Here is a 70509-nt window from a genome sequence, read left to right on the forward strand (position 1 = left end):
AATAAATATTTTGAAAAAGATCTGTAAGTCCTGTACATCATGAAACATTAATGAGAGAAATTTTAAAAGACCTAAATAAATGGATATATATATGTATATGTGTATATATATATATAGGTATATAAAATGTTCATATATTGGATATTGCAAATATTTCAATCCTTCCAGATCAATCTATCATTTTAAAATCCCAAAGTTTAAAAATCCCAGTTTTTAAAATAAATATATATTATGGCTATTGAAAGACTGATTCTTAAACATGCACAATAAATGTCCATGAACAGTCAGAAAAATTTTAAGGAAGCACAAATTTGGAGAACTTACTCCACCAGATGTAGACTTACAATAAAGCTATGTGCACATATAGGCTAATGGACCAATTGAACAGAATACAGTCCAGGAACAGACCCCACATATGACATTTTATTTGTGCCAAAGATGGCACTGTAGAATAGTAAGGAAAGGACATTCTCAATAAATGGTGTTCAGTCAAGCAGATATTCATATGAAAAAAATTAAGCTTGGCACTTACCTTATACTAAAAGTGAAGTCAATTCTTGATAAATTGTAGGCCTATACACAGAAGATCAAAAATAAAATTTCTAGAAGATAACATAGGAGAATATATTTATAACCTTAGGTAAAGAAAGATTTCTTAAGTTTTGGAAGTCCTAGCCACGGCAATCAGAGAAGAAAAGGAAATAAAAGGAATCCAAATTGGAAAAGAAGAAGTAAAACTGTCACTGTTTGCAGATGACATGATACTATACATAGAATATCCTAAAGATACCACCAGAAAACTACTAGATCTAATCAATGAATTTAGTAAAGTTGCAGGGTAGAAATTAATACACAGAAATCCCTTGCATTCCTATACACTAACAACAAAGGATTGGAAAGAGAAATTAAGGAAACAATCCCATTTACCATTGCAACAAAGAATAAAATACCTCAGAATAAACCTACCTATGGAGGCAAAAGACCTGTATGCAGAAAACTATAAGATACTGATGAAAGAAATCAAAGATGACACAAACAGATGGAGAGATATACCATGTTCTTGGATTGGAAGAATCAATATTGTGAAAATGACTATACTACCCAAAACAATCTATAGATTCAATGCAATCCCTATCAAATTACCAATGGCATTTTTCACAGAACTAGAACAAAAAATTGCACAATTTGTATGGAAACACAAAAGACCCCGAATAGCCAAAACAATCTTGAGAAAGAAAAACGGAGCTGGAGGAATCCAGCTCCCTGAGCTCAGACTATATGACAAAGCTACAGTAATCAAGACAGTATGGTACTGGCACAAAAACAGAAATATAGATCAATGGAACAGGATAAAGTCCAGAGATAAACCCACACACCTATGGTCACCTAATCTATGACAAAGGAGGCAAGAATATACAATGGAGAAAAGAGAGTCTCTTCAATAAGTGGTGCTGAGGAAACTGGAGAGCTACATGTAAAAGAATGAAATTAGAACACTCTCTAACACCATACACAAAAATAAACTCAAAATGGATTAAAGACCTAAGTGTAAGGCCAGACACTATAAAACTCTTAGAGGCAAACATAGGCAGAACACTCTTTGACATAAATCGCAGCAAGATCTTTTTTGACTAACATCCTAGAGTAATGAAAACAAAAATAAACAAATGGTATCTAATGAAACTTAAAAGCTTTTGCACAGCAAAGGAAACCATAAACAAGATGAAAAGACAACCCTCAGAATGGGAGAACATATTTGCAAATGAAACAACTGACAAAGGATTAATCTCCAAAATATACAAACAGCTCATGCAGTGCAAATAACCCAATCAGAAAATGGGCAGAAGACCTAAATAGACATTTCTCCAAAGAAGACATACAGATGGGCAGGAGGCACATGAAAAGATGCTCAACATCACTAATTATTAGAGAATTGTGAATCAAAATAATACAATGAGGTATTGCCTCACACTGGTCAGAATGGCCATCATCAAAAAATCTTCAAACAATAAATGCTGGAGAGGGTATGGAGAAAAAGGAACCCTCTTGCACTGTAGGTGGGAATGTAAATTGATACAGCCACTATGGAGAACAGTATGTAGGTTCCTTAATAAACTAAAAATAGAACTACCATATGACCAGTAATACCACTACTGGGCATATACCCAAAGAAAACCATAATTTAAAAAGACACATACTCCCCAATATTCACTGCAGCCCTATTTACAATAGCCAGGACATGGAAGCAACCTAAGTGTCCATCAACAGAGGAATGGATAAAGAAGAAATGGTACATATATACAATGGAATATTATTCAGCCATAAAAAGGAACGAAACTGGGACATTTGTAGAGACGTGGATGGACCTAGAGACTGTCATACAGAGTGAAGTAAGTCAGAAAGAGAAAAACAAATATTGTATATTAACGCACATATGTGGAATCTAGAAAAATGGTATAGATGATCTTATTTGCAAAACAGAAATAGAGACACAGACTTAGAGAACAAAAAACATATGGATAACAAGGGGGAAAGGGGCGATGGGATGAACTGGGAGATTGGGATTGACATATACACACTACTATGTATAAAATAGATAACTAATGAGAACCTACAGTATAGCACAGGAAGCTCTACTCAGTGCTCTGTGGTGACCTAAGTGGGAAGGAAATCCAAAAAGAGGGGACATATGTATACGTTTAGCTGATTCACTTTGATGTACAGTGGAAACTGTACAGTAGAAACACAACATGGTAAAGCAACTATACTCCAATAAAAATTAATTTAAAAATAAAATAAAAAATAAAATTTCTAGAAGATAACATAGGAGAATATGTTCATAACCTTAGGTAAGGAAAGATTTCTTACATAGGACACCAAAAAAAAAGAAAAAAAAAAAAAAAGAAAGAAAGAAATTGGTGATTTGAACATCTTACAGGAAAAACCCAAACGAAATTTTTGGCCAACCCAACACATTAAAATTAAGAATTTGCAAAAGGTTTAAATATAAATACAAAACAAATTCTTATAAATCAGCTTATAACCCAATAGAAATATGGGGAAAATGTTTGATCAGGTACATTACAGAGGAGATACTGAGATGACTAATGAACATATGAAGAGATGCTCAGCCTCATTAGTCACAGGGAAATGTAAATTAAAACCACCATTGTACACCCGACGGCTAAAAGTAAAAGACAAACAATACCAAATTGTGCTAAGTATGTAAGCAATACACACTGCCGTTAGGAGTGCACATTTGTACACCTTTTGGAAAACTGTTGAGATTATCTACTAAAGGTCAACATATATTTGCCCTGAAGTGCCATTTCTGAATATATACCGAAAAGAAATGCGTGCATATGTATACCAAAAACATGTATTACCGTGTCCAAGTAGCATTATTATAATAACCCTAAAATTGAAACAGCCCACATGTCTGTCAACAGCAGGATGGATTAATACCTTAGGATATATCCACACATTACAACACTGAAAATGAACCAGAGCCACGTGGACGACTTTCAAAATCAAAATGATCATCAACAACAGCAACAAAAACCCAGATACAAAAGAACACATACTTCTGATCTTATTTACACAAAGTTTTTTTTTTTTTTTTTTTGCGCTATGCGGGCCTCTCACTGTTGTGGCCTCTCCCGTTGCGGAGCACAGGCTCCGGACGAGCAGGCTCAGCGGCCATGGCTCACGGGCCCAGCTGCTCCGCGGCATGTGGGATCTTCCCGGACCGGGGCACGAACCCGTGTCCCCTGCCTCGGCAGGCGGACTCCCAACCACTGCGCCACCAGGGAAGCCCCAAAGTTTTTTTTTAAAAGGCGGAACTAGGGAATTCCCTGGCGGTCTAGTGGTTAGGACTCGGTGCTCTCATTGCTGGAGCCCCAGGTTCAATCCCGCTTCTGAGAACTAAGATCCTGCAAGCCGAGCATCTCAGCCAAAAACAGAAGAAAAGAAAGAAGAAAAGGCTGAACTAAACCCTAGAATTTAAGGATTCACGCTGCTGTACAGAAGGACTCAGGTTTGCCAGGCTGTAAACAGTGTCCTGCTCAGCAGGAAAGGAGTTTGCACCAGAGTGTCACTAAACCCACTACTTAGTTCAGCTGCCTTTTCCCTTTCTTTTGTAGTAAGACTGTCCAGATGAAGGAAACAGTGCATTGATTTAAATCCTGGTACAAGCCCTGCATCTTGCTGCATACCGTCACTCTGAGTAGCACAGCTGTGTGTGTCCTAGGTTCACCTGCGTTCGCTTGTAGCTGCAGTAGACGGTTCCCACCATGCTGACAGTTTCCCACCTCAAGCTGCTGAGATTTCTGCAGCACCTTGAGAGTCTGCACCTCCTCCAAAAGGTGCAGCTACAGTGCGGGGTAGCTAAGGCCCTCAGGGGCACCCCTCCACCAGAAGGGACTGGAAGATGGTACATAAATGCCTCAGCGATCCATCCTACAGCAGGACAATGATAAAGCTTGTTCCATTTGGCTTCTCAGGGCGCCCCAATACGACTGAGCCCCAGTTGCCCACACGGGTGACCTGGTCATTCATGTGTTTGTTATTAGCTTTTCTCCCTTCCCCATCTTCTTCTCCTGCTTCCTGGAATCACCCCCTACCAGCTTGGGCAGGAGAGGGGGGAGCAAACTAAGACACGGGCATGTCTATTGCACCTATTTTGTTAAAAGCCTGAAAGCAATGAACCTAAACGTCAGGAAAGTGATTACCTCTTGGCAGAGGTTGAAAGCAGAGGAGCTTGGTGACAGCGACAGCACGAGGTGGATTTCCAGGGAGTTGGCAAATCTTCTGTCTGGACCTGACTGTGGTTCCACGTGTGTGATAAATCAGTGAGCTGTTCGTTTTGTGTTTTGCACTTTTCTGTGTTCTGTTTTGTAATACAGACGTTTAATAATTCATGGGCATGAAGATAAAAGATTAAAATCATTTGAAAACTTAATAGGTCTTAAATGTATTAGTTGTATAAATAATGGTTAAGTGTTAGAAAGTCCCGTTTAGTAGATTCAGAATTTTGACATATTGAACACATAGGTAAAGCACAAAAGCCACCGGAAACTTTCAAGATCCCAGTGAGCACAATCCAGGAGTTTCCACTCTCAAGACCTGTGCAAAGGTCTTGGCTTGCACTTCTCATGAATGTTGGGTGTTCACTGCTCTCTCAGGGGGACAGCAAATCAAAGTTGAGCTTGGCAGGCACTGACCAGCAGCCCAAGCCTGGGGTTCCTGATCACCTGGCCGCTTCGAGAAAGAGGGTCTCAGGCGCCCCGGGGAGGCTTCTTTCGCCAGGGTCCAGGAGCTGTCTCAATAGGGCTGCCAGATGGAGCACATCAAAATACAGGATGCCAGATATTGCCTGGAACGTACTGATACATAAGAATTATTTGATATTTAACTGAACTTTGAATTTAATTGGGCGTCCTGCATTTTCTCAGGTGACCCTGTGTCCCCGTGAGGCTGTATCCCAGCCCACGGATGAGGAGTCCACAGCCATCCTGGGTGCCACCACCTTGATTCTAGAACCTGAGTCCAACATCCTTCAGCTCTAGCACAGCCTGGCATCCAGACACTGGGTTCTTGCTCTGGCTCAGCTCAGATTCTAGCCACAACCCCTTTGTCCCAGGCTTTGGATGGCCCAGAGTCCGGGGTTTGGTGCCATAGGCTCCCTAAACAGAGGGCATATGTTCGGAAATAGTCTGACAGAGTTCCCAGGCCCGTCCATAACATTTCGTTTTAACCCACAATATACCTGTGCAGACACAAGAGTAACCACACAACTTCTACTGATCCCATCCTGTGTAGATCAAATAAATATGTTTGAGTGTCTACCATGTGTTTGGCTCTCTGCCCGCCAAGTTCTGCAGGAGGGTGCAAAAGGAGTTGGATTATCCTGGCTTCCTGGAATTTGCAATGCAGACTCTGTGCATGTGTGTGTGAGTGTGTGTGTGTGTGAGTGTGTGTAGGGCACGTCAGATCCACAGAAGCTTCCCTGAAGAGTGAAAAGCAGTGCTGACTGAAGGACACCAGGAGTCCGTTAACTGCATAAATGAAGGGAAGGCACCTTTCTCTACAACACACGTGGAAGCACACGCTTTCGCCAACACGCATGTGTGTGTGTGCGTGCACACACACACACACACACACACACACACACACACTCCTGCAGCCCTGGTACTGCCCAGTCCTCCTGAACGGGGAGCCAAAAGGCAGCCTTACGGGCAAACCGTTGATGGACAGGCAGGGGTGGCTGGAGGAGACAGAGGCGCAGAGAGGCTGAGGAGGGAGGGTGGAGCCCAGGCTGTGAGGTCTGTGCTGGTTCCGGTGATGCCGCCCCGCCTCGCTCCTAGCCTGACCTGTGGAAAGCAGGCGCTCCATAAACACTCGCTGGGTGAACCTATGAATGACCCCAAGCCTAACTGCGAACACTGCAGCCCTCATGTGCTGCCGGAGGCTTGGGCCCCAGGGTCACTCAGTCCTGGGTTTGAGTCCCAGTTCAAGTCCAGCTCCAACCGTGAGTGCCAAGTGACGCTCACCAAGCCTCAGGCTTCCGGATCCAAAAAACATGGTAGGGGTATTGCCCACTTCCTAAAGGTAGGATGATTAAATGAGGTTTAAAGTACATAAAAGCCTGAACACAAGGCCTGGCACAAGATCTGTTATTAAAAATGTTATTCATAAAATTAAAAAAAAAAACACGCAGCTGTGTGCTTTGCAGAAAAAGTGTGTTTACAAAGTTAAAAAAAAAAAAAAAGAATTCAGCCGTAGAACCATGAATCCTTGCAAGGGCGGAAAATGCTTTAAAAGCACCATCTCTCCTTCCCTTTGTGCCAGAGAAATACTAGACATGCCTCTGGCTCCCCCGCCGGCCCTCCCAGGCGCGGGCCGAGAAGGTGGGGCTCTCCCACCACCTTGTGGACGCCCCGGAATGGCAGGTGACCGCCGCTGCTGCGGGGACCCACCTGGGGTCACCTCCCACCCTCCCCCTCCCCTTCCCTCTCTAGCATTGGAGTCCCAGCCTTTGGCTGAGCTGTTCCCACCACACCCAGGGGTGCAAAGGAACCGGCGTCCAGTTATTTATCTGTGGCTGATCTGGGCTTTCTCATGAACCAACACCAACCGCGGGCGTGGAGGGCATGACGGGTAGGCACAAACTTTGATCAAACCTGATATAAAATTGAGTTCAGTTGGATCCTTTGAACTGTCCCTTTGGGTCTGACTTGGTCTCTTTAAGGTAACGGCCTCTGGGGCTTTGGTCCTCCTGTCCCTCTAGGGTGCGGCTGGGGGCAGGGCGGGGCTCGTGTGACCTCCTGGCCACAGGCTGGTCACCGTGTGCACTGCGGGGGCCAAGGGGGTTTGGTGGACCCCTGATTTCCAGGTTCTGCTGTGAAGTGGGTGGGGCCCTGCCTGGCCCTGTAGAGCCCCCAGCATCTCTCCACTGGCCCCCAGCCGCCCCCTGTCCTCACTATCCTTCCCCACTGAGGTGGAGTATCGCCCCCTTCAGGTCATCCCCCCGCAAGGGGCCATTGCAGCTTTCAGTCCTGAGTAGGACCCACTCCTGCTCTCCCCCAACAGACTCCTCCCAGGGTTGGCGGAGGGCTGAGCCTTTACCCCCAGGGGTCCTCTCCACGCAGCTCCCCATCGGCTTGGCCCCCTCCCAGCCTACTGCCTCTGCCTTCCTTCCACAGTGCCCAGGGACGGGGGGTGGGCTTCGCCTGTGTTCCCTGCATGCCCTGTCACCCTCTTTCCACTCTGGATTCCTGTCTAGACCCACTGATAAGACGGGGAATCTCGTCCACAGAGGGGGAGAAACCCCGAGGTCCAGTCTGACCTTGGAGGGTTAAGAAAGGAAGCTTCTGACCTTGTAAGGTTAACAGAGGTCAAAGGAATTTTTTAAGTCCTTTCTTTCTCAACAACACCTAGATTCCAAGCCTTCTCTCGGGCTGCAGAATCCTACTTTGAATATCAGAAAGGAGGTATTAGCTGTTGTCTCCTTAGCATCCCCAGCTGCCCCCTCCCTCCCCTCTCCTCCCCTCCCCCAAGCTGATAAACGCTCAACAGGCAGCTGACACAGTACCCCTCACACCCACTTCCTCCAGGCCCTTCAGCCTCCCTTGCGGTTGGGTGTGACTGTGTCACTGAGTCCGGGCCAATGGAATGAGTGGGATGTGGGCCTCTTGCTAGCCTGGCGCAGGCAGAGCCCAGATGGAAGGAGCCTGGGTCCCTGAATGACCGTTTGGAGGTCCCCTGTGCATCGGAAACACCCATTTGGACTTCACATGAGCCAAAAAAAAGCGTCCATTGTGTTCAGCTCTTGGGATGTTGAGGTTTATAAGTTACAGCTGTGAGCTCTGAGCTAACAAAAGAGCACGTCATTGTGTGTAAAGGCAAAATAGAAAAACACAATGGTATTTTTTTCAAACTGTTACTCCCGTCTAGAGATATGATAAGATGGAGCCAGTCCTCTGATGGCTCATCCTCCCCCACCTGACCAGTGACCGACGAGGCTTCATTCCTCTGTGCTACGTCTCTCCCTGTTGATGTCATTGTCCACAGTTTGGCTTCCTGTGTGTAAGCGATTCTCGAAAGACCGTCTCTGATCTCCAGACCCATCTCTAGAGGCCTCCGTGCCTCAAAGGTCCCTCGACCTCATTCTGTATCAAAGCTACCCTGCGACTCGCCCCACCAGCCCAAACGCTCTCCTCTCCTTTGCCCGGGTGCTCAAGCTGGACACCCCGCTCCCTCCTCCCCACACCCCCCACCTTCAACCTGTCACCAAGCCCTGTTGGTTTTACCCGCAAATGCCTAGGCAACCCACCACCTCTGTCTCTCCACCATCACTCACATCCTCTCCCGCCTGGGCAGTTCTCTAAGATCCTCCCTGGTGCGCCCACCTGGGCCCCCTGAGCCCTTCCAATCCACTTTTCCACTCTGAGCTACAAGACCTTTGCAAAATATGAATATGATTTAGGTCACCCACTCCGCTGCACTGGACCCATCTAAGCTTCTCCTTGTTCTTAGAAAATGACACAGTCCACGAGGCCCACAGCCTGAGCCCAAGCTGCCTCTCCAGCCCACCCCCAACTCACCTCGGCATCCCAGCCCCACTGGCTCTGTGCTCACCCTGCCCCCTCCTGTCACAGGAGCTCTGCACATGCTGCCCCCTCTACTCAGCATTAGCACACCTGTCCAGTGTCATTTCCTCAGGGACCCCCGGCCCTCCCATCAAAGTCACCTCCCCTTATTATAAACTTTCCTAGAGCCACACGTCTTCCCCCAGTAGCACTTTGTGCTTTGTAATTTCACTACAGACTGTACTGTATAATTTCTTGCTCTGTCATTGATTCAATCCAGCTCCTACCCCAGGACCTTTGCACTTGCTCGTCCCTCTGCCTGGCATGACCTTCCCCCAGACATCAGCACAGCTAACACCCTCACCTCGTCCAAGTCTTTCTTCAAATGTCACCTTCTGGGTGGGGACTCATCAACAACCCTATTCAAACTGCAGTGCCCCTCCCCCAACCCCCAGCCCCACACTCCCTAAGCCCCTTCTCTGGGGATGACTGTCTTCTGACTTACCATTTATTTATGTTATTTGTCTTGTTCAATGTGTCTCTCCCTCTCTACAATGTCATGCCACAGGGCCAGGAACTTTTGCCTGTTTGTTCACTGTTGTATCCCTAGTCCCTAGGGTAGAGCTGGGACAGAGAAGCCCCTGATGCATCGGTTAAGGGAATAAGTGAATGCAGTATAATATTTCTAGGCAGGGCCAACTTATTCTGTACAGTGGGCAGTGTCCAGAGCACACAATGCTTTTAGGGATCCTCAAATATGGGTTCATTTCTTTTAAAATCAGAAGGGGAAAAAAAAAAAGAACTCTTAGGCCAAGGGAAATGTTTTAATATACAGTATTAATATATTAATACATTCATCTTTAAAACAACACAGCTGTAAAATAAAATTATATATACTAATATAAATTATTATATATTATATATAATTATAATACATAATATACAATTATAATGTATATTATATATATTTAATATATATAATTTTATATATATGTATTTTTTTTTTATGGAGAAAGGGGCCCACCTTCCGCCTCAGCCCGCGGAAGTCATAGCGGGCCTGTTTCTGGAGCTTTCCCTGCAGACTCTGCCGGCCTTTAAACTTCGGGAGGATGAGCGGCTGGCGAGGGGTGGGGGCCCTGCGCGGGGTCCAGCGCCTCCGCGGCGGACTGCAGGGCGGTGCCGCTTTAAGGATGCTCTGCGGGTACCGGCGGTAGGCGGCGAGGATGAAGCCTGGCGAGGATGCAGCCGTGACGTCACGGCCCCGCCCCGCGGGGTGATGCTGCAGGAGCAGCGGCGGGCAGGGGGCGGCCGGGCCGGGACCCGAGCTGCAAACGGGGCAGGCAGGACCCCGGCCTCGGAAAGGGATGCCTCCTGGCTGGACCCACAGGTACCTCCATTTCCTCCGCACAGCTTTCCCGGCTCTGTGCTGGGAGAGTCGCGGCTTAGGCCCCAGGGTAATCAGAGTGCCAGGATTGGGACTGGAGGTTGGCACCGAGATCTTTGTTTCTCTTGGATGTCTAATTAATTGAACTGTCAGTGGAGCCCACGTCTTGCCCCCTGAGAGCAGAACTCTCCCGCCCTGAGAAGGGTAGCCGTTGGGTGACAGATTTATTTCACATTTGCAAGGAAAGAGATCAAACACTGGAATTTGCCCCAGGCTTAAGCTCTGCTTATTGGTGCCGGAGGCCTGTTCCTGGGTCACCTGGGCAGGTATGATCAGCTTCCGGTTCACCTCCCGCCAGAGGCTTAATGAAAGCTCTGGACGGCTGGAGCCCTGGTATAATCTGTCTCAGCATCCCAGGATTAAGTTTTTGAGGAGTACAAGGATTTCTGCTTTCTTGTCAAGGGTAACATGTGCTGAGGCTGAAACTGGAGGGTTACAGAGGTTCGGTTCACTCTGTCCTTGACAAGTTGTTTGTGGGGTTATCATAATGCTTTTGTTTTTCAGCCTTTATAGGGAAGTAGAACCAGGTGCTGATGAAAGTTCAATGTGTGCCTCACCAGGGGTTTGGGGATCAGTTGGCTGTCAGGTAGGGGCCAGATTGCCACAGATCAAAAGTGAGAAGTGGGCGGCATACATTTGAGCAACTAGCTGATTAAATACATCCCCTGAAGTCCACAGAGCCCTTTGCTGGTCTGGGAAGATTTCCTTGAAGTATTAAGTTTAAGAATTGGTAGAAGGAAGAGCGGGGAAGGGCTGTGGCCACCCCCGTCACCCCACAGTTGGAAGCCTGGTTTCACGTAGAGAAGTGAGGAAATGAGTTGAGGTCAGAGTGGGGTAATTTTAAGCATTCGAATGACATGGACATTGTTTATTTTTATTAATCTATTGCTGCTTAGTCATCCCACAACACAATTTGAGGGGTTCATTCCTTGAAACATCCTCTGTATTCTAGAAGCACAGTGGACCCAGCATATAACCTGGGGGGTCCAGGAATATGTGCACATTTTTGGGGGGCTGAGTGAATGGTAATACAGTGTGGTCGAGATGGTCTGATGAATATTTGTATTAGTGTATTAAAATTCTATTTTACTAGTATACATTTTACTTTCTTTTTTTTATAACATCCAAAAGTGAATTTTCAATAGTTCTTAGAATAAACTTTCATGGACAGCTTTTAATATATGTATTTTTAAATAAAAGTGGTAATCCTGGGCTTCCCTGGTGGCGCAGTGGTTGAGAGTCCACCTGCCGATGCAGGGGACACGGGTTCGTGCCCCGGTCTGGGAAGATCCCACATGCCATGGAGCGTCTGGGCCCGTGAGCCATGGTCGCTGAGCCTGCGCATCCGGAGCCTGTGCTCCCCAAACTTGAAGGGGAAGCCTTAGTAAAGACTCTGCTCAAGCTCAGGTTTAATTCCAGTTTAGATGTGTGTTGGGGGTGGTGGTGTAGGATGGGGGCGGTGAGGGTCTCACTTTTGCTAGTTCAGGCTGCACACTGAATAGGGATACAGTTTACAAAAAAAAAAAAAAACAAAAAAAAGTGAGGAACAGAAAGAATCCGGGAGGGTGAGAAATAGATTTTCCTCCATCCTCAAATTAATCAATGTTAAAGCTGGAGGTGGTGGGCAGGTGATGGTGAAATTGTCACATCACAGGTAGAGACATGGACTATTTACATAGTCCATTTTAAGTGGGTCAAAAATCCTCCCTTTTCAAAAATATACTTCCGCCTTATGCTGTGTAAGGCTAAAATTCTTCCAAACGGGGCCCATGGTTCTTCATTCTAAAATGAAAGGGAAGGTTTCTAACGCGTGTTCACTTAAGTTCACTTTATGGGGGTAAAATGCCAATAGGAAAGAGAGGCGTCGTGTGCCTGAAGGGGCAGGTAGAGGGGCACGGAGGGAGTTTGCCACGGAGGCAGGTGCGGGGCTGTGACCAGACAGGTGAAGTCAGGTTCAGCTCTCTGACACACCTGGGCTAAGGTCTTCCTTCTGACTTCTAAGGAGACAGTCTTATTATGCGGTGTTCCAGCAGGTCCTCTATTTCTGTGATCTTAATGACTGAAGCTCCAGGGACAGCTAACAACCACCTGGGTTTTTGAAGGCAAGCCCAGCCAATATTTCTCGAGTATTTACTGTGTACAAGGGCCTGAGTGAGACCTGTGAGAAACATAAACAAGAGGCTTAGCTTAAATTTTTTTTAATTTTTTAAAATCTTGACTTAATCTTCATAAATGGATTATGTTTTTAATGAAGTATTACTTGTCTGCATGGTTCTTAGGCACCTCTGCCCTTGTGGTAGAGGAGAGCATGGGATTTTTTTAAGGTCGTAAGGTAAACCTTTTCTAGAAGCGAGAGCAGACTGATTCACTGGTTCTGTCATTCCCTGTCATCTTGGTGTGAATCTACCTCTTACCAAGTCTTCCTGGTCAACTAATCCCTTCTTGATGGGTTCATCTCTCACCACCACATCGCCACTGTGCCCAGCTGGTGCACAGAGCTCCTGTGCATGGGTGGTTCCCACTGCTTAGCATGTCTCTCCTCCACTGTTTCACCTAACTTGAGGACAAGAACTATGTCTTTCTTTTATGTCTATAAATTCAGTGTCTTGGTGTTCAGTACTCAGCCAAATGGGAGGATGGGTGGGTAGGTGGGCAAGTGGAAGGATGGATGGATGGATGGATGGATGGATTTGTGGATGGATGGATATTTGAAAGAGTGGATGGGTAGACGGGTAGGTTGGGTAGATTAGAGGACGGGTGGTGGATATGTATATGGATGGGTGGATATGTGGATGTGGATGGATGGGTGGGTGGGTGGGGAGATGGGTAGATGGATGGATGGATGGATGGATTGGTGGATGGTTTGTTGCGTTAACATGATGTTCTGAATCCTGCTGGGACATCTCTAGAATAAATCATTTCTACCACTGGTGTCTTCTGAAGAGAAGGAAGACAATCCCAGAGTGGGTGGGGCAGTGGGGGAGTTTGGGATGCACATCTGGAGTGATAAGGAATTTCAGAGCGATTCATAAAGAAGTTATCGACTAGCAAGAGTGTGATGGAGGGTGTACAGTAAGTTAAAGTCAGAAATGAGGGCCTCATTTCTAAAGCTTAAAAACTAATTTTGAAAGAAAGCCTCTACTATTCATCTTTGTAAATAACAAGTGTTCTTGTAAGGAAACCTATCAATCTTGGGAATGTCCTCTCAGGTTTAGGGCCTACTTCCCAGGAAGGACTCCAAAGGAAACTTAGGCGATTGCTTTTTTGTGATACAGATGGGGTGAGTTGTGTCAGAGAGGTCCAACCCAATGCAGAATGTCCCCCTCTCATGTTTTTATCTGTCTCTTTCCCTCTGATCTTAGTAGCTTTCCTCCCCCTGTGCTTAGTAAAATTGACATTGGCTAAAACACACAGGTGAACATGCTAGAACCTATTCCTTTAATATTTACAATCTAGATTAGTTTCTAAGCAGTGAAAACACTTGGATGCCCAAGGGCAGGTCTCCGAGTGGCACACATTGTAAACCCCAGGGAGGTGGGGGACAGAGGGGGCAGGAGTGTCTGTGAATTAGCCTACACGCCTGCTAATTCCCTACCCAGCGCGAGGGCGTTGCGAAAATTCCTCAAAAAAATAATTTGAGGATGGAGGAACATCTATTTCTCACCCTCCCGGATTCTTTCTGTTCCTCCCCCACCCCTATTTTTTTTTGGTGTGTTGCCCTATAACAAGCAGGATTCAGGGGGTCGGTTTATTTCTTTAAAGAGAGCATTTCAAACACTATGAAAGTCTCAGTTCTCCTGACTCGACTGAAGATTCATTTGTCCAGCTGATGTAAAAGGAAAAGACTTGAACTCATTTGGCTGCTTTTAGGCTTGGGTCCTCCGGCTTAGGGTGGAGAGGAAACCCAGGTGTTAGGGACGGTGTGACTCTCCATCCCGAGAAGGAAGGGCTGTCCCCTCACCACTTGCAAAGCGCTCAGGGTGCCCGTGAGTCCTGTCTCCCCCCACGGTGCCTGGTGTCCCCCTCTGCTCCCCTGGGGCCTGCAGGGAAGGGCAACATTCGCCCTGGAAATGGGCCACAGGTCCTAAAATAGCCCGGCAACCTTTGCGGCCAGAGGGCAGCCACGGGGCTCTTGGTGGCGCCCACTCTTCGTGGTTCTTTGCTGGACCCTCCCAGTAGAGCCTGTTTGGGGAACCGTCCCTTTGAGTTTTAGCACAGGGACCTGAAGGACTTGATCCCCTCTCTGGCTCTGGTCTCCCTGGTCAGGCGGGCTGCCCCGATGCGAAAGTGAGGCCCAGGGACACCGTCCATACAGCAGGCTCCACTCTGGGGGCTCGGTGTCGGCTCTAAGGGTCCCCCGAGTGAACTCACCTTTCCCACGTGGACGGGTGAGCGGTGCCACGGGGGATGGAGGGACAGCGCCACCGGGACAAATGAGCTCGCGTGGTGGAGGCCCCGCGGGTGACGGCTGCCCCCAAACGGGCTTTCCCCACAGGAGCACCCACCGGCTCCCCCTACGATGACCCCCCCGGTGAGCAGCGCCCCTCCGGGAGAGGCCCTCTTCCCCTCCTTGACCCCTCAGGACTTCTGGAGGCCCCCGATCGCCGGCTACTCGGGGTCCATGACCCGGCACATCAGCCACCGGGCCAACAACTTCAAACGACACCCCAAGAGGAGGAAGTGCATCCGGCCGTCGCCGCCCCCGCCCCCTAACACCCCGTGTCCAATCGAGCTGGTGGACTTCGGGGACCTGCACCCCCAGAGGTCCTTCCGGGAGCTGCTCTTCAACGGCTGCGTCCTCTTCGGCGTCGAGTTCAGCTACGCCGTGGAGACGGCATACGTGACCCCGGTGCTCCTGCAGATGGGCCTTCCCGACCAGCTCTACAGCCTCGTGTGGTTCGTCAGCCCCATCCTCGGTGAGGCCCCGCTCGGCCCGCTCGTGATGGCCTCCGAAACCTCCCCAGAGGCTTCCAGAAACCTCAGTGGAGGCAGCTTGAGGGTCCCCAGGGGACAAGGGAGGGGCCAGAGTAAGTCCCCCAGTTGTGTGGGGCTGTAGCAGAACACAGGTAGGGCCGGTCAGACCCCATATCTTAAGTGACTTTATCTAAACCAGATAAAGGACCAGACTTCGGCGGACCCCAAGGATTCCACCATCCCGTGCCAGGCGGTGTCATCAGAGCAGACAAGCAATACAGCTGGGGGTGGTTTGGGTCTGGGAGGTCCTGGTCTTTCTTGGATTCCCAAGAAGGTCATGGCTCCTTCGTGCCTTGTAGGGGCCTAAGCAGAAAATTTAAGGAGAAGCTGAGTGAGTCCAAGAGTCTGTTTGTCTTTTGTTTTCTAGCTCAGGGTTCTGTTGCTGACTCTGAGTTTCATCATCTTATTCTTTTGATGCCCTGGGGACGTTTGAGTGCAGGTGTTTTGGGAACCTGATGAAGCTGCTTCAGTGTTGGTCCCCATGTGCCATGGGGATCTCAGCAGTGACCACTGACCTGCTCTGTTTCAGGATTCCTACTGCAGCCACTGTTGGGTGCTTGGAGTGACCGATGTACCTCAAGGTTTGGAAGGAGACGCCCTTTCATTCTTGTCCTGGCTATAGGTCTGTTGTTTTGGAATTGAAATAAAATGGAAAAAACAAAAAAGGCCCCAACTGCTTCCTCTTAGGAAAATCTAAAAGAGTGTTGACCAAAACAGTTATCCAGATCGTGTCACTGGTGTGGTGGCAGGGAGCACCCTGTAATCCAGTCTGGGTTAACTGTGAAAATATCTCATTTTGATCACTTTTTAAAAATGAGTTAAGAGGGGAGTTCCCTGGTGGCCTAGTGGTTAGGATTCCGGGCTTTCACTGCCATGGGCCTGGCTCAGTCCCTGGTTGGGGAACTGAGATCCCGCAAGCTGCATAGCACGGCCAAAAAAAAAAAAAGAGTTAATAAAGTCTATATCATTCCTGCTATGCTTGATGAAATAAAAACCCTGATCCAAGTGCTTAAGGTTTGATTAAAAAGGAGTTCTTGGGGCCCTAAAGATTTTAGCCTGAAGTGGTGGCTGCCGGGGCCGGCAGGGCTGCGCTTCCCCGGTGACTTTGTTCTCCATCCCCAGGCGCACTGCTGGGCCTCTCACTCTTGCTCAACGGCAGGGACATCGGGACGGCGCTGGCCGACACGGCCCACGACCACAAGTGGGGCATCCTCCTCACCGTGTGCGGCGTGGCGCTGATGGACTTCAGCGCGGACTCGGCCGATAGCCCCAGCCATGCGTACATGATGGACGTGTGCAGCCCCGCCGATCAGGACCGGGGCCTGAACATCCACGCCCTCCTGGCAGGTAAGGCTCTGTGCAACGGGGACAAAATTCAAAGACGTGGGAGAGCACGGAATTGCTTGAAAGTGCATCTCTCAAACGACATATGTCAACAGTACACTTTTTTTTTTTTTGCGGTACGCGGGCCTCTCACTGCTGTGGCCTCTCCCGTTGCGGAGCACAGGCTCCGGACGCACAGGCTCAGCGGCCATGGCTCACGGGCCCAGCCGCTCCGCGGCATGTGGGATCTTCCCGGACCGGGGCACGAACCCACGTCCCCTGCATCGGCAGGCGGACTCTCAACCACTGCGCCACCAGGGAAGCCCTAGTACACATATTATATACTATAATATCTATATTTTAATCTATATTTCTTTTTTATTGAAGTATAGTTGATTTACAATGCTGTGTTAGTTTCAGGTGTACAGCAAAGTGATTCAGTTATATATATATAATTTGAATCTCTTTCGGATTCTTTTCCCTTATAGGTTACTACAATATACTGAGTATAGTTCCCTGTGCTATGCAGTAGGTCCTTGTTGTTTATCTATTTTATACATAGGAGTGTGTGTATGTTAATCCCAAGCTCCTAATTTAGCCCTCCCCACTCCTTCCCCGTCAGTAGCCATAAGTTTGTTTTCTGTGTCTGTGGGTCTCCTTCTGTTTTGTAAATAAGTTCGTTTGTATCATTTTTTTTTAAGATTCCACATATAAGCGATATCATACGATATTTGTCTTTGTCTGGCTTACTTCACTTTGTATGATCATCTCTAGGTCCATCCATGTTGCTGTAAATGGCATTATTTCATTCTTTTTTATGGAAGTTATCGTTGATATATATGTATATATATGTGTATATAGCTCTGTATGTGTGTATATAACCGTGTGTAAATAGTGTTATACTTCGTTGATTCTCATTATTCAGGTAGTTGTGTTGTTCAAAGGCGTCACGAACTCTGATTTATCCAGCCTCGAATCATGACCAGTGGAGACATACAGGGTTAGGTTCCTGCAAACCTCTGGCCACATCATTTTTGTGAACGGATCAATGCATAGCCTTGTTCTATGTGTTTCTGTTTAAAGACATCTTATTTAGTATATATCACGGATTCATTAACGTTGAACTCACGGCCAGCAGCACTATGACTCGTGTCCGAACGAAGCTCGTCTAACTCACATATTTTCCCCATAAGACACGTTGCAGGCTCTGGGCACTTGGGAACCCTAGACAGCGGTAGTGCTACACTTGGGGGCTGTCAAGTAAACAGCGTGTCTCCCAAAAAAAGCACAAAAGTGCAAATATGTAGCACCCACATAGACTATGAAAAGAATGGTTGTTGACAGTGTGAGAGTTGAAACAGGAAGGCAGAACATCACTGTGAAAAGTCTTAGCCGGGACCGTGTGTGTCAGGCGACTCTTTCACTGCTCTGGGAATTCCCTGGTGGACCAATGGTTAGGACTTGGCGCTTTCACTGCTGTGGCCCGGGTTCAATCCCTGGTCGGAGAACTAAGATCCCACAAGCCAGGCAAAAAAAATTTTTTTTCACTGCTCTGCACGTATCCGAGAGTGATTGTGCATTACGTATGTATTTATTGGGCTTACAAATCAATTTTACTGAGTAGGTAGATGTGAAATATGGAATCCGTGAATAATGACAATTGACCGTGTGTACACACACACACACGCACACACCTGTGCTGTGCTTGATGCCAGACACGAGAAACATTCCCACTGAAGTCAGGAAGGAGGCAGGAATGACCACCAAGGGGAGGGGTGCTGGGGGAGGGGTGCGAGTGTGGGGTTAGCGGATGCAAACTATTATATATAACATGGATAAACAACAAGGCCCTAGTGTACAGCACAGGGAACTATATCCTATATCCTGTGATAAACCATGATGGAAAAGAAGATGAAAAAGAATATATGCATAACTGAATCACCTTGCTGTACAGCAGAAATTAACAGAACATTGTAAATCAACTATACTTCAATAAAATTGAAAGAAAAAAGAAAACAAATAAAGAGTCTGTGCTTGGACTTCCCTGGTGGCACAGTGGTTAAGAACCCGCCTGCCAATGCAGGGGACATGGGTTTGAGCCCTGGTCCAGGAAGATCCCACATGCCGCGGAGCAACTAAGCCCGTGTACCACAACTACTGAGTCTGTGCTCTAGAGCACACGAGCCACAACTACTGAGCCCACGTGCCACAACTACTGAAACCCACATGCCTAGAGCCCGTGCTCCACAACAAGAGAAGCCACCACAATGAAAAGCCCGTGCACCACAACGAAGAGTAGCGCCCGCTCGCTGCAACTAGGGAAAGCTCGTGCACAGCAACGAAGACCCAAGGCAGCCAAAAAATATAAATAAGTAAAGAAATAAATAAATTTAAAAAAAATAAAATAAAAATAAAACAAACAAAACCTTCAAGGGAATCAACTGCAAAACAGTAAGAGAATTCAGTATGATGTTTGCTTATCAAAGTATCATATAAAAATCAATACCTCTAGCGTTTGTATATAAAACACTTATCTTGTTCCAAAATAAAATGAAAGTAAGCAATCCCATTTAAAATAGCAATGGAAAAGATTTCTAAAAATCCAGGGAAAGATGTCATATGTGTAGGACCTGTATGAAGAGGCCGGGGTGGCCCAGGAGCTGAAATCCTGAATCGGTTTTGTGCTTTTCCTCCTGTTCATGGTGGGACTTTAGGCAACTGCTTGGCCTCTCCAAGCCTCAGTCACTTCTTCTAGAAAACGTCGTTGTTCATCTCTCTTTACAATCCCGTATGCACATGGGTCCAGGGAGCTTCTGTGTGGGTCCAGGCAGGCAGGAGTTTGGAGGGTCAGAAGAAGGAATTAGTCTTTTTTTTTTTTTTTTTTTGCGGTACGCGGGCCTCTCACTGCTGTGGCCTCTCCTGTTGCGGAGCTCCGGACGCGCAGGCTCAGTGGCCATGGCTCACGGGCCCAGCCGCTCCACGGCACGTGGGATCTTCCCGGACCGGGGCACGAACCCGTGTTCCCTGCATCGGCAGGCGGACTCTCAACCACTGCGCCACCAGGGAAGCCAGGAATTGGTTTTTTATCTTATATAGACAGTCCCCAACTTATGATGGTTTGACTTCGATTTTTTTGCCTTGACAAAAGCTGTACACATTCAGTGGAAACTGTACTTTGAATTTGAAGTTTGCCCTTTCCTGGGCTAGCGATATGTAGTCCGATCCTCTCTTGTGATGCTGGGCGGCGGCTCCCGTTCACCCCCGTGATCTCGAGGGTCAACAATCCTACGCTGACAACCGTTCTGTTTTTCACTTTCAGGACAGTCATCAGTCAATTACATGAGACAGTCAACACTTTATTATAAAATAGGCTTTGTGTTAGATGCTTTGGCCCAGCTGTAGGTTGATGGAAGTGATCTGAGCGTGTGTAAGCTAGGCGGGGCTAAGCAGTGTTGTTCAGTAGGTTAGGTGTGTTCAGTGCATTTTCTTTTTTTTCCCCTTTTAAAAAAATTGACATATAGTTGACTTACACTGTTGTGTTAGTTTCTGGTGTCCAGCAAAATGAATCAGTTATACATATATTTATGTATACATATATTCTTTTTCAGATTTTTTCCCTTATAGATTTTTACAAGATATTGAGTAGAGTTCCCTGTGCTATACAGTAGGTCCCTGTTGGTTATCTATTTTATATATAGGAATGTGTATTCAATGCATTTTCGTCTTATGATATTTTCAACTTACAATGGGTTTATCAGGATGTAATTCTGTAGTAAGTACATGAAGATCTCTACTCTTCTGAATTGGTTTTTTTTTCCTCTTTTAAAATTGTGTTAAAATGCACATAACATAAAATTTACCATCTTAGCCATTTTTGAGTGTGCAGTTCTGTGATACTTTCACACTGTTGTGTAGCCATCACTGCCATCCATCCCTGAAACGCTTTTCATCTTGTAAAACTGAAACTCTATAACCATTAAATAATAACTCCCCAATCTCCCCTCCCCCAGCCCCTGGCAACCACCGTTCTACTTTCTGTCTCTATTGGACTGCTCTAAGGAACCGATGTGAGCGGAATCACACAGTATTTGTCTCTGTGGCAGGCTTATTTCACTGAGTATAATCTCCTCAGGGCTCATCCATGTTGTAGCGTATGTTAGGATTCCTTACTCTTTTAAGACTGAATAATATTTCATTGCATTTATAGACCACACTGTACTTATTCATTCATCCTTTGATGGACACTTGGGTTGCTTCCACATCTTAGCTATTGTGAATAATGCTGCTGTAAACATGGGTGTACAAATATCTCTTCAAGACCCTGCTTTCAGTTCTTTTGGGGCCTCTACCCAGAAGTGGAATTGCTGGGTAATTCTGTTTTTGGTTTTTTGGGGAGCCTCCTTATTGTTTTCCACAGCAGCTGCACTATTTTACATCCCCACCAACACTGCACAAGGGTTCCAATTTCTCCACTTCCTCATCAACTTACTGTTTTCTGGGTTTTTTTTTTTTTTATTAGTTTCTGCTTTATAACAAAGTGAATCAGTCATACATCTACATCTGTTCCCCCATCCCTTCCCTCTTGCGTCTCCCTCCCTCCCACCCTCCCTATCCCACCCCTCCAGGCGGTCACAAAGCGCCAAGCTGATCTCCCTGTGCTATGCGGCTACTTCCCACTATCTATCTACCTTACGTTTGGTAGTGTATATATGTCCATGCCTCTCTTTTGCTTTGTCACAGCTTCCCCTTCCCCCTCCCCATATCCTCAAGTCCATTATCAAGTAGGTCTGTGTCTTTATTCCTGTTTTACCCCTAGGTTCTTCATGACATTTTTTTCCTTAAATTCCATATATATGTGTTAGCATACGGTATTTGTCTTTCTCTTTCTGACTTACTTCACTCTGTATGACAGACTCTAGGTCATCCACTTCATTACAAATAGCTCAGTTTTGTTTCTTTTTATGGCTGAGTAATATTCCATTGTACATATGTGCCACATCTTCTTTATCCATTCATCCGATGATGGACACTTAGGTTGTTTCCATGTCCGGGCTATTGTGAATAGAGCTGCGATGAACATTTTGGTACATGACTCTTTTTGAATTATGGTTTTCTCAGGGTATATGCCTAGTAGTGGGATTGCTGGGTCATATGGTAGTTCTATTTGTAGTTTTTTAAGGAACCTCCATACTGTTCTCCATAGCGGCTGTACCAATTCACATTCCCACCAGCAGTGCAAGAGTGTTCCCTTTTCTCCACACCCTCTCCAGCATTTATTGTTTCTAGATTTCTTGATGACGGCCATTCTGACTGGTGTGAGATGATATCTCATTGTAGTTTTGATTTGCATTTCTCTAATGATTAATGATGTTGAGCATTCTTTCATGTGTTTGTTGGCAGTCTGTATATCTTCTTTGGAGAAATGCCTGTTTAAGTCTTCTGCCCATTTTTGGATTGGGTTGTTTGTTTTTTTGCTATTGAGCTGCATGAGCTGCTTATAAATTTTGGAGATTAATCCTTTGTCAGTTGCTTCATTTGCAAATATTTTCTCCCATTCTGAGGGTTGTCTTTTGGTCTTGTTTATGGTTTCCTTTGCTGTGCAAAAGCTTTGAAGTTTCATTAGGTCCCATTTATTTATCTTTGTTTTTATTTCCATTTCTCTAGGAGGTGGGTCAAAAAGGATCTTGCTGTGATTTATGTCATAGAGTATTCTGCCTATGTTTTCCTCTAAGAGTTTGATAGTTTCTGGCCTTACATTTAGGTCTTTAATCCATTTTGAGCTCTTTTTTGTGTATGGTGTTAGGGAGTGATCTAATCTCATACTTTTACATGTCCCTATCCAGTTTTCCCAGCACCACTTATTGAAGAGGCTGTCCTTTCTCCACTGTACATTCCTGCCTCCTTTATCAAAGATAAGGTGACCATATGTGCGTGGGTTTATCTCTGGGCTTTCTATCCTGTTCCATTGATCTATCTTTCTGTTTTTGTGCCAGTACCACACTGTCTTGATTACTGTAGCTTTGTAGTATAGTCTGAAGTCAGGGAGCCTGATTCCTCCAGCTCCGTTTTTCGTTCTCAAGATTGCTTTGGCTATTCGGGGTCTTTTGTTTTTCCAAACAAATTTTGAAATTTTTTGTTCTAGTTCTGTGAAAAATGCCAGTGGTAGTTTGATAGGGATTGCATTGAATCTGTAGATTGCTTTGGGTAGTAGAGTCATTTTCACAATATTGATTCTTCCAATCCAGGAGCATGGTATATCTCTCCATCTATTTGTATCATCTTTAATTTCTTTCATCAGTGTCTTATAATTTTCTGCATACAGGTCTTTTGTCTCCTTAGGTAGGTTTATTCCTAGATATTTTATTCTTTTTGTTGCAATGGTAAATGGGAGTGTTTTCTTGATTTCACTTTCAGATTTTTCATCATTAGTGTACAGGAATGCCAGAGATTTCTGTGCATTAATTTTGTATCCTGCTACTTTACCAAATTCATTGATTAGCTCTAGTAGTTTTCTGGTAGCATCTTTAGGATTCTCTATGTATAGTATCATGTCATCTGCAAACAGTGACAGCTTTACTTCTTCTTTTCCAATTTGGATTCCTTTTATTTCCTTTTCTTCTCTGATTGCTGTGGCTAAAACTTCCAAAACTAAGTTGAATAAGAGTGGTGAGAGTGGGCAGCCTTGTCTTGTTCCTGATCTTAGTGGAAATGCTTTCAGTTTTTCACCATTGAGGATGATGTTGGCTGTGGGTTTGTCATATATGGATTTTATTATGTTGAGGAAATTTCCCTCTATGCCTACTTTCTGCAGGGTTTTTATCATAAATGGGTGTTGAATTTTGTCGAAAGCTTTCTCTGCATCTATTGAGATGATCATATGGTTTTTCTCCTTCAATTTGTTAATATGGTGTATCACATTGATTGATTTGCATATATTGAAGAATCCTTGCATTCCTGGAATAAACCCCACTTGATCATGGTGTATGATCCTTTTAATGTGCTGTTGGATTCTGTTTGCTAGTATTTTGTTGAGGATTTTTGCATCTATGTTCATCAGCGATATTGGCCTGTAGTTTTCTTTCTTTGTGACATCCTTGTCTGGTTTTGGTATCAAGGTGATGGTGGCCTCGTAGAATGAGTTTGGGAGTGTTCCTCCCTCTGCTATATTTTGGAAGAGTTTGTGAAGGACAGGTGTTAGCTCTTCTCTAAATGTTTGATAGAATTCGCCTGTGAAGCCATCTGGTCCTGGGCTTTTGTTTGTTGGAAGATTTTTTTTTTTTTTTTTTTTTTTTGCGGTACGCGGGCCTCTCACTGTTGTGACCTCTCCCGTTGTGGAGCACAGGCTCCAGACGTGCAGGTTCAGGGGCCATGGCTCACGGGCCCAGCCGCTCTGCGGCATGTGGGATCTTCCCGGACCGGGGCACGAACCTGTGTCCCCTGCATTGGCAGGCGGGCTCTCAACAACTGCGCCACCAGGGAGGCCCTGTTGGAAGATTTTTAATCACAGTTTCAATTTCAGTGCTTGTGATTGGTCTATTCATATTTTCTATTTCTTCCTGATTCAGTCTTGGCAGGTTGTGCATTTCTAAGAATTTGTCCATTTCTTCCAGGTTGTCCATTTTATTGGCATAGAGTTGCTTGTAGTAATCTCTCATGATCTTTTGTATTTCTGCAGTGTCAGTTGTTACTTCTCCTTTTTCATTTCTAATTCTACTGATTTGAGTCTTCTCCCTGTTTTTCTTGATGAGTCTGGCTAATGGTTTATCAATTTTGTTTATCTTCTCAAAGAACCAGCTTTTAGTTTTATTGATCTTTGCTAACGTTTCCTTCATTTCTTTTTCATTTACTTCTGATCTGATCTTTATGATTTCTTTCCTTCTGCTAACTTTGGGAGTTTTTTGTTCTTCTTTCTCTAATTGCTTTAGGTGCAGGGTCAGGTTGTTTACTCGAGATGTTTCCTGTTTCTTAAGGTGGGATTGTATTGCTATAAACTTCCCCCTTAGAACTGCTTTTGCTGCGTCCCATAGGTTTTGGGTCGTCGTGTCTCCATTGTCATTTGTTTCTAGGTATTTTTTTATTTCCTCTTTGATTTCTTCAGTGATCACTTCGTTATTGAGTAGTGTATTGTTTAGCCTCCATGTGTTTGTATTTTTTACAGATCTTTTCCTGTAATTGATGTCTAGTCTCATAGCATTGTGGTCGGAAAAGATACTTGATACAATTTCAATTTTCTTAAATTTACCAAGGCTTGATTTGTGACCCAAGATATGATCTATCCTGGAGAATGTTCCATGAGCACTTGAGAAAAATGTGTATTCTGTTGTTTTTGGATGGAATGTCCTATAAATATCAATTAAGTCCATCTTGTTTAATGTATCATTTAAAACTTGTGTTTCCTTATTTATTTTCATTTTGGATGATCTGTCCATTGGTGAAAGTGGGGTGTTAAAGTCCCCTACTATGAGTGTGTTACTGTCGATTTCCCCTTTTATGGCTGTTAGTATTTGCCTTATGCATTGAGGTGCTCCTATGTTGGGTGCATAAATATTTACAATTGTTATATCTTCTTCTTGGATCGATCCCTTGATCATTATGTAGTGTCCTTCTTTGTCTCTTCTAATAGTCTTTATTTTAAAGTCTATTTTGTCTGATATAAGAATTGCTACTCCAGCTTTCTTTTGATTTCCATTTGCATGGAATATCTTTTTCCATCCCCTTACTTTCAATCTGTATGTGTCTCTAGGTCTGAAGTGGGTCTCTTGTAGACAGCATATATATGGGTCTTGTTTTTGTATCCATTCAGCCAATCTGTGTCTTTTGGTGGGAGCATTTAGTCCATTTACATTTAAGGTAATTATTGATATGTATGTTCCTATTCCCATTTCCTTAATTGTTTTGGGTTCGTTATTGTAGGTCTTTTCCTTCTGTTGTGTTTCTTGCCTAGAGAAGTTCCTTTAGCATTTGTTGTAAAGCTGGTTTGGTGGTGCTGAACTCTCTCAGCTTTTGCTTGTCTGTAAAGGTTTTAATTTCTCCATCAAATCTGAATGAGATCCTTGCTGGGTAGAGTAGTCTTGGTTGCAGGTTTTTCTCCTTCATCACTTTAATTATGTCCTGCCACTCCCTTCTGGCTTGTAGAGTTTCTGCTGAGAGATCAGCTGTTAACCTGATGGGGATTCCCTTGTGTGTTATTTGTTGTTTTTCCCTTGCTGCTTTTAATATGATTTCTTTGTGTTTAATTTTTTTTTTTGCGGTACGCGGGCCTCTCACTGTTGTGGCCTCTCCCGTTGCGGAGCACAGGCTCCGGACGCGCAGGCTCAGTGGCCATGGCTCACGGGTCCAGCCGCTCCACGGCATGTGGGATCTTCGCGGACTGGGGCATGAACCCGTGTCCCCTGCATCGGCAGGCGGACTCTCAACCACTGCGCCACCAGGGAAGCCCTGTGTTTAACTTTTGACAGTTTGATTAATGTGTGTCTTGGCGTATTTCTCCTTGGATTTTTTCTGTATGGGACTCTCTGCCTCCTGGACTTGATTAACTATTTCCTTTCCCATATTAGGGAAGTTTTCAACTATAATCTCTTCAAATATTTTCTCAGTCGCTTTCTTTTTCTCTTCTTCTTCTGGAACCCCTATAATTCGAATGTTGGTGCGTTTAATGTTGTCCCAGAGGTCTCTGAGACTGTCCTCTGTTCTTTTCATTCTTTTTTCTTTATTTTGCTCTGCAGCAGTTATTTCCACTATTTTATCTTCCACCTCACTTATCCGTTCTTCTGCCTCAGTTATTCTGCTATTGATCCCATCTAGAGTATTTTTCATTTCATTTATTGTGTTTTTAATCGATGCTTGATTCATCTTTAGTTCTTCTAGGTCCTTGTTAACTGTTTCTTGCATTTTGTCTATTCTATTTCCAAGATTTTGGATCTTGGAAATAGAATCTTGGATCATCTTTACTATCATTATTTTGAATTCTTTTTCAGGTAGACTGCCTATTTCCTCTTCATTTGCTAGGTCTGGTAGGTTTTTATCTTGCTCCTTCTCCTGCTGTGTGTTTTTCTGTCTTCTCATTTTGCTTATCTTACTGTGTTTGGGGTCCCCTTTTTTCAGGCTGCAGGTTCGTAGTTCCCGTTGTTTTTGGTGTCTGTCACCAGTGGCTAAGGTTGGTTCAGTGGGTTGTGTAGGCTTCCTGGTGGAGGGGACTAGTGCCTGTGTTCTGGTGGATGAGGCTAGATCTTGTCTTTCTGGTGGACAGGTCCACGTCTGGTGGTGTATTTTGGCGTGTCTGCGGACTTCTTTTGATTTTAGGCAGCCTCTCTGCTAATGGGTGGTGTTGTGTTCCTGTCTTGCTAGTTGTTTGGCATAGGGTGTCCAGCACTGTAGCTTGCTGGTCGTTGAGTGAAGCTGGGTGCTGGTGTTGAGATGGAGATCTCTGGAAGATTTTCGCTGTTTGAAATTATGTGGAGCTGGGAGGTTTCTTGTGGACCAGTGTCCTGAAGTTGGCTCTCCCACCTCAGAGGCACAGCACTGACTCCTGGCTCCTCAATTTGGGATGATTCGTTGTCTATTCATGTATTCCACAGATGCAGGGTACATCAAGTTGATTGTGGAGCTTTAATCCGCTGCTTCTGAGGCTGCTGGGAGAGATTTCCCTTTCTCTTCTTTGTTCTCACAGCTCCCGTGTCTCAGCTTTGGATTTGGCCCCACCTCTCCGTGTAGGTCGCCGGAGGGCGTCTGTTCTTCGCTCAGACAGGACAGGGTTAAAGGAGCAGCCGCTTCGGGGACTCTGGCTCACTCAGGCCGGGGGGCAGGGAGGGGCACGGAGTGCGGGTGGAGCCTGCAGCGGCAGAGGTCGGCGTGACGTTGCACCAGCCCGAGGCGCGCCGTGCGTTCTCCCAGGGAAGCCGCCCCTGGATCCCGGGACCCCGGCAGTGGCGGGCTGCACAGGCTCTCGGAAGGGCGGCGTGGACAGTGACCTGTGCTCTCACACAGGCCTCTTGGTGGCGGCAGCAGCAGACCCAGCGTCCCACGCCCGTCTCTGGGCTCCGCGCTTTCAGCCGCGGCTCGCGCCCGTCTCTGGAGCTCCTTTAAGCAGCGCTCTGAATCCCCTCTCCTCGTGCACCAGGAAACAAAGGGGGAAGAAAAAGTCTCTTGGCTCTTCGGCAGGTCCAAACTTTTTCCCGGACTCCCTCCTGGCTAGCTGTGGCGCATTAGCCCCTTCAGGCTGTGTTCTCGCCGCCAACCCCAGTCCTCTCCCTGCGCTCCGACTGAAGCCCGAGCCTCAGCTCCCAGCGCTGCCCGTCCCGACGGGCGAGCAGACAAGCCTCTCGGGCTGGTGAGTGCCGCTTGGCACCGATCCTCTGTGCGGGAATCTCTCCGCTTTGCCCTACCCAGGTACGTGGGGAGTTTCTTGCCTTTTGGGAGGTCTGAGGTCTTCTGCCAGCGTACAGTAGGTGTTCTGTAGGAGTTGTTCCACGTGTAGCTGTATTTCTGGTGTATCTGTGGGGAGGAAGGTGATCTCCGCGTCTTACTCTTCCGCCATCTTCCCCAGAAGTCTCCGTTTTCTGGGTTTTTAAAAATTGTTCGATAGTAGCCATCCTAATGGATGTGAGGTTGTATCTCACTGCGGCTCTGATTTACATTTCCCTAATGATCGGTGATGTTGAGCATTATTGCATGTGCTTGTTGGCCATGCGTCTATCATTGGAGAAATGTTTATTCAAGTCCTTTGCCCATTGTTTGAATCCGGTTGTTTGTTTCTTTGTTGTTGAGTATAGTTCCTCAACTGTGCAAATGTATTGCTTCGATCATTTTTTAAAAAAAAATAGTTCATAAAGTTCTCGCAAATCTGACCTTGATTAAGGGCCACCAAACTGCAACTGTGTCTTCAGAAGGAGTGGGGGAAGCTAATTAGGACCATGAATGTGGAAAGTTAAGAATAATAAAGCTGGGGGGTGGGGCGGGGGCGGCTGGATATGAGATTAAGAGGCCCGTAAGAAGAGTCTGGAACAAATGAAGTTCTACAGAAAGCCATTAAATAACCAGATTCAGGGTCATGTCCCACCATAGGGACATGTGGAAGGTTGGGCTGAATGTGTCTGAGTCCAGGCCTTTCCACAGGTGATTCTGTTGAAAAGGCCAACTCCTGGCATGGCTGGATCTCCCCAAGTGGCAGGGAGGGAGGGCCCATGCTGGTCGGATGCAGGTTCCCCTGCATCGCCAAGAGTAGACCAAGAGTTTTACTCATCCCAACCAGTAGCCTGGTCAGAATATAGCTGGACTCGAAATAGAAAAGCACCTAGGATGCGCGATGTGGCTGCAAAGGGGCTGGGCGGGTGGAGCCCTGGCGCCTGGCCTTGTTCTGCCATTGGGAGCCCAGAGCTGAGCGGGAGGAAACGGCACTTTCTGGAGATGAGAATGTCTTTTGCCACTGGCCGGGCACCATGTGGCATCACCTACATTTTCATGTTGTGCTGTGTGAACCATTGGCTGTTTGCTGGGTCCCTGAGGCCGTGGAATCAGTGAGCGGGATCAGAGGAAAGGACCAGATTCCTGCAGCCCTCCTGTTCCCTGATGGCTCCAGGGCCCGGAGAACTGCCACCAGGGGTGACCCATGAGGGGTGACTTTCTTTCTTTCTTTTTTTTTTTTTTATAAATTTATTTATTTTATTTTATTTTTGGTTGCGTTGGGTCTTCGTTGCTGCACGCGGGCTTTTCTCTAGTTGCGGCGAGCGGGGGCTACTCTTCATTGTGGTGCGCGGGCTTCTCATTGCGGCGGCTTCTCTTGTTGGGAGCACGGGCTCTAGGCACGCGGACTTCAGTAGTTGTGGCTCACGGGCTCAGTAGTTGTGGCTTGCGGGCTGTAGAGCACAGGCTCAGTAGTTGTGATGCACGGGCTTAGTTGCTCCGCGGCATGTGGGACCTTCCCGGACCAGGGCTCAAACCCATGTCTCCTGCATTGGCAGGCAGATTCTTAACCACTGCGCCACCAGGGAAGCCCAGGGGTGACTTTCTTAATGGTGGTCAGGCCCAAGGACAATGTCGCCAGGTGAGCAAGACAGGGGTGGCCACGTGAATTCCCGCGTGCACACGTGCAGTGGTCTGTGTGCTGGGGACCAGGTCTCCCATGTTTACACAGCGCTGAAGCTGGGGGAGGGGCGGGACTCCAAGGGTACAGGTGACCCAGTGTCAACACTCACTTTCGGTCTTCCTAAGACGCTGTGTGCAGAGGGGACCAGAGTGTGGACAGGTGGTCATCATGCCCTGGCAGGTGGCCCTCAAGGGCAGGGGACCGGGTCCCCCAGGGTCCCCCTGGAAATCCCATTCTCTTCTCCTTTTCTTTGGGGTGTAGGTGGGACAGATAATACATCCGGGTCCTTGGGGTGGATTTTACAAGTCAAGTAAGGAAGCGAACACCTTCCTCGGGGGCTTTCTTCCCCCCTCCCTGCCCCGCTTCTCTCCCCAGGTCTCGGAGGAGGGTTCGGATATGTGGTCGGGGGGATCCACTGGGATAAAACCGGCTTCGGGAGAGCCCTGGGCGGGCAGCTGCGGGTCATTTACATCTTCACGGCCGTCATCCTGAGCATCACCACCGTCCTGACCCTGGTCAGCATCCCCGAGAGACCCCTGCGGCCCCCGGGCGAGAAGAGGCCGGCCATGAAGAGCCCCAGCCTCCCGCTGCCTCCCTCCCCTCCTGTCCCAGGTGAGGAGGGCGCCGGCCAGACAGTCCCCTGCCCGCCAGCCAGCAGCCTCCACACCAACTTCTCCAGCCCCATCTCCCCGCTGAGCCCCCTCACGCCCAAGTACGGCAGCTTCGTCAGCAGGGACAGTTCCCTGATGGGCATCAATGAGTTCGCCTCATCCTTTGCCACGTCCAACATAGACAGCGTCCTCATCGACTGCTTCACGGGTGGCCACGACAGCTACCTGGCCATCCCCAGCAGCGCCCCAAGGCAGGCCATCAGTGTCAGCTTCCCCCGGGCCCCCGATGGCTTCTACCACCGGGACCGCAGCCTTGGGGACCGGAGGGACGTTGCCCTGGCCACCGGCCCCGACGGGGACGTGCTGAGAGTGGGCTCCTTGGACACCTCCAAGCCGCGGTCAGCTGGCATCCTAAAGAGACCCCAGACCCTGGCCATCCCGGACGCAGCCGGAGGAGGTGGCCCCGACACCAGCAGGAGAAGGAATGTGACCTTCAGTCAACAGGTAAAAGCAAACGCCCGGGGGCCGGGGGAGGGGGAACCAGGGGTCAGAGGGCACTGTGCGTGGTCCCCCCTCGTTAGATGATCTGGAAGGAAATTCCCGGCCCATCTGGGCATATCAATCAGAAAGGACCTGGGTCTAATAGATGGGCCTCAGGGACATCCCCATCCTCACATCCTCATCCTCTTCATCCTGTCAGTGTTGAGATTCTGGGCCCGACGTGAGCCCACAGAGGCATTCAGGGTCTCTGCTAGGGGTCGCACTTTAAGACACTGGCCACAGCAAAGGGGTGGCTCTTTTAAACACCCTTACGTTTGCCCAGGGGTAATCCGGTGAGTTTGTTACAGCATCATGTGTACTGCGGTCATTCCTAGTCTTTTCCCCACCGCGTCCAGCCCACTTAGGCCATGTGCACCCAGTGCCAACTGAGCTAAGTCTTCCTGAAGGACAGAAACAAAACATAAACCCTGGCGGCTGTTTCTGGGGCCTCCTTCCCTCCCCAGGTGGGCAACCTTAACCAACCAGCCCAGAGGCTGTCAATATTCTGGATCCCAAAGGGCGCAGGCATGTTCTGGGAAGGAGAGAACCTTCCGGAAGGCTGTCTGTGTTGTATGTAGGATTGGCTGGAAGGCCACGAACTGACATTTGGGATTTTAGCTGCTTTCAGAGTCTGTGATCTTGGAAGAGGCTACTTTATATTAAGGAGAGTTATTCTCTCATTTAAAGTAGACGTGAGGGCCTCCCTGCCCTCAGGGGCATCCAGGGGATGGAGTTTCCTGAGCAGAAAGCCTATGACCCTTGTTCAACCCGCACAGGCCCCCAGAGGGGCAGTTCTGAAGGCGGGTGACCTGGACATGCCCCTTGGACACGGCTGCCACGTGGCCGTGTCTCCCGTGAAGCAGGCCCCGCCCTGCTGGCCCGACCCTCCGTCAGACATCCCCACCCACACTCCCGTGCCTGGAAGACCCCCTGATTTCGTGGGAGGCTGACATTGGGATGTGGCCACGCATGTTCGCTTCATTGTTGAATTCTGAAGCTTAACCACGCCTCCTTTGTGTTACCGCGAGCCGGTCTTAGGGCCACTTCTATCGTGTCTTAAACTCAATGTCATCCCATCTTGAGGAAGCGCTCTGTACAGGTGGGTGCCAGTCCTGCAGGGAAGCATCCAGGTCCCCGTGGGCAGCATCCACAAGCTCAGATCTGGAAAGCATTTGAAGAACTGAAAATCACCGGAAGAAATCCCATCCTTGGCAAAGGAAAGCCACTTCTCTAATTGCTCGAGTCAAGGGCATGTCATCCTCATTCCTAATGACAGCAGAGCAGTTCATCAAGCCTTTTGTCAATACTGGGTCATCCTGTCCTGTTTCCCGAAATTTCACCTGGCTTCTAGATACAGTCCTTAAATTCTGGTTGAAAAATCTCTTCTTAATCCTTTTAAAACTTTCCGTTCTCAAATCAGTTTTGGAGGAAAGTAAAGTTCATGAGCTAAATATGAACACATCTGCGCTCAGCGGGGACATAGGTGTCAGTCGAAGTCTTCCTCTGGCAGCTGGGGGTGACAAGCTCTGTTGATGCAGCTGCCCTTGGAACCGGCATCGTGGGCTGTTCCCTTCCTTTTCATTCACCCAACCGGAACGTCCAGGTGCCGACCCAGCACAAGCTCCCGCGTGGACCCAGAGTAAGGCACCTTCTCCTCTCCTGAGATGTCTAGCTCCCAAAGGCATCCGTTCGCCTGGCTGCTGTCTGCACCCCCAGCCCAGGCGGGGCCACGGTGGGGCAGGGCCTTGTCATTCCGGGAAAAGGCGGCAAACTGAGCCAGTGAGCGTATTTGGCGATGCAGTTGCCCTGACAGATGCTGGTGACATGGAGCTGCCTGGGTGCCCGGCTCCCTCCCTGCACGGGCTCTGTTGGCCACCCTAACCCCTGTGTAGGTAGGAGTCCACCTGTCCAGATGCCCTGTCACCTTGGAATCAGTCTCTTACATCCTCTCTTATAGAAAAGATGAGACTTCGTAATGTCTGAATTTCAACTGACCCGTATTTCTTTTCTTTCAAATGTATTCCACGTTTGGCAAGGTCTTAGCTTACTCTCTGTGGCCCAAAGGCAGGCACCGCGGAGGGAAATTCGATTCTCAGCCGCTCCCGTCTCTGAAGAGACACCTTAAAGTCATTTCTCTCTTTCGGGTGGCGTTTGGTGCCCAGTTCTCACCGTCCAGGAAGACAAACCCTCCCAGCCTCTGGGTTTGTGTTTCTGATTCACTTTCTCATCGAAGCAAAACACACGCTTCCGAGGGGTGCCTGGGGTTTGATGCTCTGAGGAGAAACTTTTGGGGGCTTCCCTTGCAGGTGGCCAATATTTTACTGAATGGCGTGAAATACGAGAGTGAGCTGACGGGCCCCAGGGAGCCGTCGGGGCAGCCGCCGTCCATGAGGCACCTCTGCTTCACCATCTGCAACATGCCCAAGGCCCTGCGGCACCTCTGCCTCAACCACTTCCTGGGTGAGCTCGCGGCGAAGCCTCCCGCGTGTCCCGCCCCCCTCGGGTGGCCCTGCGTGAGCGGCAAGGCTCCGGATGCCTGGAGGCCTCTCCCCTCCACTCGGCCTCCCCAGGCGTCGCCAGGGGCAGGACGTGGTGGGGACAGGTGGGGCAGGGGGGCCACAGGGAGGGCTTTTCTCCAGGAAGAGCCGGGTCTCCACTGAGTCCAGAGCCTCAGGACCAAAAGCTCTTCGGGCGACTCACAATTAAGGGGGCATCACTTTCCCACTAGTGGGACTTGTGTCTTAAGCCAGTTTGGACCCCTCACGCTTAGAGCTGAGACGTAAACACACACAGACACACACGTCTGGTGCTGGTCTCACGTTCACAGGCTTGGCTTTCAAATGACTACCGAGAAGCCCCAACTTGCGTCCCATGCCCTTCGGTGTCTCTTTGCTGTTGGGTTGTTGACCATCTGAGGATGATGAGGAATCTGAGATAATCTAGGCTCTCAAACATTGGGGGATGTAAATCAGAATGACCTTCTAGAAGGCAATTTGGCAACAGGCAAGAATCTTAAAAATGCCCATCACCTTTATCCCAGAGATCCTACCTACTTGGTGTTCTTTGCAAGGATGTAGTCAGAGGTTTTATCACGAATACATGTGCGGGGTATTTATCACAGCACGACTCATGATAGCCAAAGACTGGGATGGGGGAAAGGGTAAATGTCCAACAATGGGAAGATGGATCCACACTGTGAAATATTTTGCTGCCATTAAGATGGGGCTGTTTAAGAATATTTAATGGCATAGGGAGCATGCGTGGTAATTACTGGGGTTCAAGAGACCCCATAAATACCACCTCCTTCCTCTATAAAAAAGGAAGTGCACGTGGAAATCAGAGGAAGGAGCACTGTGGTTTTCTCGGTAACAGAGCAAATTAGATCTCTATCAACACTGGCCCTTCCTAATGGATTTCTCCCAGGAAAATGGGTGACCCCTGCCCCCACACTGTGGTTGGAGCCCCACTGGCATTTTCTCGCCTCCCCTGAAGAGGAGGGGGAAACAGGAGGAGCTGAGGCTTAGCTTTCCTCCCGGCAATAACGTTCAGAGAAAGAACAGAATACAAAAGCTTCACACGACAGAGCCTATATTATAAGAATATGTATTTTTAAAAATAGGGTAGGAAACCTACAAAATTTTAACAGCGGTAAAGTCATGTCTGCGTGGTGAAGCTACAGGTAATTCCTTCTTTAAGTTTTGATTGACAAAACTCACGGGCTCCTTCAATCATCGGTCGAAACCACCTGCTGGCGGAGGAGGGGCCACGGGCCAGCGCCTGCCCAGCGGTCACCAGCCCGTCTCCCCTCCCAGGGTGGCTCTCCTTCGAGGGGATGCTGCTCTTCTACACGGACTTCATGGGCGAGGTGGTATTTCAGGGGGACCCCAAGGCCCCGCCCACGTCGGAAGCGTATCAGAAATACAACAGCGGGGTCACCGTGGGCTGCTGGGGGATGTGCATCCATGCCTTCAGCGCTGCCTTCTACTCAGGTACCGGTGGGCTGGGCTCGGCGGGGCGGGGCCTCCGTGGGAGTGATATGGCCCTGGGCAGGGTGGCTGGTTGTATCTGTACAGCTGCAGACACAGCATCCCAATTTGGGGGGAGACAGCGCTGGTTTTTTCTCCGTTATCCAGTGACCCGTCATCAGGGGCCAGCTGGGGACGCTGCCTGATGCTGCGCGGCGGGGCAGGGCCGGGTGGGGACGGGCGTGTGTCCGGCCCTGAGTAAGCAGCTGGCCGTGGCAGGGGGGTCAGGCCCATAAGTGAGGGACACGTGGGGGCCCAGGGACAAACCACAAGGTCACTCCCGGGGGGTGTGCCATCCACCTGCCACCCCTACCCCATCCTTCCCATGTCGGTTCTCATGGTGGCTGGTCCAGAGGGAGGGAGGGTGCAGGTTTGACCGGGGGGGCAGCTAGAGTGGGGCTGTGGAACACGTGAGATGGGTGCGGGGAGGCCGAGACGACCCTGAGGTTTGACTCTGGGTGCCCCACGGACCTAGGACGCTGTGCTGAGTGCCTGTGGGTTCCGGGGCGTCCCAGTGGTGGCCTAGCTGGCGGCGCACAGCCCCCAGACTTCCTCTCAGGGGTCCGCCCACGTTGTCAGTAAAAGGCCAGAGAGCCTGGCCTCTTGGCCTTTCCAGCCACAGGCTCCGGTGGGGCGACCCGGCGCTGCCCTCGAGTTAGACGAGGCGTGATGAGCACACGGGGCCAAGTTCCAGTAAGACTTCGCTGATGTGCACGGGATTCAGATCTGTATGATTTTCATGCGCCACAAAAGCTCTGTCCTCTTAGGACTTGTTTTAAACATTTAAAAATGTGAAAACCGTTCTTAGCTCCGGGTGGTGCACAAACAGGCTGCAGCCCAGACTCAAGCTGACGGCTGCAGACTGTGGACCCCGTTCTCCAGCCCCACAGTCAGGACGGTGACTTTTGTAGGAGGTCGAGGGACCACATTATTAAGAAAGAACTTGGCTCTTGCTGGCGGACCCCGGCGGGCCTGGGTGTTCGGTGGCACCAGGACCTGGGGAAGCGGCCCCGGGGTATTTGACTCCAGAAAGGGGTGTCCTGCGGAACCCGAGCTGCCAGGCCCCTCAGGGTCCTTAGACACTGGCCGGCCGGGGTGGGGCTGTCGGTGTCCTCGTGTTAGGAAAGCGACAGAAGCACTACGATTTGTGCAAGAACTCAGGGCTCAGCCGCAAACCCTAAACTCTCGAGCCTCTTTGATCTTTCCCCCCAAAGACCCCTTCACCGGCTGCAGCACTTGGGGGCCTCCCCTGGGTGTGAAGGGGCCACCCCAGGTCCTGCCGCCCAGCCGGACGACCGCATCAGTGGTCCCTTGGCTCCCCGGGGCCCCCGATCGGGTCTCCCGGTCAGGGGCAAGCCGCCTGCCGGCCTGGTGGGCGGCCTGGGGTCCCAGGCGGGGCGCTGCTCACCTTCCTCTCTGGGTCGCAGCTATTCTGGAGAAGCTGGAGGAGCACCTCAGCGTCCGCACGCTGTACTTCATCGCCTACCTGGCCTTCGGCCTGGGGACTGGGCTTGCCACCCTTTCCAGGAACCTCTACGTGGTTCTGTCGCTCTGCATCACCTACGGGATTTTGTTTTCCACCCTGTGCACCCTGCCCTACTCGTTGCTGTGCGATTACTACCAAAGCAAGCAGGTGAGTGCCGGCCTTCTTGCTTCGGGCCCCACGTCCAGGTGACTCTCCACCCGAGCAGGGTCCCGGGACCCGCTGCTCAGCTCGGGGCCCCGTTCAGATGGGAAGATATCAGGATAAACCCTGGCAGGAAGCTGCTTGCGTAGGGAATTGGGCGGTGTTGGGAGAGGTGCAAGGAGAGGGCTCTGCGGGGCTTTGGGGTCCGCTGGGAGCACGTGGGCACCAGAAACTCAGCGGTCGAGGTCAATAATTCGTGAATGTGGTTTTTGTGAAAATGAGCATCAATGCCAAAAATCCACACTGAGCGAGAGATCGGGGACTTAAAGACAGGATAAGGGACAGGGCTGAGCCGAGTCCTGGTGGCGTCTGAGGCTTAAGGAAAACTCAGGAAAACGGATCCCGTCTTTATGTCAAATTTTGGTATTTTGTTCAGGGTGGATTTTCCCTTAACAGCTTTATTGAAGCCGAAGTCACCACAATGCCACACAGTTCACCCACTTCCAGTGTACGATTCAGTGGCTTTTAGTGTATTCACGCCATCAATTCTAGAACATTTTCGTCACCCCCAAAAGAAGCCCCCTCCCCGTCGGCCATCACCCCTCCAGCCCTCCACTCCCCTGGACCTTTCCCGTCAACGGGATCACATGATAGGTGGCCTTGTGTGTCTGGCTTTCCCCAGCCTCACGTTTTCGAGGCTCGTCCACCCTGGGTATGAGTGGGTCCCTACCGCCTTCCATCTTGTGGCCGAATAATGCTCCCATGGTAGATTTTTGGCAGTGACTTTGAGGCTTTACAATACGGCACTAAAAGACCACCTTGACAGCTGCCTTTCCCGCAGCCCCTTTAACTCCGGGCCCCCGGCGCCTCCCCCAGGCCTTGTCCCGGGGGCTGACTCTCCCCCTGGGCGGCACTCAGGCTGTGCACGTGACCTGCGTGCACTGTCCCCCTTGTCACCTCCCGGGAGCCCCCTTCACCGGGGTACGTGGACGTGCTGGTTCTCGGTGGAGGGCGGCCCTGCCCCACGGGAGGGGACGCGGGGCCTTGGGCCACTCGACCCCGTTGGAAGGCTCGGGCCTCTGCTGCCCGTCAAGTCTTCCGGACATGCGGTCTCCACTGGGCTGCGGGTCCAGGGCTCCCCTGTGAACCTCCCCACGGCGGTGGCCCCCACGGGCTGGACGGGTGTCCCCAGGACTCACGTGACACCAATTCGCGGATCGCCTTGCCGGTGCTGTGGGAACACAGCCTCGGCGGGGCGGGAGTTGTTCGGCCTCCCAGCGGGGAGCACAGCTGCATCTGGGAGGGGGCCAGGCAGGGCGGGACCCCGGGTGGCGCCCAGGCGCAGTCCGCGGGGTGCAGGTGGCCTGTGCTGGGGGCAGTCACTCCCGCTGCCACTTGGCTGCTCTGCTCAGAGACCACGTGTCACCTCCGTCCCCCAGCGAGGTGCCGGCTGGGGGCGGAGGGAGCCTGACGTCCAAGCTGGAGGCCACAGGCCAGAGGAGCAGCGCTGTAGACCCCGGCTCTCTGAGCACGGCAGGCGTCGTAGCGACAAGGGTTCAGAGAGGGCGGAGCTGGAGCGGAGGGGCCGGGCCGGCCCTGCATCTCCTTTAGGGGCGGGAGACCCGGAAGAGCCCGTGCCAGCCCCCGCTGGCCGTGGGTTCCTTTTCTTGTCGTCATCTCAGAACACAAATATTATTACAGTCTTGACCAGGCTCCCTGTGCACGTGGGGCCCGGAGGACTTGAGCTGCTGGCATGGGTGCTGGGTCCCAGTGCCGCGGGGGGCCTGGTCCGGCTGACGCACATCTCTGGTCAGTTTGCAGGGTCCAGCGCCGATGGCACCCGGCGGGGCATGGGCGTGGACATCTCCCTGCTGAGCTGCCAGTACTTCCTGGCCCAGATCCTGGTGTCCCTGGTGCTAGGGCCTCTGACCTCGGCTGTGGGCAGCGCCAACGGGGTGATGTACTTCTCCAGCCTGGTGTCCTTCCTGGGCTGCCTGTACTCCTCCCTGTTTGTCGTCTACGAAATCCCTCCCGGTGATGCTGCCACTGCCGAGGAGCACCGGCCCCTCCTGCTGAATGTCTGACGTCCAGAGCTGTGGCTTCGGCCTCGAGCCTGGGCCAGGGTCGGGAGCAGGCCGGCCGGCGGAAACCCACAGGGCCCTGGTGGATGGAGGCGTGACAGGTTTCCTGATGGGATGTAAATATGTGGTAAATCAATAAACGGCAGCAGCAAAGCCTACGGTTTCCAGTGTGGCTCCCTGAGGGGTGAGAGGTCACCCGGGGATTGGGCCACTCGCCATGGGGACTTGGGGAGGGGGCTGTATCATTTATGCATATATATATATATATATATATATATATATATATATTACCAGCAGCAGCTTTGCACCCTGCCTCCCACCCCTACCCCCTGCCCCAAAGATACCTGGCAACGTCTGAAGGTATTTGGGTTGTCACAACTTTCCTGCTGCCTGGGAGGCTGTAAACACCCTACAGTGGGCAGGATGACCACACACAGTAAAGAATGATCCGGCCCCAAATGTCCACAGTGCTGGCGTGCAGAGAGCCTGTCTAACTGTACACTGCTTCCCAGAATAGAGTTAGAGCAGACAATGCTTTTGGGTCAGAAGACCTCACACCCATTCAGTCACTCATTTATTCTCCCATCCATCCATCCATCCATCCGTCCACGCACTCATCCACACATTCATCCATCCATCCATCCATCCATCCACCCTACAGATACTCATCAAGTGCCCTGGGAGTGGCAGGCAGTGGTAGGTGCTGGGGACCCAACTGTGAGCAACAAGGCTCTGCCCTCATGGAGCTGATGTGACAGGAGGAGAGACAGACAATACACTGATTTCTAGGCCTGAGAATACTGCCAAGTGCTGGGAAGAACACAAGCAGGGTAGGAGGGTGGGTGACGGGGTCGGGAGAGAGCTGTTCCAGGGAGAATGGGGTTGGTGTGTTCAAGGGACCAAAAGCTCAGATTGTGAAATGCCCCATAAGATGGGAACTGCAGAAGGTGGAGCCGATGCCCCTGGTGAACGCCCATCCTGCCCTTGGACTTTACCCGCCCACCCGTGCCCACCATCTTCCAGTGCTTGTTTATGGACCTGGATGAGCCTCTGACTTCTTGTGGGTGTCAAGATCCTTCGCCACGGGGCTTCTCGCCATCTTCCATCAGTGGACACTGCGAGCTGGCTGGGCCACTTCCTGATGCACCTGGGCGGGTCCTTTCCCCGTACTGTGCACGCCGAGCAGGGAGGGGTGTGCCCAGTCACCGTCATACCCGCTGCACTGGGCCCTGGTCACTCATACCCTCACTGCACGGTCCCGATGTTTGGGGGACACACAGGACACACTGACCAGAAGGCCCAAACAAACAACAGGGGTCTCGGCCCCTTGCCAGCCCCTGAGGAGAGTCTGGTTTATGGGCAGCTAACGTGTCCCACTGTCTTGTCCTGACCAGTTAGGGAGAGTTGGGTGCAAAAACCACAACCCTCTGCAGGGGACTTTGGCCACCTCCCCACAGGGACCACAGCTTTCTCACCTCGTCCACGCTTCCCCCAGACCCGCTTCAGCCACTGTCTGCTGCCCTCCTGGAGCTGAGGGGGCTCCCGTGGGGTCCCTGGGGTCCAGGCCCTTCCTCCCCACCCCCTCCCTGGTCCACGAGCCGGTCTCCAGTCTGCCCTCACCGTCCATCTTCCACCCTGTGCTGGGGGAGCCGTAAACAGGTCTGAGCCCCTCTCCTCCCTCTTAGCACCTTCCATAGCTCCCCAGGGCCTAAGAAACCAGGTCTAAGCTACTCACGCCCAACCTGGGCCCCACCCATCTCCCTGAGGCCACCACCCTCTGTGCAGCTGCAGCCACCCAGCCCTCTTCAACCACAGACAGACTCTCTGTCTGAGCTCATGCTCTTCCCGTGGGTGAAGTCCTACCTCTTTCCTGCCCATCGATTTCCGATTCATCGACTAAGATCCGTCTAAAACTCCACCTCCTCTGAGCAGCCCACCCTGCCTGAGATCAGTGAGGCCTTTCCCCATGGACTCACTGGGTAAACATCATGTCATTTTACCCTTCGTGGTCACGAGGTAAGTGAGGCAGGTCTCGTCTCATCATCCCCGCTCTATGTGTAGGTGAAGCACAGAGAGGTTCGGCGACTTTTTATAAAATCACACATCCCCTTCGGGCCTCCTTAAGTCCCATGCTTTCTCTGGGGCCCCAGACTCATCCTCCCCACATTTATATTGCTTTAGAAGACCTTTGGATTTTCTAGAAAACGTGGTGTTGCATGGCTGTCCTTGGCCTGCGCTGTTTTTGCTTAGAATCATCCAATCTGCAAGAAAGATGAGCAATGGGAGCCTCCCTTCTCACTCTTGGCTTGCCGAAGCCTGGGCACTCTTCCTAGAACTTTCTAAGTAAACGAAGAACCCTTTCTCACGAGGGAAGGGTTGTCGTCAGCCTCTCTTTCCTAAGAATCCACTCTGAGTCAGGCGCTGTTCGGGACCAGTGGGCTGAGCAGAGCATCAGGCCGGCTCCAAAAAGCTGCCCTGACCTTCTGGTCTGTCTGTAGCAGGTGACCGTGGACACAACCCAGGATCCAAGCCAGGAGGCCCGGGACTCGCCAAGAGCCATAGCCGTTGATTTCCACATCTCAGAGAACCATTCTCTTGACTTAAACCTCGAGCCGTGATGATGATGATGAGAGGGACCACCGCTCGCCCGTGGGGGGCTAAGTACATCTCCTCCCTCTGCTGGGAAGGAGGGCCTGGGCCCTGAGACAAGCACTAAGTGCTGGCCCAGCTCCCACAGGGTCAAGCGCCTGCCCCACAAGTCTGAGCCCCGACCTGCCTCTGGGCCCCCCGGGTCCTTCCCGTGGCCTTGGCTGCCCACCCTCCTGCCTGGCCGTGGCCTCCTGGGTCTGGCTCCCTGGAAGTCCGCCCCGAGGGAGCGCGGGGTTCCATCCGTGACAGAGGACAGGGAGGGAGACCTTTGCTCTGTGGTCCCGAGATGAGACTAAAACAAAGACCACTGAAAACAAGACAAGGACCATGCCACGCATCTTGAATCCACACCTGACCTTCCCTTCCGTGAACTTGAAGGTCAACCCTGTTCCTTGAGGCTCCTCTGGAGGGAGCACGCTGGCCCCTGAGCCACATTATCCATGGCACTGAGAACCCAGGGTGAAACCACAGCCATCATCGTGTTGATTTCTGGCTTCCGAGGCTGTGGACGAGCCCCGGACCATGGGCTGGGATACAGGGCCTGGGTGAGGAGGTGTCCCCACACCCATCACACCAGGCCACAGGTTTCTAGGGAACGGAGCTGGCTTCCCTGGGATCTGCCAGAACAGACAGAAGCGCCCCGGCTTCTTCCTGCTCTCAGGTGTGTTTGTGTGCTGTGCCCTCTTCCTGGCTGTGAGGTCGAGGGCACTGAGAAGCCTCCTGCTGGAAGACTTGGAGGACAGGAGCAGGTGTCCTGCGTTGGGGGCACACTCAGGGCACCCAGGGCAGCAGTAGCTCAGGGGGACTTTTCAGGGCTGGGGGATCCTGGGGCCATGATGCTTGGAAATCATCCGGGCTGAGGGTGTGTCGTGGGTCCCATTGAAGATTTACTGAGGGCCTGCTGTGTACGAGCTAGCACGAGGGCGAGAGTGCCTGTCCCTCACTGTGACATCCACGCCTGGGCTGTGCCCACCCCACCCCACCTGCAGCCCCCAGCCCCCTTCTCCAATCGCCCGCCCCTGCTCCAGCCATGACCTGTTCCAGTTGCCCTTTGCCCAGAACACCCCGCCCCTTCATCTCCAACCCACCCCCCACCCTCTGGCTCCCTGCCTCTAGGAAACATCAGTTCTTTTGCAAAATACTCGTGGTACTCACACGCCTCTCCCCTGATCGTCTCAGCCGTGGGGTGGGGTCGGGGGCTGGGAGAACCCTGACTGTTCTCTGCAGCCTGAGCTGCAGACGTCGCGGGGTGGGGATGTGGGGGGAGCGGGCTGGTGGGCACAGAGGTATGGTGCCTGGGCTTTGGAGACACTGCCACCTGGTGGCCAGGACTGGGTATGTCAGCGAGGACCGAGTTTCACATCTGCTCTGGGGCAGGACCTGCAGCAGAGCCCGTGCAACGAATAAGGGGAGTGGAGGGGACCTGGGAGTGACAAGCAGTGGTCAGGTACACAGAAGAAACTGGCCCTAAGACAGTCTGTCGGCCTCAGGGATCCTCCCTGGGCCAAAAGAGGCTTCTAAGAAGTGCCTTTATTAAAGTGATTTTTTTTTTCTTGGCTGCGGTGGGTCTTCGTTGCTGCGCGCGGGCTTTTCTCTAGTTGCGTCGAGCGGGGGCTACTTTTCGTTGCGGAGCCGGGCTCTAGGCGCGCGGGCTTCAGCGGTTGCAGCACGCAGGCTCAGTAGTTGTGGTGCGCGGGCTTAGTTGCTCCGCGGCATGTGTCCCCTGCATTGGCAGGCGGATTCTTAACCACTGCACCACCAGGGACGTGCCCTAAAGTGCTTTTATTTTTCCTGCGGTACGCCGGCCTCTCACCACCTGCGGCCTCTCCCGCTGCGGAGCACAGGCTCCGGACGCACAGGCCCAGCGGCCATGGCCCATGGGCCCAGCCACTCCGCGGCACGCGGGATCCCCCTGGACCGGGGCACGAACCTGCGTCCCCTGCATCGGCAGGCGGACTCCCAACCACTGCGACACCAGGGAAGCCCTAAAGTGCTATTTTTTATTTATTTTTTTTTTGCGGTACGCGGGCCTCTCACTGTTGTGACTTCTCCCGTTGCGGAGCACAGGCTCCGGACGCGCAGGCTCAGCGGCCATGGCTCACGGGCCCAGCCGCTCCGCGGCATGTGGGATCTTCCCAGATCGGGGCACGAACCCACGTCCCCTGCATCGGCAGGCGGACTCTCAACCACTGCGCCACCAGGGAAGCCCTAAAGTGCTATTTTTAATCTCATTCGCGGCACTGGCTGTCCACACCCGAGGGGTTCACCGGAGGTCACAGTCGTAAAGCGGCTGTCCCCTCCTCACCCAAAACTCTTTGCCCAGGACTGGAGCCAGAGGGGCTGTGAGATCCTGGAGCGGGCAAAGCTGGGGACTGGGGGTGGGGTGGGGCACGGGACTAAGAAAATTGAAGGGGAGGGAGGGGTCACTCCAGGAGCCACAGCAGAGGAGCCTGATCCCCGGATTGGGCTAAAGGCACTTCTAGCTGCTCGTCCGTGCCTGTAACTCAGCAGCACACTTGGAACAGTGCACCAAGGCAACTTCCTCTGCGGGGCCTGTTAATTCATCCAGCAAACATGAAAGGAGCACACGCGTCCCCCCACGCTGGAACGTGGTTCAGAAACGAGGTGCCCGGGTAGGGGGGCAGCGGGGTGCCCATGGAAGCACAGAGCTGGGTCGGGGCGATGCAGGTGCAGCTTCTTCAGCCTGGGGGCCCCGAGAGACCAAGAAGAAACAATTACACACGGCGGGGAATCTCGCTGAAGCAGCTGAGAGCCCTGCGAGGACCCAGGGAAAGGACCCCTCAGATACTGAGCCCCCGAGGGCCCACAACGCGGGACAGAGAACCCAGTGAGGGCGGGCGAGTCCCAGGGGAAAGGCCGGGCTGCTCCGTCCACAGCAACGGTAACTGTAGCCCCGCCAGGCCCAACCCCGAGCGCCAGGACTCCAGTGACGGCCCACTCGAGCCTGTAGCCGCAACGAGCCCAGCTGGACGGCCACGTGCAGCGGCTGCCTACCCCGCAGGCTCATCTGGCTGACCCTCCCTGGGAGGGGACAGGGAGGTTGAGGGCCCCCATCCCTCAGTGTCCCCACAGGCCCCTGGGAAGGACCTGCTCAGGGCTCCAGTGCAGGACAGACCCACGCACTGGTCTTGGGGCCCCTTCGCTTGACCCCGGGTGTCTGGGTAACCGGTCCTGTTTTGGTTCCATAGCTCTGAGTTCAGGAACATGCCTGCAGCAACCGGGTTAGCCAGGAGAGGCTGAGGGTGGTATCGGGGGTCCGTGTTGGTGCCCTCCCACCTCCCTGGGTCTCGCCGTGTGGGCAGAGCAGGGATCGTAAGGTCTGAGGTTGGCAAAGGGCTCGCGGCTCGGATGCAGGGAGCCCATGTGTGTCCAGGCAGAAGCACGCGGCCCTGGCCCTCCCTCAGCAGCTGTTTTGTGTCCACGATTGCACAGCTGTGCACGCAACCCTGGAATTTGATGTCTTCTCGGAAGGTCATGGCTGATCTCTCTGCTGTGTATCCTCGCCCTGCAGATAAGTGGCCTTGACTTACCCAGGTGGTGCCTAAGTGACGTGCCCCGTTCACCTGAACTTACCACGGACAAGGACCCACATGGCAGCCGTGAACCCAGCCCTGCCAAGTGCCACTTTCTGAGTCCACGCTGCAGGGAACCAGAGGGGCTGAGCCACCGTGCCCAGGCCGAGGGTCTGTCCACCCACAGGGCCAAGGGGCAGGAGGGGCACTCGGGGCCAGCTTGTCTGGGCAGCAACAGAGCCGAGACCCTGGCTGGGGGCACAGCTGTGAGACATCAGACCCTTCCTCTCGGGCTCACGAATCCGGCAGGTTCGTCCGTTGCAGCAGGCCCTCTGCCTCAGAATGGGTGCACGGCAGGGTGGGGACAATGGCCACAGGTGTCCACATCTGACAATCTACTACAACCTGTGCAGCTCTGATGAGGGTCTTTTCTGAGGCATAAATCTATGTCTCCATTTACAGACACTGATGTCTTATCATTCAACCCTTAAATTTCTATTTTGTAAATCTATACCTACTGAAAACTTCAGCTTCATGAAGAGCACGGTCTACATACGAGACAGCCCTATACACTACTGACACCATGTATAACACAGATAACTAATAAGGACCTACTGTGCAGCTCAGGGAACTCTACTCAGGGCTCTGTGGTGACCTAAATGCGAAGGAAATCCAAATAAGAGGGGAGATATGTATATGCACAGCAGATTCACTCTGCTGTACGGCAGAAACTAATACAACATCGTGAAGCAACTATATTCCAATAAAAATTAAAAAAAAAGAAAAAAGAGACCAGCAGAGGTGGCACCTGGATTCCACCCACTCACCCCGCTGCCCCATCCCACCTTCTCATCCGTGACCCATGACGACAGTCACGTGTGCCGCCCATGGCGCCTGCAGGGCCCTCACTTTGTTCCCCCAGCTACCCAAACTGCCCAGCAGGGCTCCTGCTGTTGGAAGGCACGGAAGTGTCTCTAGGGCCATTGATGGGTATGCCACCTGGGCCCTTCTGGTTGGCAAAGCTTTCTCATGCCCTAAATTAGGTGGTGCCCGACACGTGCCGTTCCCGAGGCCTTCGCCACAAGGCGGTCGGACCCCGGCTGGTTTGAGGGCCGTTTACTAACAATGAGCACTCGGGGTTGCTCATGCTCCATCATCACAGCCAGATCCCAGATACAGAGGCGGGCATATAAATTTCCGACGAGTCTTGAAGCTTCAGGAAACGCCCCGAACCCAACCTGGTGACTGCTGCCCCCTCGTGGCCACACGCACACCCTGCAGGTGACCCGGTGCGCTGTCACTGGGCAAGATTCCCCCATGGGGCTTGGAGGCATCCTCAACCTGCAGGGCACCTCCAGCTGCTGAAGGCGGGCTGGGGGTACCGGCAGGCCTCGGCGAGAGGCAGAGAGGGGACAGGCAGGAGGCACGGCCAGGGGCGGGAGGCCACTGTCCTGGCTGGTGGCTCAGACCTCTCCTCAGCAGAGAAGGAGCCACAGGCCCACGCGCCTTGGAGGGTGCCCACAAATTAGAGGTGCGGGACGAACGGCAGGGAGAGGAGTGAGGAGGGGGTGTTCTGGTCCCAACGCCGTCACCCCCGCTGATGAATGCCCACTCATCCATGCCCACGGATGGGCTCTGAATGCCCACTGCCTGGGGAGCCACTGCACATCCTGACTGTCCCGAGTCAACAGGTTGAAGCCTCCCCCCGAGGGCGGTGTACCCGCCAGAGAGCCCCTTCCCCCCCAGACGGTGCAGACGGGGCTCTCTGGAAGCTGTTTTGGAGGGTAAGCAGTGTGTTGGCAACGCAGAGAACCGAACCATCCCCCTGCCCCTCTGCACCCGGGGGGACCCAGGTCAGGACAACGGCCAATACGCCTCCCCCGCCCACCGGAGGGATGAGACGCAGTCCACCGGAGAACACGCAGCCGCTGTAGTGTAGCTTGTTTTTATTTATGTCCACAAATATTTCAAAAAAATTACAAAATACTCAAATGGAGAGAACACAGAAGTCACAATTTCTGGGTGTCTACTCTGTTTACACTGTGTTATCTCATGGCAAACTACTCATATATACATTTAGCTTCAAGATATATATAAACGTAGCAAATCAGAATGTACACTCCGCTCTGCTGCTGCCGCAGCGAAGTGAAGCTCAACCCGACGACAGTGAACAAGATACACATAAAACACGGAAAAGCAAAACAACTCCAAACGAACGGAGGAAACCCAAAAGGAGACCAAGGGGTCGGGCTTCAAAGACACCGTGAAGGTCTGGGGCCTCCGACACACGCTGCGGTTGACCAGGTGAGGGTTTCGGGTTGTGGGTTTTTAAATGGAAGAATCTCAGTGCTTCACCTGGGGACGTGGGGAGAAAACCAAAACCTAAGGAGAAAACGCCTTCAGACAGTTTTCAAGTACAGACTTCCAAGTACTTCAGCTCTCTCTCTTCTTTGGAAATGGACGAGAGAAAGAGAGAGAGAGAGAGAGAGGAGAGAAAGGAGGATAACTGAGCGGGAGGCGTCGCGTTCCACCCAAAGGGAGAAAAGCAGGCGGGGGCTTCCGTGCAGGAGCCGGGGCAGCAGGAGCGGCCCGAGTCCAGCAGGAAGGGGCCCGGCTCAGAGGCGCGGAGGCCGCAGAGCGGAGCCCGCCCTGATGGCACGTCACTAGCCCCGGGGACACAAACGCCCCTGGCCAACGCGGCCACTCAAGCGATGACAAAGTGTTCATCTGAGCTTGCCTCCCCCCAAGGAGCTAAAGTTAAGGCAGAAATGGAATGAGAGAAAACGAAAGAAAAAACCTATGAACATTTTCAACGGACAAAACCATCCTCTATCTGTCCCAACGGAAACCGAATGTGGCTTTAGTGGACACTGGAAATGCCCCTGAGGCAAGTGTGAATCCGGAACCTGCATCTGAGCTATCGCCTGCTGGTTTCTGGGTCAAAGCGCCAGCCTCTTGTCCCGCCCCCTCTGTGGCTCCGGTCCTGGACGCGCTCCACATCCACTGACCCCCAGGCGGGAACTCCGCGCACCACGGCAGAAAGAGCCCCCGAGAGGCTGAGAGAAGAGGAACAGAAAAGGTCACGTCCTGGCAGAAAGCGTGATCAACAGGTGCAGAACGTCCTCCCAACTTCCCCACCCTCTGCTCTGGAGAAAGTGCAGCACGGGGCAACTCAGAAAGCCGAGGTGGGCTCTCTGGGCCACCTGCCCCCAGGTGGAGCTGCCTCTCACTCCACGTCCACGGCTGTGACCCCCGTCCTGCTTCCAGGAGGAAGAGCTGGACGCCAAGTGTCTCCCTGTCCGACGTGGGTCCCTGTTCCTGGGGTAGCACACAGGCCACCACCCACAGCCGGACCAACTCCGGGATCTCCCTCACTCCAAAGTAGCCTCAGGCCGGGGCAAGGATGGCCTGGCCTCACCACAAGAAGATCCAAATGATGACACGCACGAAAAAGCAGATTTCTAACAGATCCCTTTGGCAAGCATATGTGCTGAGTGACTTACAGGGAATCGTTTCCTTGGATTTTCTAAAATGTTGTTTACGAAATTGTCCAAGTATGAAAAAAGGCAGTTCATTGAGAACAATCAAATGCGTGTGCAGAGAAATCTATAAGGAAATCTACAATCAGACACACAGAAACATGTGCTTTCGATCCCTCAGAGACAGAATGGGGGACATTTAACTCCTACGCTCCTGGTGCAAGATGAGAGGTTCAAGCTAACAGATGTCTGCACTGCTGGCAAAGCACAAGCTGGGAACAGACAGAAGTGAAAACCAAAGCAGCACAACAAAGAAACGGTTTGTAACACTGTCCCTGCAAACCCCTGGCTGCTCCCTGCTGTGCCCAAACCTAGTCCCAAGCTTTTGCCCGTTTGTAACTAGTAACGCCCATCTGTTCCCTTTAATTAAAGGGATAATTATATATAACTTTTTATTAAAAAATCAACTCTGTATTCTGTCAACAGCTGGTAGGAATTCACAATTAGTGACATGGCTGGAAAAAATAGATCAGAATAGTAGTTTGTGGAAGAAAAAAAGGCTGTTCTAAAATTTATTTACAGACGTAAAAAGCCATGCGCAGAACTTCCTCAAATTATGAAGATTTCCTACAATGTATTAAAATAAAAGATTTTTTAAAAATTACAGCTCTTGGATTCCAAACTCATACGCTGCCTATCTGCAAACCTTGTGGGTTTTGGAACACACGCGGCTGAGTGTGTCTGCACGCACAGTGAAGGGTGTGAACTGGATTCTAGCACCTACTGAAAAAATCAAGGAAGGAAAAGAAAACTAAAGCCAAACCCCAAGATTGCAGGGGAGTTTTCTGAATGTTCAGTCCAGTCCAGGCCTCACTAAGTTTCTGGGGGACTGTCATGCAGGGAGACCCAAACCAGTCTCAAGGAATCCTCTCTACAAACGAACACTAGTATGCTGATACGTTTTTAGTTGTGGGGTTTTAAATATATAAAGAAATCTTTAGAAGATATTCTTTTTGCTTTTGCAGCTCCTATTGTATGTAAAAAGTCCTGTTTCTCCCCCAAGAATTGGGGTTTCCACAGCCAGCGCTAACAAATAAATAACTTATAACTGCTTGTCACCTTCCTTCTTCAGTCGACTGGAAAGAGGGGGTGGAAAAAAAAAAGGAAGAAGTTATCAGCGTCAGGCCTGGGTAGGCCTGCAGCTGGAGGGCCCAGATGCCCGGGGCAGCCTCCACACCGCTGACCCCCGCCCTGTCTCCCCTCCTCAAGACGGCTCCACAGGAGGCCCAAGAGGCCGGGGTGGGGGTGGGGGTGGGGTGAGGGGGAAGAGTCCGGCGCTTGTCGACACGGGGGGGGCGGGGGGGGCGGAGTGTGGGTGCAGCCGGTGGGGGGGGGCGGGAGGGGGGCGGGGACCCACAGGTCGGGGAGGTGGGAGCCTGGCCTCCCTCACAGCCCCTCCCACCTCACCTGTAATAATCTTCCTGACTTGGGAGGTGGCCACCATGCATGTGCGGGTGTCCGTGCAGCCACTGCTGCTCCATGGCCAGTCTCTGCAGCTCTGCCGACTGGGCGTGCATGGCCTGCAGCTGGTGGGCCGCCGACATGGGGGGTGGGATGGCCCCGGGCAGGTCTCGGGGGTAGGGGGTGCCTGCCAAACACAGAACAGCCTCTGAGACAGAAAGGCCAGGATGAGGCCGGCAAGGAGCTCGGGTCAGGAGGGAGCTTCCCAAGGGGACGGGCAAGAAGCCACCTCACCGGCAGGTAGCACCGGAGCAGAGCCCCCGCCCACCCGCAAGAGAGAAGTGTGGCTCCCGGACCCCCTGCCCCTGGGCCCCGTCCTCCTCAGCCTACTGACTGGTCCTCACAGAGGCCTGCCCTCAGCCCTCCTCTGAGTTCGGCACTCCGCTATCTCTTCCCTGCCCACCATCGTCCCGGCTCCTGATATACGTTTATACCCCTGACCCCCGGCTCCCTGGGGACAGGAGTCTGCCTGCCTTGTTCCCAAGGAGCCTCCCAACACTCAAGAGGTATGTGCTGAATACACGAATACATGAACGAACGGGGACGCTGCGGCAGACCACCCCCCCAGCTCTGCCCCGGACCCCACCCCTTCCCCAGGCGCGCTCTTACCAAAAACTGGATGGCGAAGCATCTCGTGCTCATGGGGGGGCTGTCCAAGCAGAGGGCTGGGGAGGGTGCCAGGGGGGTAGGGAAAGCGAGCCAGGTGCGGGCCAGCGGTCAGGGGGTCAACCAGCGGGTGAACTGGGCCTGCTGAACCTAGGAAAAGGGGCAGAAGTGCACATGCAGGCGGCGCAGGGCTCTGGGGGGGCCTCTCGCCGTTTGCCCTCGTTGGCGGCAACTCCCAGGGACCTGCTCCTCTCCACGGCTGGCTTCTGGTCACCAGGGCCGCCAGCAACCCCGACCCAAAGTAGCTGTCGCCCTCCGCGGCCTCCCCGTCCCTACAGCGGAGCTCTGGAGAGCCGCCAAGTGAAGAGCTGGCCACGGCTTTCCTCCCCCTCCCCACCTCCTTCTCAGCGCGCCCACAGGCAAAGCCTCCCCAACCTCGTTTCACCCAGGACCCTGGATCAGCAGAGCCCGCCTGGCCGACTGCCCCAGGCCCTCCCGTGCCTTCAGGTCCACAGGAACCCCAGGGCCGCTCCAGCCCTGCCCCAGCCAGCATCCCCCCTCCCAGCTCGGCTGGACTGGCACCCTCCCCAGGGCTGCCTCCCGGGCCCTTCACCCACAGGACCCAAAGGCAGCCAGCAGAGCAGGTGCTGCCGGACGGGGGCTCACTAAGCCCCACCCTCCACAGACCTCCCGGCCGCGCCCCCCGCATGTCCTCTGCCCTTGGCTCCCTGGAGTCCCCACCTTGGTGGAGGGGGTCCTGCTGGTGGAGGTGGAGGTGCGAGTGGATGTGGGAGTGCTGGTGGTGGTGCGGGGTCACGTTGAACATCTGCAGCCGCGCCAGGGGGTCGCTGGTCAGCGAGGCCATGCGCTCGGCGTGGATGCGCTCGGCCGCCAGTCTGTCCGGGTAGCTCATTTCGGGCCGCAGCTGGGGGCCCGCCAGGGCCAGTCTCTCCCTCTCCAAGGGGTTCAGGCCAGGGTGGAAAGACGCGAAAGGGTGGGGGCCAGCGGCGGGGGGGATGGTGAGGGCGCCGTGCCGGGCGAAGTGCTCCATGGGGTTGGCGGCCGGGTGCAGTGGGTCCAGCTCCGGGGGCTTCACCTCGAAGCCCGGCTTCATCCGCTCCCGCAGCTCGCGCTCCCGGATCTCGCGCTCCCGGATCTCGCGTTCCCGGAGCTCCCGCTCGCGGATGGTGGGGTCGACGTTGTAGAGGCCGGGCATGTGGTAGGCCAGCAGCGGGTCGGTGGGGTTGAGGGGCACGTAGAAGGGGTGGTTACGGTTGGTGGGCGACATGACGTGGGGCCGGGCGTACTCGCTCAGAGTCCGGAGGGCCGGCGTGTCGGGCCCGATGTACGGGGGCACGGCCGCGATGGTGGTGGGCGGGGGCTCGAAGGAGGGCCGCATGTGGCCGGGACCACCGAGCTGGGGGTCGCCGAGGCGGCCTTCGTGCGCCGAGCTGGACGCCTTCTGCTAAAGAAAAAGAGGCCGTGAGGGCTGGGCGCGCCCAGCCGCCGGCCCAGCCAACTGGGTCCCCCCGTGCCCCAGACCCAGACCCGGCCCCGGCCCAGGCGAGGTCCAGGCCCTGCAGTGGCGGGGCACCCGGGGCCCGGATGGGTCCGCGTATCTGGGACACAGAGGCAACGCGGGTGGCTGCCAAGAGGGCCCACCCGCGAAGCGAGCGCGGGGACCGGCCCTCGGGAGCCCTCCGCGCAGGGCAGACTGCCCGCCGACTCACGGCCGCTCGCTCCGCCTCCCGCTCCCGCTCGCGCTCCCGCTCGCGCTCCTTCTCTTTCTCCTTCTCCCGCTCCCGCTCCTCTCGCGCCTTCTGCTCGGCCTCCCGCTTGGCCTTCTCGATGGCCTCCTCCCTCTTCTTGGCCAGCTTGGACCCCGCCAGAGGCATGAAGTACAGGTCTGTCCGCGCACACGAGTTGTAACCCCGGTCCAGGTGTTTGTAGAACCTAAAAAAGCCCCGGGTCTCACTGGGGTCCCTGCCGAGGCCCCAGATGCCCAGCTGTCCCTGCCCCAGACGTGCCTGGTTCCCGGGGACCAATACCTGGCGGACTGGCTGGCGTGGCTGGGGGTATCCACCACAGTGGGCTCAGGGGACGGGCTCCGAGGCGCGGGAGGGGGGCTCTCGGGCTCCTCAGCTTCGTCCAGGGCCTCTTCCTTGACCTGGACGGTGGGCAGCGGGCAGGCTGCCCCCCCAGCTACGCTGCCTCCCGCAGCGACGGGGGCAGAGCAGGGCGGCTGGGCCGAGGGGCCAGGCCCCGCCGGGGGGGTGGAGGTGGAGGGGCAAGTCGGAGGGGTGATGGGAGGAGGGGCCGCAGGGGCAAAGGGGTGCTGGGCGAACGGGGGCTGGGGCGGCACCTGGTGGAGGCCCGCGGGCGGGTGGGAGGCAGGGGCCAGGCTCTGGCTCTGGGTCAGCACGGGGGGCTGGGCCGGGGAGGAGGGCAGAGGCTGGCTCTGGGGCATGAGCTGCAGGGGAGGGGGGTGGGCCGAGGGCGGGTGGTGCGTGGACAGGGAGCTCAGGGGCTTCAGGGCCGGAGGGGGCGGGAGGTTGGCGTTCATGGAGAAGGGCGAAGGCCCCGAGAGGTGAGGCGTGTGCTTGTGGGCCTGGGGCGCCGGCAACTGGGGGATGGGTGTGGTGGGCGGGGGCTTGATGTGGGGCATGGCCAAGGGCGCGGGTGGCAGGGGCTGCTCCCGAGGGGGCTGCGGGGGCTGCAACGCCGACTGAGAGGCGGGCGGCTGCAGGGAGGCGTGAGGGTGGGCCGCCGCCTGGGAGGCCTGCGGAGGGAGGCCGAAGGGCTGTGGGGGGCCTGGGTGCTGCAGCAGCGGCCCAGCCTGGAGGCCGTGAGGGCCGGGCGGGCCCTGACCGTGCAGGGGGGGCTGGGGGTGGGGCGGGCCGGGGGTGGCACCGGCCGGCCCGGTCAGCGGCTGCAGCGCGGGGTGCGGTGAGGGCAGCCGCTGTGGGTGCAGGGCGGGCGCCTGCTGGACGTGGGCGTGGGGAGCGGGAGCCGAGGACGCCTGCGGCTGGGTGGGGGGCTGGGAGGTCGACGGGGAGCCCTGCGACGGGGCGGTGGCGGTGGGCGTGGGCCCTGGCGTGGGTGGCTGGGCAGTCCCTGCCGCGGCCGACGAGGGAGCTGGAGCGGCCCCACTGGGAGCCTGCAAGGCCGGGGGCTGGGCCTGCAGCATCTGCTGCTGGGCCGAGGAGTCGGAGTCGCTCTCGTTGTCCTGGGGGCTGGGGATGCTGGGGGACGTGCTACGATTGTCCTGGTCGATGTCTTTGGGGTCACTGCTGCCCTCATCATTGACGCTGCGGCTGTCCGAGCTCTCTCCCTCGCCTTCGGACGGCGAGTTGGGCCGACTGATCTCCTAGGGCCAGAGAGAGGAGGGCGGACGCTCTAGGGGGAACTGGGGCGCCCTCTGCCCTGCCGCACAGTGAGGTTTGGCAGATGAGGCAGCACGCGCGGCTCCGGGGACCACGGGTCCTGCCTGGACCCGGCCAGTCTCGGGGGCCGCTCTCTAGGCCCCTCCCTGGGAGACGGGACACGACCTCCGCCTAGCGAGAATCTGGGCTGGGGCTTCTCAAGGGACATTAGCTTCCAGCTGTAGTCAGCGTGGCTCAGCCACAAATCTCACCTGGGTTTTTGTCTTCTTGGAGCTGGTCCTGTCGGCCTCATCCGTATCAGAGGCCACCTTCTCCCGCTGGCGCTTGGTGCTCTTGAGAGGGGACGAGGCTTCCTCCTTCACCTTCTGAGGCGGGAAAGCCCACAAAAGGAGACTCAGGCTGAGGGAGGATGGGCCGGCAGCCTCGGGGCGGGGGGGTTGGGGGGTGGGGTGCGGGTGTGTGTGTGTGTGTCAGCTGCTTGCTGACACCTGGCCCCCCACACGCCACGCTCCATCCCCCAAAACAAGTAAGCTCTGGAAGAGGCCAGTGGGCCCAGGAAGGAACAAGTATCTGGGGATGGGAAACTCAAGGCAGAGGTGGCCCCCAAAGGTCTGTGCTGGGCACTGCATGGACCCCCATTCTCCAGGCCCCAGGCCAAGGCACTGATGGTGCCCAGGAGGCTCCACGAGTGACTGAGGGACACGGGGAAGCTGAGCACCGACTCAAGCAGCCCGGGTTTCAAGGGGAGGGTGGGCCCAGCACCTCACCTTGGCCGACTTCTTCACCGTCTCTGCTTTACTGTCGTTGCTGGAGGTGCTGGCAGCGCTGGGGGAGTTCCGGCCGCTGGAGCGGATGTCTTCATTGATGGGCGAGGCGCGACCATCAGGGCTGGCTGGCTGCTTCTTCCGACCACTGCGCAGTGTAGACATCTGCCCACCCCAACCGGAGGCTGGTGAGACTGGGCCCCAGTTCCCACACCGGCCACCTGAGCCCCGCTCCCAGGCAGGAGCCTCCAGAGCAGGTCCACCAACAGCCTCGCGGCAAATCCCAGCCCCTGGCCAACCACGGGGACCCCTGGCTGTCCCTGGCTGCACGGGGGTCGCCACGGGGCGAAGAAAGGAGGGGGTGAACGGGCGGGTTTACAGGGAAAAGAGGGCGATTCTCAGCTTACACCCGAAGCGCTCGTCTCCAGGGACTGTCCTGAATGAGGCGAGCCTGCCTGAGGGCAGAAGTCGGGAGGGCAGCCTACTCCGCAAGCTCGCCGAGGGACAGTTACACCTGAAGTCACCCCACCCTTTCTGTTTGCTCCACGTTAACTGCCCGCCCCTCCCACCAGATCCAAACACACACACTTGCTGATTTCACCTGACAGGACGGAAGTGACCCAAAGAGATGAGCAGTCAAATAATGCAGCTCAGCTCCTAAAACCACCAGGCCTTCAGCATGTTTCTGCAAAGCCATGGGGGCTCAGAAGAGACAGGGGTCCAGCAATTCACACTGGTCTACCAGCTCCCCAAGGAAGATGCAAGGGAGGGAGAGAACAGAGGGCTCTTCCCAGCCCCACAGGCAAAAAGATAATTAATGCCTTTGGGCAAATCATTTCACCTTCGGGGGGTCTGTTTCTCTACCCGAAATGAAACACACCTACCATCCTCCCTCTGATGGGCGCAAGCCCCCAGCCTGCTAGGAACCTGGAGAAGCGGTCTGGCTGCCTGGCCACGGGGACTCACCGAGCCACGACTCCGCCGTGTCCTCATGCTATGTTTCCCACTGGGCCCATCGTCTTCCTCTTTCACAGGTTTGAACATAAATGGTGGGGGGTCCACGGGCTTCTCGATGGGAGGTAGCTCGCCGTATTTCTTGAAGTGAATGCGGCAGTCTGTACAGAGCAGGATGTTCTCCCGGCCCCCGTGGTGCCAGTCTTTGGAGGCTGTGCGAGGGAAGAGGGGCGGGGGTGCCAACCTCAACAACCAGCGCCCCTGGGGACAGACATCGGAGCAGGGAGGCCCTTCCATGGGCTCAGCTGACCCCGGTGTCACGAGAACCATGTAGCGCTGAGCTTGGACAAACACATGTCACCCAGACCACAGAGGTACTAGTGTCGCCCTGCTCTCCCCCTGGAAGGGAGAGGACGAGGACTTCAGGACTACCCAACACCCACGCCTCATCTCAGGAGACCCAGGAAGAGCTGGCAGCAGGCTCCCAGGGAACACAGGCCCCGACCTCGAACAAGCCTGTCCTACCCACTGGGCGGCACTCCATCCTGAACGCTAACGGGAGAGTCAAGTAAAACAAAGATCTTCAACTTCCTAAGTAACCCTGAAGACAATGCAAATGTCAAGTCACTGACTGCCCAGACAGGCCTCCGATTCGATTCCCCAAACGTGCAGAACCGGAAGTGCCCGAGCCTGGCCGTTCCAGCGCAGGGCCCCCTGCCCACCACGCCCCACTTACTGGTGCTGAAGCAGTGGCGGCAGGCGTAGCCCTTCAGCTCCTGCTCGCTGTCCTCACTGTCGAAGTCATCCTCACTGGCTGAACTCAGGTCCACTGGGCATGATGTGCACACAAGGGGGTGGGGGGAGACACCATCATGCTGGGCCAAGACCACCCGTCACCTCTGACCTGCCCCAGGCTCTGAGCCAACAGTCAGAGTGGCCCAGCAGGCTGGGTGGGGCACTGTTCACAAAGGACCACTCTGAATTTCTCAGGGCCAGTCGTCAGAACGAAGAACTTGTGTTATGAGGGGTGGTACCCGAGGGTCTGCCCTGCCACTCTGCGGGGGGGCTGCTGTCACACCTCAATCCCGGGGTGGCTGGCACTGATGCCCACAGCTGGTGGACGTGAACAGGGCAAAGTGCAACTGCGACGCCCTCCCTGACATCCTGAGGAATTCCCTCTCCATCAAGCCCTAGCCCCTCCGGCCCTATGGGATTATTTCTTGTTTGCGTGAGCAACATAAGCGACCCTCAGGCTGAGTGCCCTGAGCCAGGGCAGAACCCCAGGGCACTACTCTAGTTTTCAGAGGTTAAGAAGGTGTGGGCTTCACTGTCATATCAGATTGCAAGTCACAGGGGACCAAGAGGAGAATCACAATAAAGTAGCAGGAAAAAGAAGAAAACGTTAATCTGACCGTACTGCACCCAATACAAGTGCAGTACACCATCGGCTAAGGGAAAACGTCCTCTGAAGTCATCAATAACGCCTCAGGCCAAGGCCAAGGCTTATATTTTTGTAAAAGATGATGTTGAGTTTAAGGAAAATCTAAATGTACGAATAGTTTGTAAAACTCTCCCTACCAAATCCCCCGAGTCAGTGAGACACTTAGGTCAGGCTTTGTACCTCCCCGCCCCACACACACGAGAGCTGTGCCAGGGATGCCTATGAAAGCAGGCCCACCCACAGCTGGGACGTGTGGCTGCGTATGCAAAGCCCCCACTTACAGAATTCACTGGACGGGGGTCTGGAGGGCGTGTTGACGGGCGTGGATGCAGTGCGGGTCTTAATTCTCCTGAACACGGCCTGCCTGCGGTGCCTGCGGTGAGCTCGGGAGCTGGCTGCTTCTGGGGTTTTCTTCCAGTAGTAGTAGAAGGTGATCAGTTCTCCCTGCACGAAAGAAGGGCCGGCTGTGAGGGAAGCGCGCTCGTCCTAGCACTGCCTCTTGCGCCGTGAGCAGAGGCTGGCTTTACGAAAGCTGTCCGGAGGCCTGCGCTCCCTCAAGACACACCTGCAGAGCTGCCGGGCCACTGGGGCCAGCCCCTTGGAGCGTTAACTTCTAGACATCAGGAACATTCATTTGCTCAACAGCTATCTGCTGGGTGCCTACTATGTGCAGATGCCGCCACTATTCTAAGCACTGGAGGTGCATCAATAAATCACTGACAGAAAGGAAGATCCCTGCCCTCCAGCTGTGTGTGTGTGTGTGTGTACACATGGGTGTACACACAGAGGATGATCTCTTCACAGCGTTTCAGTGAATCCACACAGGGGCGACACGGAAATACCCGGCCAGTTAGACCATTCCAGAAACCAAAGCAAACAACTGAGGTGGCAGGAACTGAGGCCAGGAGGGAGGTCAGGAAGAACAGACCCCAAACCCAGGCAAATGCTCTACAGCCAAATGCCCACCCCGGACAAGCTGGCACTGGGTGCTGAAGGCGAGACCGGGGCCTGGCGAAAAAGATTAAGAGTGGACACAGCACACAGTGGCGCTGGGTGGAGATGAAAGGCCACATGTCACGAGGTCAGTGTTTCAGGCCAAAGGAGCTCCTCGTTTCATGCATGGCCCAAAAGAAAGGGAGGCAAGACATCTTTCTAAAAAAAACAGCAAGTGGACATGAGTCCAAGTGCAACTTGAAAAAAAAAGTGTTTTTGGCACTCCCAGCCCCAAGGGGCTCAACGGGCACACCATACATGTACACACACGGGTGGGGTGGGGTGGGGGGGACGGTCGTATGGTGTGTTCCACTAACCCTGGCTGACAAAAGACTGTTTTCTTAAAACAAACACCCCAAGATAAAGTGCCTCTACTTGGAATGTTTAAAAAACAGTTAAAACAGACTGCCCTGGTGGTGCAGTGGTTAAGAATCTGCCTGCCAATGCAGGGGACACGGGTTCCAGCCCTGGTCCGGAAAGATCCCACGTGCCGCAGACCAACTAAGCCTGTGCGCCACAACTACTGAGCCTGCGCTCTAGAGCCCATGCTCCACAACAAGTGAAGCCACGGCAATGAGAAGCCCGTGCACCGCAATGAGGAGTAGCCCCTGCTCACCACAACTAGAGAAAGCCTGCGTGCAGCAATGAAGACCCAATGCAGCCAAAAATAAATAAATTAAATAAATAAATTTATTTTTTTAAAAACCAGTTAAAACAGTAAGAGAGCCTCAATCACACTGATCTTCCCTAATTAAATCAATACTGTAGAAAGTCAGTTAACCTGACAGATGGTATCTTGGGACGTGTCCCTGGCAGGGGGGAGGCAGAAGGTGTGTGGTGGTGTGCCCCGCATCCGAAGGTGGGAGCTACTTGGCCAGAGCCCACCTTGCCTCACAGAAGGCTCTCTGCCTTGTGAATGGAGGGGCCACAAAAGAGAAGCGAAGATCCTGTCCTCCAGGGACCTGAGGTCTAGCTGGAAAGACCAGTGTTGACGAGACTGAAAGAGACAGAGAAGCACAGGTACCACACAATGAACTACTGGGGCTGGTGGAGTGCCCAGTCAGATGAGGTTTCAATGAACACACCCCCAGAAGGAATGGCCTGGGAACCCAACGGCAAGTAAGCTGGGAGAGGAGTGGGCGGATCTGAGGTGGGGAAATGGCTTCCGCAAAGCAGGTGACGCACGTGTGCTGAGTACTCGCTACTGAGAGCTGGATTCTTTTTTTTCTTTTTTTTTGAGGAAAAAAAGGTTAGACTTTATTTTATTGCCCAGATTCTATTTTTATCTCCAGAGAGCTGGATTCTTTCTGCATTTTTTTTTTTCTTTTTGGCTGCATTGAGTCTTTGTTGCTGCGTGTGGGCTTTCTCTAGTTGCGCCGAGCGGAGGCTACTCTTCGTTGCGGTACACGGGCTTCTCATTGCGGTGGCTTCTCTTGTTGCAGAGCATGGGCTCTAGGCACGTGGGCTTCAGTAGTTGTGGCTCGCGGGCTCTAGAGCGCAGGCTCAGGAGTTGTGGCGCACGGGCTTAGCTGCTCGGCGGCACATGGGCTCTGCCTGGACCAGGGCTCGAACCCGTGTCCCCTGCATTGGCAGGCGGATTCTTAACCGCTGCGCCACCCGGGAAGTCCCATCTCTGTGCATTTTCTAAGACACAGAACCACAGCTGTCATCAGACCCTTAAAGGATCTGTGATTCAAGGACTCCTGACCAGCTCCCACAAGGCTACAGCCTGTATTTCTTGGAGCTGTGGCTGTGCTTTAGTCTTTCCAAGCACCACTGAACGAAACGCTAGGGACTGCCAGTGTTTTAAGAGATGAAGCACGACCCCAGGCCAAGGAGGCCAGGAACCAGCCACCAAGGACACTTCCCACCCCCTTTTCAGTTCCATGAGATGGTAACTGAACAACAAGGGAAAATGTAGGAATTGCCCTGGGATTCCTACCTTGTCTATTACATGTCAGACCACAAATGCAGGCTGTATGATGGTCCCCATGGTGAGCGGAGTATCCTGAGCCCCTAAGGTCACGATCTAAGAAACCTCCCGCTTCTGCCTCTTTACTTCCTACCTTCCTGACTTGGAAAGTCATTTATCTATACTGATCTTTTGCTGTTGGCGGGCTCAAATTCATAAATCCACTAGGGGATTAAGAGACCTGTGCTGACATAAAAGTGACCTGGCTCTGGTTTTCCTACGAGAAAACACAGAACAGAAGCCAAGGCAGGTCAGTGTCACCCTTCAAACACTGTGTCAGAGTGGCGCGCTTCATCAGTTCAAAGGGCAGCGGGTGCAGTAAATCATGGCCCAATCCCAGGGCTGGAAGAAAGAATGAGGAAATCCAAAGTGGTTCCTGTTCCTCCCACCTCCACCTATAGCTGAAGCTGTTTTAGGGGTCAAGGGTGACAGAGGCCTCGGATGGTGGAAGGAAACAAAAATGGGCGAGAAACCTGGAGGGGAGGCACGACCACCAGCGTCTCTGTCACACCTCGGTCTGACGTGAAGGCTGTGAACAAGAGCCGCCCTGACGTTTCTGCACAGCCCTGGTCCGTGTGCGCTACTGACTCACACGGTTATGAGGGATCCTTTCTATGTCTCACACGTGAATGTTCTGAAGGAGTTTCAAATGGTATCAAAAGATGGCATGGGGACTTCCCTGGTGGCGCAGTGGTTAAGAATCTGCCTGCCAATGCAGGGGACACGGGTTCGAGCCCTGGTCCGGGAAGATCCCACATGCTGCAGAGCAACTAAGCCTGTGCGCCACAACTACTGAGCCTGCACGCCACAACTACTGAAGCCTGCACTCCGCAACAAGAAAAGCCAGCGCAATGAGAAGCCCGCACACTGCAACGAAGAGTAGCCTCCGCTCGCCACAACTAGAGAAAGCCCGCGCACAGCAACGAAGACCCAACGCAGCCACATATAAAATAAAATAAAGTAAAATAAAATAAAATAGAAACAGCTTTTAAACAAGGAGCCCGGAACAGATTCCACCATCTGAGTACCAAGGATCAAAATGACCCAGTCTGAAGGACTGTTGACATTAAAATGAAAGAATATAAATTTCAAAATTCAGGAAGATAGGGGAGTGACGAGAAATCTCATACACTGCTGGTGGAAATGTAAAATGGTCAAAGCACTTTGTAAAACCATTTGGCAGTTCTTAGAAAGCCAACTAGGTACCATACAACCTAGCAGATGATTCGACTCCGAGGTGTTTACCCCAAAGGAATAAAAACATATGTGCACACGAAGACTTTTATACAAGTGTTCATTAAACTTTACTCTTCATAGCCAAAAACCGGAACAAGTCAAACAGCCCCTCAACGGGAAAACGGGTAAACATGTTATGGTACACCCACTCACAAGAATACCACTTGGCAGTAAAAAGGAACAAACTACTGAGGGATACAACCAATGGATGAATCTCAAAGACATCATGTTGAATGAAAGCAGCCAAACACCAAAGGGTGCATCCAGACTGTGCGATTCCATTCCAGAAAAGACAAATGAGTGGTCGCCTGGAGTCTGGAGCATGAGGGGTAGGCAATGGAGATCTTCTGGGGTGATGGGGCTGGTTCTATACATCGACGGTGGTGGTGTTACATGGATGTATATTACATGGATGTATACAGCTGTCAACACTCACTGAACTTGTGCACTTCAAGTGGGTGCATTTTTATGATCTATATGGTAAGCACACCATACATCAATGAGTTGACTAAAAAAGAAAAAGAAAAAAATCCAGACCAGGTTTTATCAGCTGCCTCTCAACCACTATAATGTCTAGGAAGGGATTAAACATTGGAATGGAGCAAATCTAGGAGGATTAGAAACAGTATATTGGTGACTGCATGGGTGGCTAGGTCATGAGCACAAACAAAAGAATATGTCGGGGAAAGCTTTCGTTCTACAAATAGGGAGTGAAGCAGCTCGAGGCCTCACCAGGAATGAAGTCAATTGAACTTTAATCAAACATGCATAGCGTGTGCTGTGGAGACCCACTGCACATAAATTCAGGGAACAAAAGCTGTTGCAGAAATCAATAGCTTACTGAAACATTAACACAGGCAATCACTGATCAAAAGGCAGCTCCACAAAGGCAGCCTTGCAAATGAGCTCCTGCTTGCGTTGCAAGCGCACAGAGAGGCATAAACGCTGTCGACACGAATGGCCTGTAACGATCATTTTGTCCCCAGTGCTCGAACCTCATCCCGCAACAAGGCCTCACAGTCAACACGCCTCGCGTCTCGGGGCAGAACTGCACAGGCTCAAGGAACTAAACTGGTTTAGTGCCTGGGCAAAGAAGCAAAAGAAGGGGCTGACGTCATCTCCCAGAGAAAGCCGGCGCGCAGCAACGAAGGCCCAACGCGGTCAAAAACAAACAAACAAACAAACAAACAAATAAAATATATATATTAAAATAAAGAATGGATAAACAACAAGGTCCTACTGTATAGCACAGGGGCTATATTCACTATCCTGTGGTGAAGCATAATGGAAAAGAATATTAAAAAAAAGAATGTCTGCATGTGTGTAACTGGGTCACTTTGCTGTCCAGCAGAGATGGGCACAACATTGTAAATCAACTCGACTTCAATTAAAAAAACAAGATAATTTCTTTCTCTGAAGTAAGATGAGCTACATGTCTTCTCTCTAAGGGACCTTGGGGAAATGAAAGCATAGAAGAGACTGTTGAAGAGGAAGGCGCTGTAGGCACTTCAAGTATCAAAGGTTCGTCGTCAGGGAGCACGTCTGTCCCCAGGACCATCACAGAGCAAGCTCCCCACGCCCCGGGTTCTCTCCCCGCAGCCCAGCACGAACTCCCCAGACACGGGCCCTCTGGGAGGCTAGTGCGGAGGCAGGAACAGGCAGTCAATTATTTTGATCCCATTACTGAAGCCTAAGGGTACAGCCAAGACTGAGTCCAATTTGCTGCAACTGTCACATAATTATTACTGCTATAACCATCACACAGAAGTCTCGACCCTCCAAGGTGGTGGAAGATGAGGTCCAGGGATCCCCACCCACACACGGAGTCCAGGGTTGCCATCTACGATCAGGTCCTCTCATTACAAGCCAAGGGAGGCCTCCGTCTTTTGTAAATAACCCTGTACACGCACACCTCGCTCTCCATTCAGGGTACACAACAGTGTTCCTTTCTCTTCCATTCTGACAACACGGTTCTGTGAACTGGCAGAAAACAACGATGCCCACTGGTCTTCTGTTAAGCTGTACTAAGCAAGGCCCTGGAAACCAGTCTCCTGCTTCCGGAACACGCAGGGAGGCAGGTGGGTAACTGAACCCGGTCCCTGCACCATACTCAGTGCCCGGCACCAGCCTCAGGAGGTACCCAGTGGGGGGCGCCCACAAGTGCCCTTTCTGCTGGTGAGGGGAAAGGGACTTCTCCTTTACCAAAGTTTCAACAGGCACCCTCCTCTCCTGGCCAAACACTGCCTACTAAGTGGGGGAGGGCTGGGGGGACAACAGAAGAGACGGGATGGAAGGGCAGGCCTGGAGCTGCTCATGATGATGGCATTATAAACACGGTTTCTTCTGAAGCTATTTTACAGGCACTTCAAGGCCACCTACCACAGTCAGCAGACAACGTGGTGGACAGGCCCCATGAAGTGGCAACTGACCTTCACACGCAACTGACACACCCCACTGCAGGGGTTAGAAAGTAGGCATTCAGAAGAAATTATCTTATTTCTCTAAGACGTATTATTAACTGTTCAGACGCTAAATGAGTATTTTAACTTGTGGAGCAAGCACCGCTAAGTGACCTCCACACAACGCCTTAAGTCAGCATGCCGATGGCCAATTAGCATCAGAGTGGTGTTCCTCTGCTAAAACTTCTGTTTGAAGAATGCCCTTCAGTCGCCATCTGGCTCCTTCTTTGGTGGTCCAGGTAAAACGGGTGAAGAAACCCACCACTATGGAGAGATCTAAAGCTTTAAAAAAAAAAAAAAAAAGTGTTTTTTTTCCAGGGAGAAGGTCCAGGAAGCAATGAGTAGTTATGAAACAAGGCCCCAAACCCAGTGGGGCAGGAGGGAGAAGGAAACATGGCACAGAGTTGCTTCGAGCTGCTTCATTCCCCAACCCAGGGCCCCCGGAAATGACACCGTGGCCACCAGAGCTGGTGCTAGGAAGCCTGCCTGGGACGTGTCTCCTGGGAAGAGCTGCTCTAACCAGAGCCGAGCTCAGGCCCTCTGATTTCCATGGCCACCTCTGCCTGGGAATTACAGCTGCATTGTTTCTTGGCAAAAACTACTAATTCAAGGGTAGTGAAGCAAGTCAGTTAAATTTCCTGGCACAGACTCCCAGGCAAGTCATTCTTTCCCTTCACTCCCTGAGGATTCAGGGGCTGAATCTGACAACTGTTTAGAACATCTGAGGTGAGAAGCCGGGCACTGGGTAGAACCGTCCACTGTCTTTAGGGGCAGCCACCTTTACAGATCTTTTTCCAGCAGGCAACTGGTTGTCTTCCAGCAACAACTCTGGTAATTAAAGCAATGCTGCCCTGGGCTCCTTCTTTTGTTAACCAACCGAATCCCCTAATCGCTAAAGGAGCCCCCAGCCAGCTGGCTCGGCTGCTAATCGTTAAATACCACCTCTGTGGTCTCGGAGTGCATTTGGGAGGACGATGACATGCTTGAAGGCGCGCAGCAGAAAACCACAGCCTCCTGACCTAGCGGGCCACGCGGGAGGAAGCCCCACGCGAGGGGGTATCCTGCTTCGGGGCAGGCTCCGGACCCTCCTTACCCTCTTTACCCACATCCGGCTCCTTTCCTGGAGAGACAAAGGGAAGGGAGGAAAGGCAAGACTTTGGAAGTCCGGGAAGGCCTCCTGGGTGTAACTGGTTAAAACGACAAGGCCATGTGAAGACACTCAGAGATATTCCTGAACCAGGCACTCTGCTGCCCCTGTTTAAAATCTCAACTGTGCAGGGTAAAGGAAAGAAAAAATGCTTTTCTTTTCTTTTCTTTTTAAACAATTACCACCACTACATGTGAACATTGTGAAGGAATGGGAATAGATCTGGGTCTTTTAAACTCAAAATTGTACTGAGATTTCCTAAGCTCTACACTTCTTTAGCTGCTGACCTCGGCCACCTGCAGATCCTACCTCTGGTCCCACACCTTCTCGCGGATGTCCAGACCTGCGGTCCTGGGCTGGCTTGTCCCCTCCCACACAGAGACTAGGTCAGTCCTCCCAAAGCACAGCTCTGACCGCGTCAACTTTCCTCTCTGAATCACTGAAGGCTCCTCGAGGCCTACAGAACAAATGCCCAGCTGCTTCGCCGCTTCCTCCAGGCCTTTCCCTCTGTCCCCAGAAGACCTTTTGACTTCATTCCCCACCTCTCATGGTCTCTGGCTGATGCCAAACACGACGGCCAGTTCACTGCTCCCCGGTGCTTTCCTGCTGCTGGCAGGACGCAGCCCCATGAACCGCTCACTACTCTGTCTCCTTGACGTCCGGTCCAAGTCCTCCTCACCACTCAGGGCTCCGGCCACCCCAGATGTCGTCTTCTCCTCGAAGCCCTCCTTCACCCGTCTCCCCAACCACGAGGCCATCGCAACGTCGTCTCACTCCTCCGTGCTGTACACACAGGCTCTCCCTCGACTGCAACCATGAATGAGCTTGTCCAGCTCCCCAAGTCTATGTCCACCTCATCTGTGGGACCCACCCCAGAGGTCTAGGGCAACATCTTGAATATAATGAGTATTCAATAAACATCTGACGGAATGAGTATTTCTTGAGAACTAAAATTCAACGGAAACAAACACTAAAAGGGTAAAACTTTTGAGAAATGGAAGCAAGATTGCCAACTTTTTATTTTGCCAAGTAAGGTCACCGAAAATAACTGCCTGATCTCACCATTATTTCAGAAAAGAAATAGACAATCTCCAAATAAGGGTTCCTTAATTTGATATTTAGTGTTACGCAAAATGACTACATTGTTCTTATTTTTCATTTCCCACAGGGCAGTGAAAACTGAATCCTTGCGCGTGCGTGGTCACTTGGAAGCAGCTGCTCTAAAGGTGGGCGTCAGGGCTGGCGGGAGGGTGGGCTTAGGAATCCAACGCCACCACTTCCTCACCAGAGGCTTAATTTACAAACCAACAAACCACCTTTTACTGGGCTATAAAACCTATAATAACAATAGCTAAGCACTATAAATATGCACTTTCCATACTTTAATATATTTAATCTTCATAGTACCCTCATATCTTCATTACCCCTGCTTTACAAATGAAACAACCAAGCCACAGGGAGAAGAGGTCATAGCTTCAGCTGGCAGCCCTGGGGGTCTGGCTCCAGAGTCTTCTGTTCGTAACCACTCTGCTATGAAGTAAGGGGAAACAGCAAGTCAGAGGCTCAAATTCGGGTTACCTTTGATCTACAGAGTTCATTTCTATAGTATCTTAAACCCACTAACTGGACCCTGGATAGTGGTGGCTGAAGAGCACAGAAGAGCCCTGTGCATCCCTGATCACAACGGGCAGCTGGCCTTCCCACCTCAGGGAGAAACACACCCCCCCTCCACCACCCCACCCATGAATTCCAGAACCGCACCCGCCCGAAGCAACTCTTGGGGGGACCAAGGTCACACACACATTTGGTAGGCACGAGTGCACAATGAGAATTATGCACAAGCCCAGAGAAACACGTCCTACTTCCCATACCAAGAACAGACACCAGGGACAAGACTGGACGGACTGTGGTGGCCCACTGCCATGGGCACCCGTTACAGAAGCCCTCTGCCCACTTCTCACTCTAGGCTACAAATGTCACAGACCTGTGCCGAGCAAAGGGCCTTCACACGCCTCTTCACCCCAAAGCACTGACTCTTCCTTCCCCTAGGAAGCTTGAGAATTTAGATCCTGTAGAGCCCCTCAAGAAAAGACTTCTGCACATGCTACAGGGCATCCTTCCAAACTACTTCAAGCTAGAGGCATCTAATTAAAGGAGCGACTTCCAACTGTGACTCATGGGCCGCTGGGGGGAGCTCCTGAGCCTCCACTCTTGCTGCCTCCTCCCCAGGCGGCTCCATTAAACCACCAACTGAGCGCCCGCAGAAGGTTCTGCCACTTCACCAAAAACAACAGTAACAAAACGTAAGTAACAGATCTGGAAGTGACTCATTTGAAGACACAGATCAAGACCATCACGAATTGGCCTAAAGCCCAGCCGGAACTGAAGGGCTCCCAGCCACGTGCGGGGCCCACACCAGCCTCTGGCACAGCACGTGACCAACCGCCTTCGCTTAACACGGATCCCCGCAGAAGCGCCCACTGGGGGGGCCTTTATTTTTGGTTTTACTGGGGTGTTTGTTTAAATACAGACTGTTAACATTTAAAATATAATAACGTCAACACTAGGAGTCTCGTTTTCTCTGTAGGGCCTCCCAAACCTCAAGAATTCATTCACTGAAATCGGTTTTCTTTCCCACAAGCTGAATACTTCATTATTTCCTGAATTCACTTTATTGGAGTTCAGCAACAGGGCAACTGGGATTTCACGGCCACTGGGTCCATCACCACATCACGCTTCTTAATGTTTTCTAGTTCCTGTAACAAAACCACAATTCTACCAGCAAAGGGGGAGAAGAGAGAGGGGGAAAAAGAAAGCCATCAAACTGTTAAAACCGCCATTCTCTGTCTCGTAAACATTTTTCTATTTATCGGCCTTTCATTGTCTGTGCAATCTTATTATCCCTGCACAGTATCAAAGTGACATCCGCCAGGGTCACCCTATAAAATATACATTGGCAATGTAACATTTAATGACAGGAATGGGACAAAAGATGAAGGATGGGAGAGGGTGGCATGCTACAGGACGTTTTAAAGGGAGCATCAGTTATATCTGTGCATTTCCCGAGGTGATAACTGAATAACGGGGCTGGAGGGAAATTTTTGAGCTCAGAAAGGACAGTCAGGAGACAATGTGTTTGTACTGGAAAACCTGTAATGACTGCCAGGGAACGAGAGCAGCTACTGCAGCAACACTGCTTCTTCTATTTTATGCTTTTTAGGGACGCACAGCAAATTACCAAGTACAATCAATTTCTGCAAGTTGAATTTTGAAATAAAGGAGAGACTTCCTCATTACAAAGAAAGGAGGGAAAGGGGTATTTAATTTTGTCATTCTATCACATTTGTTTAATAAAAGGAACAGAAGCAAAGACTGCTCTTCAAAGCACAAAAAGAGTACAGCATCCCAGATGCGAAACGTGTCATGTCTTTCACTTGAATTCTGGATTTAACCTAAGGCAAAGATCTTCGAAAAAGCCAGACAAGCTTGCAAACCAAACCTGCGCTTCTCTGTGCTCCCGTCTCTCACACGCGGCCAGCAGCTGCTTCACGGCAGCTTTTAGCACAAAAGAACATGAAGGAGGAGGCCGAGGGGTCAGCAGCTCTCTACACACAAGCTGCTCCGGCTGAGGTGTCCCCCCCAATTCCTGTGCCTGTTCCTTCATGGTGAGCTCCTAGGAGAGGAGGTGAGGGGATCTCAAACTCCTCCAGCTGTGAGAAGATCGCCAGCAGGGGAGGCGGAGGACATCAGAGTTTGCTTGGGGGGGTAAAGAGAGTAGCAAAGAGGAGCAGCAGCGTGGGAAAGCGGTGAGATAACCGGCCACGCAGGCCCTACCAGTGGGGGCCACGTCTCCCAGCTGATCCTAGAAGCTCTGGGTGGCAGATTTCCACATGGGTTTCCTCATCACCGCCTTCACTACGACCCAGGAGAAGCAGCCCAAGTCTGGAACACCTCACAGATGCCTGGGGTGCAGGAGACTTAGCTCACCTGGGCGGACGAGGTGGGAAGAAAGGGGACCACAGGATGGACAGATGGCTGCCGGCAGAACATGAGGGAAGCACCCGCCCCGCCGAGGCCCCCCAGGAAACAGCCTGTGCCACCCCCCACGAGGCTGCCATCGGAGGAAGGAAAGGTCACTCAGTCTGCGCTCCCAGGACGAGCAGGTGTGCTGGGCACCGTGACCACAGCTGCTCCGGGTTCCAGGGGGTCTCCGAGCATCGTGCAGGTGACTCACACGAACGCGCTCGCTATAACTCAGAACACACGCAATGCGACCCACCAGGGCTCTGGGCTGTAGTTTACGAAAAGAACTTGTGGATTCCTCGCCACAGCCCGTGGGGTGTGGGCTCGGAGGGCTCCCCGAGCCGCCAGCCCACCCAGGTTCCTATCTAAGCCTCCTCAGGGCTCCCCGTCGGGGGCTGGGGGGCTGGCCCCCGCGGGAGGCCGCTGCGGGTGCAGAGCCTGTGAGGGCGCACGGGTGGGTCAGTCCTCTCAGGGGTCCCTTAGGCTCCCTTGGCAGCATCCCCAGCCCGAAGGGGCTCGGGAAGATCACGCTGCCACCGTGGGGCTGACGGCCCAGAGGGGAGCTGGAAGCTTCCTTGGCCATCTAACCCACGTCTTTAAAACGCTGGATGGAGCCAGATCTCTGAAATAAACTGTATGGTAGGGACGACTCTCTAGGGCTGACTGGGATCTCTTCCCTCTTGGGTGACATGGTGCAAACTTATAATCAGCACGCCTTATGTGTGCATCAAAATCCCACAATCTCATTCTGGAGACAAATCACCAATGTTGCCATCCTGGGGGGCTGCACTCACCCCACTCTAGCTACCCCCTCTCCCCTGGACTGATATGAGGTGTGGCAGGAAGAGGTGAGGGGTGCTCCCAGGGGATACCTGGACCACTCCCCCCGCTTTTTTTTTAGCCACGCCTCGCGGCATGTGGGATCTTAGTTCCCCGACCAGGGATCAGACCTGCGTCCCCTGCACTGGAAGCATGGAGTCTTATCCACTGGACCGCCAGGGAAGTCCCCCAAACCACTCCCGACTTTATGTTGAGACCGGCCCGAGACGTGAAGGTGTTCTTGGCCCACTCTTGGGAAATAATTTTTCCCTCGTGCCCCACGTGTTGTTAAAAGGTCACTCTTGGGCACTGGGCTTTTGTAACAAAAAGTGACACAAAGGGAGGACACTGACAGATGAGCTCTGCATTCTTATTACCTAAACCTGAGTCCCAGAAACGACGCTAAAAAGTCAAGAAACTTTTCATTAATTCAAGAGCTTTAAAATCTTAAAGAGTTTCCAGTTGCAGAAAGCCTCAGAAACGGCCTTTATCCAGTTCTGCTTCACTTCCCCAAAGAAGTCAAAACCCTTTGCAGTGAAGGAGAACAGAAAGGTAGACGTTTCTCTGTGAGGCGACTTCGGGCTTGAGCCCATGGCCACCGGGCCCTACTCCGCCGAGAAAGCAGCCAGAGCCGGGGCAGAGAGCAGGACTGCCAAAGGGACATCCCTCCGGCCCTGGTCCCCATTTTAAAAATGGAGAACAGCACCTCACTCATTGAACTGTGACATTAAG

The 70509-nt window shown here is 52.4% G+C and overlaps 2 protein-coding genes across 7 annotated transcripts in view; one reads left to right on the top strand and one right to left on the bottom strand.

Moving 5' to 3' along the window:
• Window positions 1-10341: 10341 nt before the first annotated feature.
• On the top strand, window positions 10342-38801 carry SLC45A1 (solute carrier family 45 member 1; the record flags this gene model as incomplete). Of its 6 annotated transcripts, none has more annotated exons than XM_079726529.1 (9): window positions 10342-10476; window positions 14927-15449; window positions 16037-16129; window positions 16630-16854; window positions 30290-31029; window positions 33372-33525; window positions 34878-35054; window positions 36518-36723; window positions 38532-38801. In XM_079726529.1, 8 exons carry the CDS (start codon window positions 15053-15055, stop codon window positions 38799-38801), a joined length of 2262 nt encoding a protein of 753 aa, XP_079582655.1. The 6 variants fall into 6 exon arrangements, with proteins under 6 accessions (XP_079582655.1, XP_079582654.1, XP_079582650.1 ...); XM_079726528.1 differs by having other exon boundaries at window positions 15029-15560; XM_079726524.1 differs by having other exon boundaries at window positions 10366-10476; window positions 15029-15449.
• A 10751-nt stretch (window positions 38802-49552) lies between these two features.
• The window catches only part of RERE (arginine-glutamic acid dipeptide repeats), a 420244-nt gene continuing 399287 nt past the window's right edge, over window positions 49553-70509 (bottom strand). The window contains exons 13-23 of the mRNA XM_079698584.1: window positions 57410-57572; window positions 56424-56516; window positions 55700-55899; window positions 54737-54898; window positions 54221-54334; window positions 52635-53953; window positions 52317-52539; window positions 51328-52048; window positions 50590-50736; window positions 49927-50107; window positions 49553-49595 (exon numbers count right to left, since the gene is read on the bottom strand). Coding sequence (XP_079554710.1) covers window positions 49562-49595; window positions 49927-50107; window positions 50590-50736; window positions 51328-52048; window positions 52317-52539; window positions 52635-53953; window positions 54221-54334; window positions 54737-54898; window positions 55700-55899; window positions 56424-56516; window positions 57410-57572 — 3357 coding nt within the window. The 3' untranslated portion in view covers window positions 49553-49561. The remainder of the gene's footprint in view (window positions 49596-49926; window positions 50108-50589; window positions 50737-51327; window positions 52049-52316; window positions 52540-52634; window positions 53954-54220; window positions 54335-54736; window positions 54899-55699; window positions 55900-56423; window positions 56517-57409; window positions 57573-70509) is intronic.

The sequence above is a fragment of the Hyperoodon ampullatus genome (assembly GCF_949752795.1).
Source record: "Hyperoodon ampullatus genome assembly, chromosome: 2".
NCBI classification, from domain to species: domain Eukaryota; kingdom Metazoa; phylum Chordata; class Mammalia; order Artiodactyla; family Ziphiidae; genus Hyperoodon; species Hyperoodon ampullatus.